This window comes from Tachyglossus aculeatus, chromosome 15 (assembly GCF_015852505.1).
Source record: "Tachyglossus aculeatus isolate mTacAcu1 chromosome 15, mTacAcu1.pri, whole genome shotgun sequence".
Lineage (NCBI taxonomy): Eukaryota > Metazoa > Chordata > Mammalia > Monotremata > Tachyglossidae > Tachyglossus > Tachyglossus aculeatus.
In genome coordinates this window covers 25,086,571-25,157,802 of record NC_052080.1, presented here as the reverse complement: position 1 = coordinate 25,157,802, position 71,232 = coordinate 25,086,571, and the positions used below count along the sequence as shown (strand labels likewise).

The 71,232-nt window shown below is 48.2% G+C and overlaps 2 protein-coding genes across 4 annotated transcripts; one reads left to right on the top strand and one right to left on the bottom strand.

Annotated features, from left to right (window-relative positions):
* Positions 1–11,810: 11,810 nt before the first annotated feature.
* Positions 11,811–59,519, bottom strand: TMEM100 (transmembrane protein 100). 2 transcript variants are annotated; one of them, XM_038757390.1, is made up of 3 exons: positions 59,355–59,519; positions 16,396–16,544; positions 11,811–13,432 (listed from the first exon to the last, which is right to left on the bottom strand). In XM_038757390.1, the coding sequence occupies exon 3, from the start codon at positions 13,363–13,365 to the stop codon at positions 12,964–12,966; it is 402 nt and encodes a 133-aa protein (XP_038613318.1). In that variant the 5' UTR covers positions 13,366–13,432; positions 16,396–16,544; positions 59,355–59,519; the 3' UTR covers positions 11,811–12,963. The 2 variants fall into 2 exon arrangements, with proteins under 2 accessions (XP_038613318.1, XP_038613317.1); XM_038757389.1 differs by lacking the exon at positions 59,355–59,519 and adding an exon at positions 20,781–20,926.
* Positions 40,406–55,725, top strand: LOC119937763 (phosphatidylcholine transfer protein). 2 transcript variants are annotated; one of them, XM_038757388.1, is made up of 6 exons: positions 40,406–40,520; positions 45,195–45,312; positions 52,332–52,411; positions 53,626–53,797; positions 54,934–55,001; positions 55,433–55,725. In XM_038757388.1, the coding sequence occupies exons 2-6, from the start codon at positions 45,270–45,272 to the stop codon at positions 55,496–55,498; spliced, it is 429 nt and encodes a 142-aa protein (XP_038613316.1). In that variant the 5' UTR covers positions 40,406–40,520; positions 45,195–45,269; the 3' UTR covers positions 55,499–55,725. The 2 variants fall into 2 exon arrangements, with proteins under 2 accessions (XP_038613316.1, XP_038613315.1); XM_038757387.1 differs by lacking the exon at positions 40,406–40,520 and adding an exon at positions 40,668–40,805.
* Positions 59,520–71,232: the final 11,713 nt, after the last annotated feature.

Sequence of the window (71,232 nt, the reverse complement as noted above, 5' to 3'; positions counted from 1 at the left end):
GAGGTTAGTTCGAGAAGACTTCCTGGAGGCGATGTGAATCTTTTAGTAGGGCTTTGAAGATGGAGAGAGTACAGGTCTGCCAAATTTGAAGGGGAAGGGAGTTCCTGGCAGGAGGGAAAAAGTGAGGAAGGGGCTGGTGGCGAGAGAGACAAGAGTAGGTTGGTGTGAGAGGAGATAGAGTGAGTTCTGGGGTGCGGCAGGAGAGAAGCAAGCATAGGTAGAAGGGAGAGAAGGGTGGCTTTAAAGTCGGTGGGGAAGAATTTCTGGTCGATGCAGTGATGAGGCAGTGTCACAACTTCTAAAGAGACGTGAAGATGCGGCCAAGGGCAGTTTGGCTTCCAGTTGACTGGTGATGGCAGCTAAACACACGACACTGATCTGAGGCTGCAAGCCTGAGAGATGGTCATAGGACCAAGGGCAACGTGCCCTCTAACCCCCAGGGAACTGGAACCGCCTCCCTCCCACCATCCCTCCGTCAAGGGGCACAAGCGAGGGGCCTGCTGGGGTTTCAAACCGGAGGGCGTCCGCTGACGAGGTGTCCACGTTGAGCTGTTATGCTAGCAATTATCGTGGAGGAAGTCGGTCTGGGATTAGGACCAGGTTTTCCAAAGCCGAGTCCGTCCGCCGTGTGGAAGTTGGTTTTCCTGTTGGCGACAGAAAGATGGACGTTTCCCAGCAGGCATTTCTACGGCTGTGACGCCCCTGATTGTTCTGCAGCTGGAGCGGCGTGCAGGCCGATTAGATTACGGTGGTGGACCCCGGGAGGCCCCGAGGGGGACGGGGAGGTTGGACTGACAAGTCTTCAGCTCCGGAGCAGACTAAGATCCCAGCTTAGGAAGGAGCTCCGGGGTGGCTGAAAATACTTGCGGGAACCACTCAAAGACGAAGGACACGACCGCCCGTCACGTCAGCTCCAGCCCGGCCATCCAAAGTCAGCCAAAACTTCCTCTGCAGGCAATGGCAAGTCTGTTACAGGGCTTGTGCCCATGTCCAGGGTGGAAAAATCAGGCCTGAGGTGAATCTCCTGCCCTGGGGTGGAGAATAATCACTAATAATATGGTATTTTGCTTCCTATATCATCATCAATCGTATTTATTGAGTGCTTACTATGTGCAGAGCACTGTACTAAGCGCTTGGGAAGTACAAATTGGCAACATATAGAGACAGTCCCTACCCAACAGTGGGCTCACAGTCTAAAAGGTATCATCATCAACGGTATTTATTGAGTGCTTACCATGTGTAGAGCACTGCATTAAGTATTTGGGAGAGTACAATTCAACAGAGTTGGTAGACACATGCTCTGCCCACAAGAAGCTCATAGTCTAGAGGGGGAGACAGACATTTATATAAATAAATGTTTTATAATGTACACTTTATCGACACTTTGTAAGTCATTTACACAACTCTCATTGGCATGGGGCCAGAAATCATGGGTTTAAATTGCAGTGAGGGGGATTTAGGCTATCCCTAAGGAAGATATTACATTACTGAGTGTCTATTAAGTGAGGGACGGCCATCCCAGGCTAAAGGTATTTCCCCCAGGAGGGATCCAGAGAAATCAACTGTTCCTATGACCAGTAGTAGTTGTGATGGCCTGTGCTGGGAGCTTACTGGGGACAATGCACAGCGCTAAGTGCTTGGGAAAGGTCAACAGAAATGTGGAGACATTACCAGGCCTCGCCCCCATCTCTAGCCCAATGTACTGGCATCAATCAATGGTATTTTTGAGTGTTTACTGTGTGCTGAGCACTGAACTAAGCACTTGGCACAGTACAAAATAATATAGTTGGTAGACTAGTTCCCTGTCCAGAAGGGAACTCTGGGCAGGGAGAAGCAGCGTGGCTCAGTGGAAAGAACACGGGCTTTGGAGTCAGAGGTCATGGGTTCAAGTCCCGGCTCCCCCACTTGTCAGCTGTGTGACTTTGGGCAAGTCACTTAACTTCTCTGCTCCTCAGTTACCTCGTCTGTAAAATGGGGATGAAGACTGTGAGACCCCCGTGGGACAACCTGATCACCGTGTAACTTGCCCAGTGCTTAGAACAGTGCTTTGCACATAGTAAGCGCTTAATAAATGCTATCAAAAAAAAGGAGCTTACAGTCTAGAGTGGGAGATGGAAATTGAAATTGTGGATATGTACAAGAGTGCTGTGGGGCTGCGGGTGGAGTGAATAGAGGGTAGAAATCCAATTGCAAATGCAATGTAGAAAGCAGGAGGAGTAGGGGAAACAGGGGCTCAGTGGGGGAAGGCTTCTTGGAGGAGGCGTGCTAATATAGGGGTCACTTACTAGTTAATTAACTAGTAAGTGTCCTTGGATCACCTCACCAGGATTGGCAGTTCCGGAACCTCGGAGGTCTGATGTGTCACCGACTCGATGCGCCTCAGGATGGTCTATTGTACATGAAGAAGCCTGAGTCCCAACCCCAGTGGATTTTTAGAAGCACCCGGGGACCCCCGACCGAGCCGGTGAGAACTGGAAGCCGGGAGGACATGGAGTGAGAAGCGAGTAGGGGTTCCCCCAGGGTCCCATTCCAGGCTGGGACAGATTTCCAGGTGACTGAGCAGATCTGGTGAACTGCCTGCAGCCCGATGTGTCGCCTCAGACGGGACAGGGGGTGGGGGGCAATGTGGCCTCCGGCCCTGGATGGTAAATCCATCTTCAGGAAGCCAAGTTTTCTTGAGCCCCTACGGAGCTCTTGTGGCTTTATTTAGCTCTCGGTGGCCACGCAAACAAAGGAAATCCCCATCCCCTCAACCAGCCAATCCCCCATCCCCTCAGCCTGCCAATCTCCTTTCCCCCAACCAGCCAATGTCCGCGGCTCAGTGGAAAGAGCCCGGGCTTTGGAGTCAGAGGTCACGGGTTCAAATCCCAGCTCTGCCAATTGTCAGCTGTGTGACTTTGGGCAAGTCACTTCACTTCTCTGGGCCTCAGTTCCCTCATCTATAAAATGGGGATGAAGACTGTGAGCCCCCCGTGGGACAACCTGATGACCTTGTAACCTCTCCAGTGCTTAGAACAGTGCTTTGCACATAGTAAGCACTTTAATAAATGCCATCATTATTATTATTATTCCCACAAACCAATCAAACCCAATCCCTTCAACCAGCTGATCTACTAACCCCTCAACCTGCCAATACCCCATCTCCTGAACCAATCAATCCCCATCCCCTCTACCAGCCAATCCCCATTTCTCCAACCAGACAAACCCCCATCCCTTCAACCAGCCAATTCCCATTCCCCCAACCAGAAAATCCACATCCCCTGAATAAGCCAATTTCCACTCCTTAAACCAACTTCAAGCAAATTCTGTTGCTGGACCAGTCAATCTCGTATCCCCGCGGGAATGATCCCCATCAAAACCAACCAGTCAATCCCCCATCAGCCCCTCAGCCCCCACCCACCCACCCCACATCCAGGCAACTGAGGAGAACAAAGGAAGTAGAGCAAGCAGTTAAGAACAGGAGTTGAGAAGTGGATGTGGGAGGGGAAGACAGCTTGATAAGACTCTTCTACCAGCTTCAAGTCTCCTGGTCGGTCCGTCGTTCAGCCGGCCGGGGAGAACAAAGGCTAGCACTTTCTGCCCAGTGGGGCTGCTTAGCCTGGGCTCCAGGAAAAACGCCAGGAAGAACAGTGGGTTGGACTGGAGTGCCAGCGGGAAGGTTAGTGTGGCCACCTCCCCCCAGTCCCTTGGCCCGGCCCTGCCGAAGGTGGCGGGGGCTGGAGGAGTGGGGGGGCATCTCTGCCTCTTCCTGGACTGGCTCGGGCCCAGCCCCGGCCCAGGCCGTCCCCACCCTTGCTCTCGGCTCCAGATCTGAGCCGTTGCATCAGGCTCTGAGCGGGAGGGTCACAGCCGTTGCCGCACACCCGCATCCTGTGCCTAGTGTTTCCCACCAGCCCTGGCACCGCCCCAGCCCCAGGCCTGACAGGTGGATGGCATTCCCGAGGAAGCCTCACCACAGGCCGGTTTTCCAAGAATGTCGCTCCACGGAGCAGCCTGCCGGGAACACGGAGGTCCATTCTTCAGCGCCTCCGGCCAACCATGGCTTCACGCTCAGCCCGCTGGCGTCCGGGCTGAGACCCCCACCACCCGGGTCAGCTGGACCTAAGCATTGGTGACTCGGCCACCGATGTCTGCAGCCCACTTCCAAAGTCCTGACCTTGGAAACCTTCGGGACCGGCCCTGAGAAGGCTTAGTCAGAGTAAATACCAGAGTCTCTCTGCCCTCCTCTCCTCTCAACACAAAGGGAAGGGGAGAGAGGGGAGAGGCAGTAAGAGAGCAGGGGGTTTAGGGAGCAGGTGAGGAGGAAGGAAAGGGGTCAGGAGGGGGAAGCAGGAGGAGATCAGGGGGTGGGAGGAGCAGAAAAGAGGGAGAGGGAAGGAGAGAGGCAGCAGGTGAGCAGGGAGTGGTGGGGGGTTTAGGTTAATTCAACCAGGCTTGGCTGAACCCATCAAGCAAGCTAGAGTTATTCAATAAAAATAATAATGATGGCATTTATTAAGCGCTTACTATGTGCAAAGCACTGTTCTAAGTGCTGGGGAGGTTACAAGGTGATCAGGTTGTCCCACAGGGGGCTCACAGTTTTTATCCTCATTTTACAAATGAACTGAGGCCCAGAGAAGTTAAGTGACTTGCCCAAAGTCATACAGCTGACAGTTGGCGGAGCCTGGGTTTGAACCCATGACCTCTGACTCCGAAGCCCGTGTTCTTTCCAGTGAGCCATGCTGCTTCTTTCAAGGGCAGAGGGGCAGGGCTGGGATTTGGCAGTGGGGTTTGCAGATGAGGCAGTGAGACGCTACTAAACAAACGTGGTGTCCACACCAGGAACCCTTTGGCTCTTTGCCCTCCAGGAGGAAGAGACAGAGACCTTTTGGGAATATTTGAGCACCTGACTGAGGTCAAAGGAAACAGATTAATAATACCTCAAATTTGTCGAGTGCTTTTATTTTCCCAAAGGTCTTTCACATCAGCGATCTCATTTGATCCTCACGTCATCCCTGGGGGAGACGGATTTTCTGATCATTCTCATTTTACAGGTTAGGAACCTGGAGCCCGGAAAGGATAAGTAACTTGCAGGTGAATTACCATCCAGCACGAAGGACTACTGCTTTGTTGATGTTATTTTTTTAATTGCCTTTGTTAAACACTTCCTATGTGCCAGGCACTGCACTAAACACTGGGGTAGATACCAGCTAATCAGGTCCATGTCCCACATGGGGCTCTCGGTCGTAATTGGCATTTTACAAATGACTATGTTTATTTCTATTACTAAATTGATTTATTTATATTAATGTCTGTTTCCCACAATGAGCTTGCAGTCTGGAGAGCGAGATGGACATTAATATATATGAATAAGTTACACATATAATAACAATAATAATAATAATAATAATAGCATTTATTAAGTGCTTACTATGTGGAAAGCATATGTACTTTACTGTTGTGGGGGCAGGAGGGGGGATGAATAAATTTGCTGAATTGTACTTTCCAAGCGCTTATACAGTGCTCTGCACACAGTAAGTGCTCAATAAATACGACAATGAATGAAAGGGAGCAAGTCAAGGTGAAGCAGAAGGGAGTGGTAGAAGATGAAAAGAGGTCTTAGTCAAGGAAGGCTTCTTGGAGGAGATGAACCTTTAATAAGGCTTGGAAGGGGGGAGCGTAACTGTATATCCGGTATGAGGAGGAAGAGCATCCTCTTAGTACAGAGCTCTGCACACACAGTAAGCCCCCAATAATATGATTGATTGCCCCTCATTCGCCCTGCAGTAGTAGTAGTATTAGTAGCTGCATTTATCAAGCACTTAGTGCGTTGGACTCAACTAGGTGTTTGGGAAGTACGGAATAAAGAAAGTAGGGATTAAACTCCTTGAGGACAAGAATTCTGTTTATTAACTCTACTGTATTTCCCCAAGTGCTTAGTACAGGACTCTGCACAGAGGAAGCACTCAGTAAATACCACTGATCCATTAAATACAGGGATTTATATAATAGTTCTCTCTCCTCTTTAGACTGGGAACCCCATGTGAATCAGGGACTGTATCCAACCTGATTGTCCTGAAACTACACCAGTTCTCAGTATGGTGCTTAGCACATAGAGGGGGCTTAAAAAGACCATAATGACTTGAAGAAGTGACATGTTTCCTGGTCACAAGGAACTTCCACTCTAATGAGTGCTTTCACTCTGAAAGATAATTCGACTGAGGCAAGAGTTCACCTCAAGCACTAAATTCAGTAAACAGTAAATTTCTTGAGGGCAGGGATTTCAAACCCTCAGCACAGTTTTCTGCACATAGTTGGTGCTCAGTACAGTCGACTGATTGTCCCAAGGCCTCAATCAGCTGGAGTACCACTGACCCACGCTCCTTGCTCTTCTTGGGGCACGATCCTGGGAGTCAGAGGAGCTGGGTTCTAATCCCAGCTCTGCCAATTGCTTGCTGTGAGACCTTGGGTAAGTCACTTAACTTCTCTGGGCCTCAGTTTTCCTGTTCTCCCTCCTACCTAGACTGAGAGCTCCATGTGGGACAGGGCCTGTGTCCAACCTAATTACCTTGCATCAACTCCAGGGCTTAGACCAGTGCCTGACACGCAGTAAGCACTTCAATACAAAAACACAACAAACCCCTTCCACAAACCAGGTAGGGCTCGGCTTCAAAGGAAGAGGGAGACCAGGGATCCAATCCTCATTTTACAGAGGAGGAAACTGAGGCCCAACCTGGTCAAGGTGTCACAGCAGGCCACCGGAGTACGGGACTCTCCACCACAAGTCCTACCCTCTTTTCACTTAAGCCACACACAGACCCTTTCCAGGCTGCCCAGAGCAGGCTGGGGTGTGGCCCAGCTCACTGACTGAACAAGCTGACTCAGAAAAAACAATCACTTCTCCACCCCCCTCCACACACACCAGAAAGCTGAGGTTCCCACCCGATCTGGGGCCAGCTGACACAGAGATCATCTCTTCCGAGATGCTCCAGAAAGCCCCTGTCCCCTCCCTACGGTTTGTGGAACTCAACAACCCACGGAGAGGCTGTGTGGTCTAATGGAAAGAGGGCTTCAGGATGGAGGGTCAGGAAACCCGCGTTCAAATCCCAGCTCTGCGGCTGCCCTGCTTTATGACCTCACTTAAGTCACTTAACCTCTCTTGTCCCTTTTTTTAAAAAAATTTAATGGTACTTGTTAAGCGCTTACTACATTCCAAGCACTGTTCTAAGTGCTGAACCCGTTGTTGTGTAGGGACCATCTCTATATGTTGCCAACTTGTACTTCTCAAGCGCTTAGTACAGTCCTCTGCACACAGTAAGCACTCAATAAATACGATTGAATGAATGAATGAATGAATACAAACTAATCAGGTTGGACACAGTTTCTGTCCTACATAGGGCTCACAGTCTTAACCCCCATTTTACAGATGAGATTTTTAAGGCACAGAGAATCAATCAATTGTATTTATTGAGAGCTTACTGTCTGCAGAGCACTGTACTAAGCGCTTGGGAAGTACAAGTTGGCAACATATAGAGACAGTCCCTACCCAACAGTGGGCTCACAGTCTAAAAGAAGTGAAGTGACTTGCCCAAGGTCACACAGCAGGCAAGTGGCAGACCCAAGATTAGAATCCAGAACCCTCTGACTCCCAAGCATGAATTCTATCAGTTTTCTCTTTTGGAAATTGAGGATGAGAGCTCTGTCTCCCTTCTCTCAGATTCTGTGCCCCATGACGTCCAGGAACTGTGTCCTATCTGGCTGTCTTTTTTGTTTTAAATTGCTATTTGTTAATCACGTACTATGTGCCAAGTACTGTTTTAAGGACTGGAATAGATAGAAGGTAATTATGTTGAACAGAGTTCCTATCCTACATGGAGTTCACAGTCTAAGTAGGAGGGAGAACTGGGGTAGCATTGGGGTAGATACAAGATAATCAGGTTGAAGACAATCCATATCCCACATGGGGCTGAGAGCTTTAATCCCCACTTTAAAGATGAGGCCCAGAGCAGTGAAGTGACTTGCCCCAGGCCACACAGCAGACAAGAGGCAGAACTGGAATTAGAACCACATCCTCTGATTCCTCAGTCCGTGCTCTTCTATCAGGTCACGCTGCTTCTCAATTGGCTGCCCCACTGGCTCTTAATAAATACCATCGTTTATCCCACTTACTCTTGAATCACAAAAGTAAAGAGGGAATGGATTTGGATGCTTTGGACCGAACCAAAGTGGCAGGGCTGGGGCATTTTAACCTAAAAGCCTTGTTTTGCTTCTGTCAGTCAGCCCGTCTCATTTTAAAACAGGAAAGGCGCTTCTTTAATCCACCTGTTCAATTATTTATCATGCTCTGAGCTTCCTGTGAAGTGTCATTCATGCCAAGCCTTTATGTTGTAAGAGGACACCTTAATATTTTTAATGACCTTAAGCAAAGTGATTGACACCAGATAGCCGGGTCAGATGGTGGGGCTGACGTAGGTGCCACTTCTCTCAGTAGCATCAACGCTTCCTGCCTCGAACAAGTTGGAGCTGCCGTGACAGTGTTCAAATGTGCCGTCCGCTTACCTCCGCTTTAAGCCCTTTTATTATAGCTGCTGGAAAGCCGGAGCAGGGGAGCTTAGTGGAAAGAACACAAATCTGGGAGTCAGGGGGCCTGAGTTCTAATCCCGGCTTGGCCAGTTGTCTGCTGTGTTATCTTGGGTAAGTCACACAACTTCTCAGCACCTCAGTTTCCACAGCTGTAAAATGGGGATTCAAAGCCCTTCCTTAGATTCCTCCCCTTTCCTTAGATTGTCCCAAATGGGTCTCACAGAGGCTGTGTCTGACCTGGTTAAATTGTACCTACCCCCCGTGCTTGACACATAGTATGTGCTTAATATAATAATAATGATAATGATGGAGAGGGAAGCACCACAAGTACAGACTCAAAACATTTCTAAGACAACCAGACATCCAGTTAGAAAGAGACGGGCGACCGGATTCCATCAACCCCAGCGCATACTAAGCACTTAAATACCATCATTATTATCAACAATCCCTCTCCACTTCGGCGATGTTTTCTCTGTCCTTTCCCATCTTTTATTTTCTGGGTGGAAATCCCATCACACCCTTCCCAGTGGGGATGCGGTTCTGGGTCATTGTGGCCTGAGCCACGAAAATACTTCAGTCCAAAGCACTTCAGTTACATGACTGTTATATGGTTGTGTTGTACTCTCCCAAGTGCTTAGTACAGTGCTCTCCACACAAGCACTCAATAAATATGATTGATTGGTTCAGTTAGCTTGATCTGAAAGGTAACGGACAGGAGAGAACATGATCCCATTTCCTTTTGGTTCAGTGGATTCCCAGCGCAAATGCCCCAAATTTCCTGAGGAATGGGGCTGTGAAACCCCGGGGACACACCCTTGGGTATTGAACAAGACAATGACATTTCCACACCTAATCCCAACCCAGGAAAAGCTCAGCCTTCAGGCCCGAACCATTTAGGGGGTCACAAGAAGGGGGTTACATTAGTTTCAGTGAGGCCTAGTGGAAAGAGCACAGGACTGGGAGGCATAGGACCTGAGTTCTAATCTCTACTCTGCCACTTGTTTGCTGTGTGACCTTGGGCAAATCTCTTAATCTCTCAGACCCTTCATTTCCAGATAGGAAACCAAAGGCACAAAGGAACTGTGTTGTGTCCCAAGATCTCATAATAAGTGGGTGAAGTGTTAGGAGTAAAGTTTCACTGTAGGGCTTGGGCCTCAGTGTGTCCGCCCTTAGTAATGGGCCTGTTTCCCCAAACTTCTATTGGAAAGGGGCACCACCCTCCCTCTTCCACCCAAGGCACAGCTCATGTAGCTCCATGGGATACCCATTACAGAGTCACCTGATGGCCCTCCCCAGCTACCGCCTGAGTCCTCCGAGTAGGGGTATCGGCCGCTATAAGCAGGCGTCCAGGGGCACTTGCGTGGAAGAGAAAGACTTCCCAGCTGCTGTGGCATTATACAATAATAACAATGGTATTTATGAAGTGCTTTTTATATGCCAAGCACTGGAGCAGTTAGGAGACAATCAGATCAGACATAGTCCCCGTCCTCCATGGAGCTCACAGTCTAAGAGAGAGGAAGAACAGGTATTTAATCCCCGATGTACAGATGAGGAAACCGAGACCCAAAGAGAGCCCTGCTTCAGGTCACACAGCAGGCTGGTAGCTGAGCTGAGACTAGATCCTAGGTGTCCTAACTCCCAGGATCAGGTTCTTTCCATGCTGTCACCTGTCGTCTCCCTATGTAGTTCCCCAGGTCTGGGGCATGCCCCAGGCAGCCTAGCTCTGAGACGGGAGGAGCCTGGGGAAGATCTGGGGTTTCTGAAGAGTAGCCTGGTGTAGAAATAAGAATAGTATCCAATGAGCACCCACTGGGCACTTGGGAAAACACAAAAAAGTGACCTATTCCCTGTCCACAAGGAGTGTCCACTCTGTAGAGCTTTAGCCTTTCCCAAGATGCACTGCTAAATCCATGAGGATGGCCAGCTTATGGCTGACAGGCAGCACGGTAACCTGGAGGTCTGGGAGAATTGAGGAGCAGGAGGAGAAGAAAGAGGAGGAGAAAAAAGATGAGAAAGTGGAGAAGGAGGAGGAGAAGAAGAAGGAGGAGGAGAAGAAGAAGAAGGAGGAGGAGAAGAAGGAGGAGGAGGAGAAGAAGGAGAAGAAGGAGGAGGAGGAGGAGAAGGATGAGGAGGAGGAGAAGGATGAGAAGGAGGAGAAGGATGAGAAGGAGGAGGAGAAGGATGAGGAGGAGGAGAAGGAGGAGGAGAAGGATGAGGAGGAGGAGAGGGAGGAGGATGAGGAGGAGAGGGAGGAGGAGGAGGAGGAGGAGAGGGAGGAGGAGGAGGAGGAGGGGGAGGAGAAGGAGGAGGGGGAGGAGAAGGAGGAGGGGGAGGAGAAGGAGGAGGGGGAGGAGAAGGAGGAGGGGGAGGAGAAGGAGGAGGAGGAGGAGGAGAAGGAGGAGGAGAAGGAGAAGGAGGAGGAGAAGGAGGAGGAGAAGGAGGAGGAGAAGGAGGAGGGGGAGGAGAAGGAGGGGGAGGAGAAGGAGGGGGAGGAGAAGGAGGGGGAGGAGAAGGAGGGGGAGGAGAAGGAGGGGGAGGAGAAGGAGGGGGAGGAGAAGGAGGGGGAGGAGAAGGAGGGGGAGGAGAAGGAGGGGGAGGAGAAGGAGGGGGAGGAGAAGGAGGGGGAGGAGAAGGAGGGGGAGGAGAAGGAGGGGGAGGAGAAGGAGGGGGAGGAGAAGGAGGGGGAGGAGAAGGAGGGGGAGGAGAAGGAGGGGGAGGAGAAGGAGGAGGAGGAGAAGGAGGAGGAGGAGAAGGAGGAGGAGGAGAAGGAGGAGGAGGAGAAGGAGGAGGAGAAGAAGGAGGAGGAGGAGAAGGAGGAGGAGGAGGAGGAGGAGGAGAAGGAGGAGGAGGAGGAGAAGCAGGAGAAGGAGAAGCAGGAGAAGGAGAAGCAGGAGAAGGAGAAGCAGGAGAAGGAGAAGCAGGAGAAGGAGAAGCAGGAGAAGAAGCAGCAGGAGAAGAAGCAGCAGGAGAAGAAGCAGCAGGAGAAGAAGCAGCAGCAGGAGGAGGAGAAGGAGGAGGAGAAGAAGGAGGAGAAGAAGGAGGAGAAGAAGGAGGAGGAGAAGGAGGAGAAGGAGAAGAAGGAGGAGGAGAAGGAGAAGGAGAAGAAGGAGGAGGAGAAGGAGAAGAAGGAGAAGAAGCAGGAGGAGGAGGAGAAACAGGAGGAGGAGGAGAAGCAGGAGGAGGAGGAGAAGCAGGAGGAGGAGAAGAAGCAGGAGGAGGAGAAGCAGCAGCAGCAGCAGGAGGAGGAGGAGGAGGAGGAGGAGGAGAAGAATATGGTGGTCCCACTTTCCTCAACGTCCAAGCCAATGCCTTGCACCACAATCACACCTCCGCCCCCTGGTGACCAAAACAACCTAACACACTTCCCCCAGTTCAAAATTTAACGCGGCAGGTTTTCCATGCCTCCGACTTCCAGTCGTACCTCATAGTAAGCACTGTGAGGGTGGGGATCATGTCTAACAATCTATTGGACTCTCTCCAGGGCTCAATAAAAGCCACTGATCGACTGATGGATACAGCACTTACAATCACCAAAAACCCCTGTGTGTGAGAAAGGCGGCTGGTTCCCCTCCACCCTCATCTAACACGAAGGATACAACGGAAATTTCACCGACAGGAGAGAGAGGAAATCAGTTGCACCACAAACAATCTGAGCATGTTATAGGGTGAACAGGGAAAGGAGCTACTTAAACTCCAGTGAATGGCCCATGAAGACCATGGAAAATCATTTCAGGGGATCTAGCAGCACGGAGTATTTATTATTTTAAATGAAGTGTACATTTTTTAAATTTTTTATATAAAAATTGAAAGTGCTAGACGGGATCACATTAAAATTAATTTACAAAAAGGAGGTTTCCTGCCCATGCTCAGGCCTCAACAACTTCCACCACACTGGATTCTAGCAGATGGCTACCTCCTTCTTTCCGGCAGCCAAGTTTAGTGTTTGAGGAAAAGTACCAGCGATGATAATTTATTGGAAGAGAAACACGGGCAGAGACCTGTAAATATTAAGCGAGTTTCAGGAAAATCAGAGCTTTTCCAGGAAACGTGTGGGAAGTCAGAGGTGTCTTCGACTCTTAAAGCTGATTCCAACATCTCACCAGGTCCAACCTTGCCGTGGGGATGATGGTCAGCAAAGCTGGATCTCTGCGTCGGTCATCGGGGACGTCCGGCCTCGGACACTAGCTCAGCGCCAGCTCCTTCTCTGCCCTTCAGGGACAGGGCGGAGAGATGATATTTCCAGTCTTCATGAACACTGGCCCTTCTTGTCATTAGAGGCACGAGACAATCCAAAGAGCGTCTCTCCATCCTCCTCAGGGTAATTCCTATCCTGGACCATCCACTTCCCCCTACGCGGGTTCAGGTGAGTCGAAAGAGGGGACCCCAGAGACTGAGGCATCCCTAGGCAAAGAGGCTCCTCTGGTTGACCACGAGAGCCGTCTGGCTCTCCCGCCTCTTGCCCTTCTTGTGCCTCTGCCTGATCTTCCAGCACAAGGCACTGGAGGCCAAGAGCAGGACACCCGAGGACAGGAGGAGCAGTCCAAAGACCGAGATGATGGAGCCGTGGGAGTTGAAGCTGTAAGCTACGGCAGTGACCACCACCCCAGCGATGAAGATGACGACGCCGAAGGGAATGGTGCAGCGGTAGCAAGAGAGCTCGGCTCCCCCCGTGGCAGCAGTCAGCTGGATCTCACTTACCAGGGGCACCGAGGTGACAGGCCCCTCGCTGAGACTCTTCTCCATCGCGATGGGCTCGGGGCCCTTGGGCGCCCCTCCGATCTCCTTAATGGGTTCCGTGGTCATTCTGCAATTGGCCGTCTCCTCCCTAAGCTCAGAGGCTGGGGATCTGCTTGTAAACCATGTGGGAAAGCTGTTGGGAGAGACACAGTCAGTGTGGGAGAGCTCTCAAAAGCAGCAAACTCGGAATGCCGACTAGAATCCAGCTTGCTCCAAGGGCTGGGAAGAGCACCTCAGTCAAATCAACTTACTGAGCACCTACTGGATGCGGAGGACGGCAGAGTTAGAAGATGCAATCCCTGCTTTCAAGGAGCTGACACCCGATGGAGCGTACAGCGCTGTACTAAACACGTGGGAGCACACGATAGAGGTGGCAGACAGGATCCGTGCCCTCAAGAAACTGATAGTCTACTGGATGTAGAGCACTGAACTGAGCTTTCTGGGAAGTACGCCATGGCAAAAGACCCAGTCCTCAAGGGAAAAATCTTCACCCACTCGCTCCTCTCCCTCTCTGACTATTCCAAGGGAAATGCCAAGAGACCCCTGTCCTGAAGGGAATATGCACTCTAAGCAAGCCATCTTGGCAAAACTCATTTGGAATTTCAACGGTTCTTTCCCAGATATTTCACTCCCAAATCAAGGCAGCACAAGAATCTGTTTTGGGGGCAGCGGCTTCAGACGCAATCAAGTATAAAGAAATGCCAACTAAGCCTCTGGCTTTCGCCACACTGTTTTTACAGGACAAAACCTCCATTTTCCTTCACCCTGGCTCCCCCTTTGAAGCAGCTGAAAATGGCTTTGGTCCGATTCCAGGATCTGGGGGAGTTTCAGTTAATCAAATCCAGTGATAACCTATTCTTTGTATTCAGAGGAAGGGAACTCTTTCCATAAAGAACCCCATCCTATTCACAAATGCTTTGGCTCATGGGTTTGGGGTTTCATTTAATTTCTTTCAGGTAACAGAAACTTTTCCGAGTTAATTGAGAGTACTTGGGCTAAGTCACAAAGCTTTAAAATCCAGTGATAACCTATTCTTTGTATTCAGAGGAAGGGAACTCTTTCCATAAAGAACCCCATCCTATTCACAAATGCTTTGGCTCGTGGGTTTGGGGTTTCATTTAATTTCTTCTTTCAGGTAACAGAAACTATTCCGAGTTAATTGAGAGTACTTGAGCTAAGTCACAAAGCTTCTGACAAATTCAGAAAGCAGCTTTGTAGGCTACCTAATAGGTGTGGAACCTGTTGAGCACTTACTACATGCCAAGCACTGAGTTCAATAGAAGATCATCAGGTCATTCAGATTATTTAGTGCTTAGTAATAATAATAATAATAATAATGGTATTTGTTAAGCGCTTACTATTTGCAAAGAACTGTTCTAAGCACTGGGGGGATACAAGGTGATCAGGTTGTCCCACTTGGGGCTCACAGTCTTAATCCCCATTTTACAGATGAGGTAACTGAGGCACAGAGAAGTTAAATGGCTTGCCCAAGGTCACATCTTACAAGTGGCAGAGCCAGAATTTGAACCCATGAACCTCTGACTCCCAAGCCCGTGCTTTTTCCACTGGGCCATGCTACTGTGCCTGGCATATGGAAAGCTCTTAAATACCAATAAAAAAAAAGTCAGATACAGTTTCTATCCTACATGGGGCTCATGGTCTAAGAGAGAGAACAGGTATTTTATACCCATTTAACAGATGAGGAAACTGAGGGACAGCAAAGTCAAGATACTGGCCCTAGGTCTTGCAGCAAGCAAGTTGGAGAGCCACGATCAGAACACAGGTTCTCTGACTCCCAGGACAATTCTCTGTCCTCCCAGACTCTGCTGCTTCAAAGGAATAAGCCACATTGACAAATCTTAAATATTCACTGTAGCAGAAGGGATCCCACCCTGGGACAGGAAGGGAATCGCTCTCTGTCCTCTCCAGTTCTGATTAAAACATAACAAATACCATTATTATTTTTATTATTAAGTGCTTTCCATGTGCCCAGCACCATTCTAAACACCGGGGTAGACACAGGGTAATCAGGTTAGACACAGTCCCTGTCCCACTTGGGGCTTACACTCAATCCCCATTTTACAAATGCGGTAACTGAGGCACACAAAAGTGAAGTGACTTTCCCAAGGCCACACAGCCAAGCGACAGAGCTGGGATTAGAACCCAACCTCTCTCATACCTCACCACTCTGTAACCAAGTTCTTCCTGGCATCTGAAAAACCCATACATTTTCCTTGCTAAATTCGTGTCCAATATAAAGGTGCTCTATATCCGTCTCTCACTTTAGAGTGTAAGCTTCCTGTGAGCATGGGACTCATCTTGCTCTAGCTGAAATTTCCTAAGCGCTCACTACGGAGCACGGCGCCCAGCGGGCGCTCAGTATATACCATCCCTGCTTCCGTTCCTATTATTGCAGGGAACTGCAGGAAAGCTGTCTCACAGACAGAGTTTAAAGGAAGGAGGGAGCCGAGCCCTCCTTAAGCCGATGAATGCTGCTTGTGTTCGGCATGTCTTAAGAACTTGGGAGACACAGGCTGGAGTCCACGGCCTGTCCCGTCCAGGAAGCCAGATCTGACATCATCATCCCCAGGGTAATTAGAGGGTGAGTGGGGCCTTATGGTGTTTCTCCAACTGTGAGTTGACGCACCCAGCCGGAGCACACATTTATATTCTCATCATTGATTTAGCTCAGGCGAACGGGTTCGGAGGAAGAGGCCAGGGGGAGGGGAGACCAACTCTCTGAAGAAAGCACCGCTCACTGAACCAGAGGCCTGAGGAAAAAGTGAAAACATTTCTCCCAATACTTGCTCTACCGCTGCCCTGCTGTGGGATCTTGGGCAAAGCTCCTCCGTGCCTCAGTTTCCTCATCTGTAAAACTGGGATTCAATACCGGTTCTGTAAAACTGGGATTTAATATCTGTTCTCCCTCCCATTTAAACTGGAGCCTCTTGTGGGATGAGACTGTTTCTAGCCTGATTATTCTTTTATCTGTCCTGGCACTTATTACAGTGCTTGGCACATAGTAAGTGCTTAACACAAGCCACAATTACGGCTACTACCATGATTAATATTACTATTAGAGATGCAAGTACCTACCAGGGAAGACAGAATCCACGGGAACAGGTGTCACTTGGCTCAGTTGTTGGGCCACAGTGGATGCAAACCTTCCTCTGTCAGTCTGAGGGAAGTTCTGTCACAAGGCCCCTGCTGTTGACCAAGCGGGTCGGCTTCCGCAGCCGGATCACCTTTCCAAGAACAAATGAGGAAAAAAGCCCTGAGCAGCGTTTATCAAATGTTTAGGATCCGAGGGCTTCTTTCTGCCTGGAACGGAGGAGGCAACTTTCCCTTCTCCGCCTTCTTCTCTCCTCTCAGAAACTCCTTTCACAGGGGACTTGGGATTTTGCAACTTTCCCTTCTAGTCCTGAACGCCAGAACCAATGCCTGCCAGCCTCCTTCCCTCCTTCCTTCTCTCCTCTTCTCCCTCCTTCTCTCCTCTCCTCCCTCCATTCCCACAGAAAGGCTGTGGATTTAAGCTTGATTTCTCACTCAATGTTTCCCTTCTATCTGGCCGGTATTTTTCACATCCCTCTTCCCAACAGGAGTCTGTTGGCTTACGGACAGTGTCCTGAACAGCAGGAACATGAAGTCACTGACAGCCGCCCAGTCTGGTGAAGCAGCAGGGATTTCTATTCCTAAGTTCCACAGTGCTCCTCTTGGGAACGTATGCTAGTGAGGCAAGGCTCCAGGATTTCGGTTTAATCCTCATCTTGGGATCCCGCACTCTCCAAAAATCCAGTGGTTTGATGTTAGGAAATTTTGGGGCCTCATGTTAAATGTTTGTGCCAACCCTTCTGTCCCATAAGTTCAGCAAATTCTGTTGCACAGATCTCAAAACAGCAATAATCACTGTGTAGAGAAGCAGTGTGGCACAGGGGAGAGAGAAGGGGTGGAGGACCAGGTGGGTCCTGGTTTCTACTTCCAGTTCTTCCACTAGTCTGCTGTGTGGCGTTGGGCAAGTCACCAAACACCTTTAGGCCTCAGTTTCTTCATCTGTAAAATAGGGACCAAATACCTGTTCTGCTCCCCCTTAAACCATGAATCCCATGAGGGACAAGTACTGTGTCTCACCTGATGAACTGGCATCTACTCCACTGCTTAGTACCAAATGTGGTGCATCAAATAAACTGTATTAACATATACCACTATTAATATTATTATGGTATTTGTTAAGCACTGACCCAGTGGGGCACAAATCCCCAAGCTAGTGCTTTCTTCTCTAAATGCCCTTGCATGGATGAATCCATCTGCTTTCTATTGGAGGAGCTGGATTTCATTTAGAAGCTCCTCTCTAAAAACCCAAACTCTAGCCAGCGAGAGGCCCGAGCTCCAGGGGCTCACTCGGTCAAACGTGGCTTCACCCGACTGTATCTCAAAAGTGTCTCCAGTTTCAGACACCAACTACTGCTGTCCCTCTCTCTGCTCCCTCCAGCCGGTCTCTACTGGCACAGCCAGCCTGGAGGAAAATCTGGCTGGTTAATAATAATAATGGTATTTTTTAAGCACTCAGTATGTGCCACGCACTGTACTGAGTGTTGGTGTGGATACAAGCAAATTGAGTTGGACACATTCCTTGTCCCACATGGCGATCGCAGTTGATCACACAGGGAAGCAGCATGGCTCAGTGGAAACAGCCCGGGCTTGGGAGCCAGAGGTCATGGGTTCTAATCCCAGCTCCGCCACTTGCCAGCTATGTGACTTTGGGCAAGTCACTTAACTTCTCTGGGCCTCAGTTACCTCATCTGTAAAATGGGGATTAAGATTGTGAGCCCCACATGGGACAACTTGATTACCTGAGTACCCAGCGCTTAGAACAGTGCTTTGCACATAGTAAGCGCTTAACAAATACCAAAATTATTATTATTAACCCCCATTTTACAGATGAGGTAACTGAGGCACAGAGATATGAAGCGAGGTCACACGGCAGAAAAGTGGCATAGCCAGAATTAGAGCTCAGGTCCTTCGGCTGATTGATCTTCACCCCGAAATCCCCCAAGATGGTCTGTTCCTCCACACCAGGGGGATCCTGCTCGCTCTCCGGGGCAGCTAGCCAGGCTGTGGTCCTCGGTGTGCCAGAAGAACAGCCCTCCTCGAGCAACAGGCTCAAGGAATAGAGCCCTCCCATCCCCCTTTTTGGCAGGGAGGGAAAGACCCTGGTTAGCAGCAGACCCAAGGCTCGAGTCCAAGCGCGTCAGCCGGGCTTCTGGGCCTGAAGATCAGCTCCGCATCCTAGATGCCATGGAGGAAGGGGGACTGTTTAAGGCCTCAGCTGCCTCTGCCCCTCCCTGCGCCTCTACTGCCCTTTATCAGGGGCCAAGGGGTTGCCCAGCAGGCCGACACTGAGTGTCAGGCCGACGCTGAGACACCCATGGGGCCACAGCCATCCTCCTCCTCCTCCAGAGATGGAGGTGCTGCTGAGGGCTCTACCATCAATCAATCGTATTTATTGAGCGCTTACTGTGTGCAGAGTACACAGTAACCAGGGGTGCTGGAACACACTCTACTCTACACAGTCTACTTGCAGACAAGTGAGTTTGTGCAGCCTGACCTGTGACACTCCCTTACCCCAATCTGGGGTTGGCCTGTGCCCTCCGTCTGCCCTTTTGACGTCTGGATGGGGCCCGGGGCTGGGGGTGAGCTAAGATGGGCATCCCTGCTTATTGTCTTGCTGCAACCTTGCCTTACTGCCAGGTTTTCAGCCTCTGCCTGGACTCCCGATAGTTGAGGTACCCCTGCCCAGCTTAGAGTTCTTCCTGAACTTTACATATGTGCATATATGTGTGTATGGGTATGCTTGCGTACGTGTGTGTGCATGAATGCATGTGTGTGTCCTCAGTACAGTGGTCCCCCACCGTTCTAAAGAAGGCAAGCACGCGTGCAGACCCCCTCCACCAGAATGTCTGGAGGAGGGTAGGCCAGGACAGACAGAATCCTCTCTCCAAGACAGCAGTATCCCAGTCCCTGAGCCCCACCAGCCCTAGCGAAAAGCATTGGGGTGCAGAATCACCCCAGTAAACCTCCAGAAACTCCAGTCCTCCCACACACGGCATGCTCGCACCCCACTGCTTCCCGCCCAGCAGTCCCAGTTCAGCCACAGTAAGGGTCCACCTTGCCCCCCACTCTCCCACTGTGCCAAATGTCCTGGTGTCCAGAGTACTGGGGGAGTGGGGAGCAGAACATTTTGGCATTTTGTGCCCCAGCCCAGCCCCAGCTCAGTGGACCCCAACAACTTCCCTTTTGGGGGGTGGGCACAGACCCTTTCTGGCTGGGCCGCCCCTTGCCATGCATCCTGAAGCTTGGGGCTCCCCGTGTGCACCCCAAAGCTTGGGATATCCCTCACGCACCGCAAAGCTGAGGACTCCCCCTACACGTCCTGAAAATTGGGGCTTTCCCTGTACAGTCCAGAGCTCAAGCCTCCCCCCCTGCACACCCCAAAGCTCAGGGATTCCCCCCTCTCCATGCACCCCACAGCTCGGGGCTCCCTCCACACATCCCAAAGCTCTTCCTGCATAGTACGGGGCTCAGGGCTCACCCCTGTACACCCCAAAGCTTGGGGATCCCACCATGCTCCCCAAATCTTGGGGCTCTCCCTGCACAGTCTGGGGCTCGGGGCTCACCCCTGCACACCCCAAAGCTCAGAGCTCTCCCCATTCACCCCAAATCTCGGGGCTCTCCCTGCACAGTCCAGGGCTCAGGGAGCCTTTCTGCACACCTCAAAGCTCAGAGGTCCTCACAGGCACCCCAGAGCTCGGGGCTCTCTCTGCACAGTCCGAGGTTCGGGGCTCGCCCCTATATACCCCAAAGCTTGGGGATTCTCCCACGCACCCCAAATCTCGGGGCTCTCTCTGCGCAGTCCAGGGTTCAGGGCTCTCCTCTGTATACCCCAAAGCTTGGGGATTCTCCCATGTACCCCAAATCTCGGGGCTCTCCTTGCACAGTCTGGGGATCAGGGCGGTCCTCTGCATATCCCAAAGCTCTGAACTTCTCCCACGCCCCCCAAATCTCATGGCTCTCCCTGCACACCCCAAAGCTCGGGTCTCCCACCGATACGTCCCAAATTTCGAGGCTCTCCCTGCACACCCCAAAGCTCGGGTCTCCCTCCGATACACCCCAAATCTCGAGGGTCCCCCTGCACACCCAAAGCTCTGGGCTCCCCCCATTCACCCCAAATCTCGTGACCCTCCCTATACACCCCAAAGCTCGGGTCTCCCTCGACACACCCCAAATCTCTTGACTCTCCCTGTTCACCCCAAAGCTCGGGGATCCCCCCCGCTGCACCCCAAATCTCACGCCCCCCCCCCTGCACATCCCAAACCTCAGGCCTCTGCCTGCTCACGCCAAATCTAAGGATCCCCCCCAGCCAGTCCCAGACTTGGGGTCTCCCCAGGACACTTTCCCGCTGCCCCCCGCAGTCCGGTCCTCACCTTCCCGCTGCCCGGAGGGACGAAGGCCGCACGGCCAGGGTGGTCCGGTCCAGCCCGGTGTCCGCAGGCCGGTCAGTGGCCGGGGCGATGGGGGGACAAGGTCATGCCCACCGGGTGGTCGCCAACCGAACCCCCCCCGCCCCCGCACCTCCCCGGCGGGCTGGAGAAAGGACCAGCCCCGCAGTGTCCGCTTTAAAGCGCTTGGGCAGTCCAGGGCCCCTCCTCCTCCCCTGTTCCCTCCCCCTGCTCGCCTCTGGCTCAGGTTTTCTCCTCCTCCCGCAGCCAGGCCCTGCCCCCTCCGCCCACGGGCCCTGGCCACTCGGCACAGCAGCCCCCTGACCCCTGACCCCCCGACAGGGATGAAGGAGCAGGCCTCCGGACCCTCTGCAGCCGTCCCCCAGGCTGGGCTAAGGAGGCCAGAATCAATCCATCAATCAGGGCTATTTGCTGAGCGCTTACGGTGCGCAGAGCACTGTAGTGAGAGGACACCATCCTCAGCAGCGTCTGTTGTCCGCAGCGGACTTGACATGACTGACTCCATTTTGTGGATGCTGACAGTAACCCTCCATTTCTGCAGGCTGAGAGAACAAGTCTGTAAAAGATGCCTTCAAGGCCATCAACAAGTAACACCCATCCGAAGAGAATTTACATCCCTATTACCTATTGCAAGGCCATAGGGCACAAGAATTTACATCCCTATTACCTCCCTATGCAAGGCGTGGGAATGGAGAACAAAGATAATTTGTAACATCCTGCCGGTCCCAATTCCTGAAATTCCCAAATGCCCCCTCCCATGTTGCTGTAACTCAATAAAAGACACAGTGATATTGGGATCGGGGCTGCTTGTCACTCGTACCTCTCCCGGGAGGTGAACGGGCAGGTAGCCACTTTCCTTCTTTACTGCTCTACCTCAACTCATGTCTCCGAGTCATTTTTCCTATCTGCATCACCACCCTGGGTACAAGAACCCTGCAGCCGATTTACACCATGTTAACCTATTTTGCACTCTACTTGTCGATAACAGCATCCAAAGCACCCACAGAGAGAATAAGGAGGGTATTTGTGCAGCGCTTGCTCCGTGCCAAGCTCTGTTCTAAGCACAGGGGGAGATACAAGCTCATCAGGTTGTCCCACGTGGGGCTCACGGTCTTCATCCCCGTTTTACAGATGAGGGAACTGAGGCACAGAGAAGCTAAGTGACTTGCCCAGAGTCACACAGCTGAGAAGTGGCAGAGTCGGGATTAGAACCACGACTTCGGATTCCCAAACCCGGGTTCTTTCCTCTAAGCCACACTGCTTCTCAACACAACACTGGGCTAAGCGCTTGGCAGAGAACAAAATAAAAGAGTTGGCAATAATAATGATGGCATTTATTAAACGCTTACTATGTGCAGAGCACTGTTCTAAGCGCTGGGGAGGTTGCAAGGTGATCAGGTTGTCCCACGGGGGGCTCACAGTCTTAATCCCCATTTTACAAGTGAGGTAACAGGCCCAGAGAAGTTAAGTGACTTGCCCAAAGTCACACAGCTGACCATTGGTGGAGCTGGGATTTGAACCCCTGACCTCTGACTCCAAAGCCCGTGCTCTTTCCACTGAGCCACACTGCTTCTCCAAGATAGATAAGCTACCTGCCAGCAAGGAGCTTTTAGGCGAGCGGGAGCTTATTGCATTGAGTTCTTAGGACAGAGAAGCGACTAGAGCACAGGCCTGGGAGTTTGAAGGACGTGGGGTTTAATCCAGGCTCCACCACCTGTCTGCTGTGAAGTCTTAGGCAAATCACTTAACTTCTCAGTGCCTCATTTACCTCAGCTGTAAAATGGGGGTTAAGACTTGGATCTCATGTGGGACATGAATTTATATCAACCCTAGTTCTTCTTACAATGCCTGGCACATAGCAAGCGTGTATAAAATACTGTTAAAAAACAAACCAACAGAAAAAGCATGCATCCCCTGTACCTTCCCCATCCTCCCAGGGCAGACTACAGCAAAAAGGACACAGCTCCTCCACTGCCCTCCATCTGACCATCAGCAAGGTTTGGATCGAAGACCTTCACCTCCAAAAGTGGAGAAATCCCAGCAGCGGAACCAGGGGAGTGAGGGAGATTCTAGGAATCAGAAGACCTGAGTTCTGATTTCAGCTCTGCCTGCTGGGAGCGTACCACCGTGAATCAATCAATCAATCATATTATTGAGCCCTTACTATATGCAGAGCACTGTACTAAGTGCTTGGAAGAGTACGATATTCATTCAATCATATTTATTGAACATTTATTGTGCACAGAGCACTGTACTAAGTGTTTGATATAACAGACTTGGTAGGCTCATGATGGGCAGGGAATGTCCTAACAGAATCAGTCAGTCAGTTGTATTTATCGAGCGCTTACTGTGTGCAGAACACTGTGTTGAGCGCTCGGGAGAGATCAGTATAGCAATAAACAGTCCCGTTCCCTGCCCACAATGAGCTGGCAGGGACCATCTCTATATGTTGCCAACTTGTACTTCCCAAGTGCTTAGTACAGTGCTCTGCACACAATAAATGCTCAATAAATACAATTGAATGAATGAATGCACTTTCCCACGCTTAGTATAGTACTCTGCAAAGGGTAAGTGCTCAATAAATGCAAACGATTGATTAATTGATATATAGAGATGAATAAAGAACCACCTCCGGGGCATTCTGTCAGATGGACGTGCCCAGCAGGAACCCTGAAATATAACCAGCTACAGTGGGCAGCGAGGACTGGGGTGGCTACCGCTGGCCAGTGCTTGCCCTGTGTTGCACTCACGTGGACCATCAAAGCCCTCTGCATACCCTTTGCCAGGGGCTACCCCCTGCCCTCCTGCCTGCTTATTGCACTCCAGACCCCGGTGGGAACACATGGGCAAGGTACACAGAGGAGCCCACTGTTGGGTAGGGACTGTCTCTATATGTTGCCAACTTGTACTTCCCAAGCGCTTAGTACAGTGCTCTGCACACAGTAAGTGCTCAATAAATACGATTGATGATGATGATGTTGAGGCTGCTACTGTTAATTCCTCCACCTGGAGTCTCCTCTCTTGTCTCTGATAAGAAACTCCATGAAAGCTGGATAAACCAAAATTCTAAGCACCTAGGTGACCTGTCCAGGCAGAATTAGTCAGTCATATTTATCATATTTATTGAGCATTTACTGTGTGCAGAGCACTGTACTACGTGCTATTGAGCACTTACTGTGTGCAGAGCACTGTACTAAGTGCTATTGAGCACTTACTGTGTGCAGAGAACTGTATTAGGCATTCGGGAGAGTACATATAACAATAAACAGTCACTTTCTCTGCCCACAATGAGCTTACAGTCTAGAGAGGGAGACAGACATTAATATAAATAAATTACAGACATGGACATAAGTGCTGGGGGCCGGGTGGGGGGCAAATCATGGCAATGCAGAAGGGAGAAGAGGAAAGGAGGACTTAGTTAGGGAAGGCCTCTTGGAGGAGATGCTCCTTCTTTGAAGTGGAGGAGACTAATTGTCTATTGGCTATGAGGAGGGAGAACATTCCAAGCTAGAGGGACGGTGAAAAGATTAGAGTTAGAGGAGCAAAGTGTGCAGGCTGGGTTGTAGTAAGAGAGCAGTGAGGTGAAGTATGAGGTGGCAAGGAGATTGAGGGCTTTAGAAAATCAGAAGGAGAATAAGGGACACCCACTTCCTTGCCTCTCCCCTAAAGTGTTGCACAGAGGTGAAGGCATAGGGCTGTGCCTGGAGGCTCCAGGATTCCCGGGGGTGGCACTTTCTCATGTTGAGTTAGCAAACATAATGGAAGTGTCATTTTTTATTCCGGAACTTCTGTTACCCAGATGGTGGTCGGTTTGGGGAGTGGGTGGGAAAATGGAGAAAAGGTTTCATTTTGTTCCATTGGTGTGGCATGGACCACGCACTTGGGCACAGATCAATGTTTTGTGGGATGCACACCATTGCAGCATTGTTAATAATAATGGGGATGGCATTTATTAAGCACTTACTATGTGCAAAGCACTGTTCTAAGCACTGGGGAGGTTACAAGGTGATCAGGTTGTCCCCCGGGGGGCTCACAGTCTTAATCCCCATTTTACAGATGAGGGAACTGAGACCCAGAGAAGTGAAGTGACTTGTCCAAAGTCACTGTTGTTGTTATTCTTATAGTTGTCAAGTGCTATGTGCTAAACACTCTCCTAAGCTTTGGAGTTGATACAATTAGGTCAGACACGGTCCCTGTCCCACGTGGGGCTCACAGTCTAAAAAGGAGGGAATAGGATTCCATTCTGATTTTACAGATGAGGAAACTGAGGAACCAAGAAGTGAAGTGACTTGCCCAAGGTCACACCGCAGAAAAGTGGAGGAACCCAGGTCCTCTAACTCCCCAACCCATGCTCTTTCAACTAGGTCACGCAGCTTCCCATAATATTTGTGATTAGTACTATTCCATTCTCTTGAAATCAATCGATAGAATATACTGAGTGCCTACAGGGAGGCTGCACTAAGCACTTGGGATAGGACACTAGAAATATTAGACATGATCCCTGCCCTCAAAGAGCTGGTGGTCTTGCAGGGGAGACAGACACTAAAGTAAATTGTAGATAGGAGGAAGTAATACATCTGTACATAAGTGCTTTCTTGGCGGTTGGGCAGGGAAACTGAAGATTCCTGTTTCCTCCGGTTGTCCATACATTCCACATTTCTTAATCCAGGAAAATTCCATCCTGGAGGCAGCTGGGTCTAGCGGAAAGAGAACAGGACCGGGAGTCAGAAGACCAGAGTTCTGGTCCCAGCCCTGCCTCCGGCCTGCTGTGTGACCACGGGCAAGTTACCTAACCTTGCTGAGCTTCTGCTTCCTCACCTGTAAAATGGGGACAAGACACCCACCTCCCTGCTACCTCAAAGGGATGCGGTCAGGAAAACTAAGGTATGTGATGCAAAAGGTGAAAGTTAGATAGAAATTCAAGTCATATTATCCAGTAGGTTCTAGAGAATTTCCAATTCTTTCCCTTCTCCAAATGAAAATAATTGTGCCCGAAAGATGATTTATCAAAGAGGTTTTGAATTCATTTTCCACCCATGTCTATAGGCAACAAAACATTTCATTTATTTTGAGAGATGCATTCCTTTGGTGTCCAGGCTAAAAACTACAGTAACTAGGCACATGTTTCTGAAACACTACCTCGCAAACAGTGTGGGCTGGATAAATGTTGGGTGATTTATCAATTTACTAGAAATATGGTGATAAAAAGAAAGCCTAATACAAATTAGGCTGAATCTTTAGGATTCTTGAGAACAGATTTATCTTTAACCATGGTTTGTCTGAGGTTGCATCTTCAAAGCCTAACTTAACCATCGTACACAAACACTGTACAAATACAGTGAGGAAAACATAAATGAGAAGGGAACACTGATTTCCTTTTCAGTAGGTCCAATCCTTTTTCTAAGTCCCCGGTACTCCCTGGGGAAGACTGCCACAGAGATAAAATGGGAGAATAACCGAATCCAAAAGCCAAGTGGAATCTTAAGAGGCGCTATCTCACAGCCATTAAGAGGGTTTGTGGATTAGCTGAGAATAATCAGTTCTTCAGCATCAGAGTGCCAAATGGTGTCTCCAGCCAAAAAAACAATGGGTTAGCATCAGGGCCTGACATTTCGGGACTGAGAACTAGCTTGGAGGAGTTGATTCTAGGACTGGTGGCTTGCACTCTCTCCTCCTTGCCTGTTGAGACGCAGTGTGGCCTGGGGGAAGGGGCACCGGCTTGGAGTCAGAGGACCTGGGTTCTAATCTCAGCTCCATCTTTTTCCTGCTGTGTGACTTGGGCAAGTCATTTAACTTCTTTGTTCCTCAGTCTCTCCATCTGTCAAACGGGGATTCAGTACCTGTCCTCCTTCCCCCTTAGGCTGGAGCCCTATGTGGGACAGGGACTCGGTCTGACCTGATTACCCTCTGTCTCCCAGCACGTAGTAATAATAATAATGATGGCATTTGTTAAACACTTACTACATGCAAGGCACTATTCTAAGCGCTGGGGGGATACAAGGTGATCAGGTTGTCCCACGTGGGTCTCACAGTCTTAATCCCCATTTTACAGATGAGGCAACTGAGTCTCAGAGAAGTCAAGTGACTTACCCAAAGTCACACATCTGACAAGTGGCAGAGCTGGGATTTGAACCCATGACCTCTGACTCCCAATCCCAGGCTCTTTCCACTGGGCCACTCTGCTTCTCAACGCTGCTTAGTATAATGCTTAGCACCCAGTAAGCACTTAACAAATATCACAGTTAATGCTATAACACTCCAAATCAAATCAACCCAAAGGCCACATCTAGTCCTTATTTTTTATGGTATTGGTTAAACACTTACTATAAGCCAGGTACTGTACTAAGTGCTGGGGTAGCTCCCGGATAATCAGGTAGGACACTGCCTGCTCCACATCGGGCTCTGAGTCTTAATCCCCATTTTACAAATGTAGTAATTGAGACACAGAGAAGTTAAGCAACTTGGCTAAGTTCTTCCCTCCAGACCATGCTGCCTCCATCCTATCTTCCACAATATTGAATCCCTACTCGAAGCAAAATATCTGAGCCAGAACGGGGATGCTGAGAGCACTTGTTTGGTCACTTCCAAAGTCCGGAGATTGTTAATTCTGCCTGTTCCCTTCCTGTCAAATTTCAATCCTGGCATGGCCAGTAATCACCCCAACGTTACAGCCGGAGTTGGAAGGTCTGGACCAGGACCGAGGACCTCCACGGCTATTGTAGCATTCTTTGGAAATGCCATTTTTGTTGATCTGCAGGAACAGATTCCCATTGAGATATCAGAGTCTCCGCTCTGTCCCCAGCTCCAGGGAGACAGACCCAGACACGCTTTCTATAGCCCGAAGCGAGCATTGTCCTGAATCCCAATAATATATATTTTCTATGTAAATAGTCTGTCAAATGCTCAATACGAAGAATGGATAGGGCTGGAGCGATTGTTTTAGCAGGAAAAGCCATTTCCACAGTACATTGTGCTTCATGTCTACGTGTTCCGAATAATATCACCATCTCAAGGAAGTGCTTGGAAATAGCACTTCATCCATTTCAAAGTCTTTGATGGCCCCCAGGGGTGTGCACAGTGAGAAACAGAAATGTGAATGAAGATCTAAACGGAATGGGCTGACCATCTCGGACAATGGGGAGATGAGATTCCAGGCAGGGCTTTCTTCCCTCAGTTGGATTTTTCAAGTCCTCCCCCGGCTCCAAGCCAGGGCCTTCACCTTAGCGTCGCCAACATGTTTACTTACGTCAAGGCAACAGGAAATGGGCATTGGGGTCCACCCAAGCCTGGAGGCGTCCAGTGTCCCAGCTCAGCGAGTGACCGGAGCAAGAGAGGACGGGAGACCCGGCCCATTGGTCAGGGCTGGCTCCAGATGGTTGGTGAGAGAGGTGGTCTCCTTAGGGTGCCCGGGAAAGGGGGCAGCTGTGGCTGAAGGGGAACTCATGACCCTGGAGAGAGGGGAGAGGGGTCCGGTGGTGGACTCGGTTGGGCATAATCATTGTCGTTTTTATTAAGTCCTTGCCATGGGCTAAGCCTGGGGCTTTATGAGAGTGGATACAGTCTCTGTCCCACGTGGAGCTCACCACCTACCTTACACTCATTTTATAAATGAGGAAACTGAGGCTCAGAGAGGTTAAGTGACTTGGCCAAGGACACACACAGACCAGTGGCTGAGCAGGGACCCCTGATTCCCAGCCTCATGCTCACTCTTCTTCTTATTATTATTGTTATAGTGATACAAAAAAACAGTAATAATTGTGGTATTTATTTAAGGGCTTACACTGTGCCAAGCACTGTTCTAAACACCAGGGGAGAGACAAATTAATTCATTAAGACAAATTAACACAGTCCCTATTCCATAGGAGGGCTCATGGTCGAAGTAGGAGGGAGAACAAAACGAAGCTGCCAGCAGCGTCGTAAGCAAAACAATGCTTATGATGTCATGACGCAGCATTGTATAGTGAACCTGATAATGTCATATGGTACAGGAATGGAGAGGTGAGGTTTTCCCCTGCCTGAAACAAGCTCAACTGTGCTTCTAGGTAAACTGAAGGGATGCTAGCCAATGTAGAAATAGAGTAACTCTAAGGCAGAGAAACTGGGAGTCAGGAGACCTGATTTCTAATCCCACCTCTACCGCTTGCCTGCTGTATGTCCTTGGGAAAGTCACTTAACTTCTCTGGGCCTAGATTTCCACAGCATTAAAATGAAAATTAAATACCTGTACTCCATCCCTCTTAGAGCGGGAGCCCCGTGAGGGACAGGGACCGTGCCCAATTTGATTGTATTTTATCTACCCCAGCACCAAACACAGGCCTTGACACATAGTAAGCACTTAACACATGCCCCAAGTGTCTGCTTGCTACTGAGTTACTAACTCTTCCCCCGTTTCCCTCGACTCAATCATCTCATTGAATGTTTTTCCCCCCATCCCACTTCCTGCCACTATACTATCTGGAGAAAAGGATGGCTATATTTGCCTCTGATTTACCCAGTTTTGCTCGTGGTGCCCTTTCTCACCACCCTCCTCCTCCTCCTCCAGGAGCCCTGGGGTCAGGCGTGAGACCTCCAGCTTCAGTGGAGAGGGCGATTTCACTCCCTAAATCATGGTATTCGACAGGAGAAGAAATCAGGAGCCAGCGCTTCTCAACTCTCCACATCAGGCGGCTCGGATGAGAAAGCAGCTAACCAAGCAAAAACTTACAGGACAGCTGGAGGAAACCTATTTTCTAATATCATTGGTTCAGCATCTGTCAGCATTGCCATTAACTTTGACCCCACACGTTCATTTATTTCCATTCTGTGAGCCATAAGAAGCCTGGTTAAAAGAACGTGGAACGCGACGGAGCTTATTTGTTCACGTATATTCCGAAATGTCCATTGCTGTGGGTACCTTCGTGCATTCATAGTTAAACTCCTCTGCATCAAGGGGATCAAGTAATAATAATAATAATGACATTTGTTAAGCCCTTACTACGAGCCAAGCACTGTTCTAAGCGCTGGGGGGATACAAGGTATTCAGGTTGTCCCACGTTGGGCTCACAGTCTTGATCCCCATTTTACAGATGAGGTAACTGAGGCCCAGAGAAGTGAAGTGACTTGCCCAAAGTCACACAGCTGACAAGCGGTGGAGTCGGGATTAGAACTCTTGACCTCTGACTCCAAAATCTGTGCTCTTTCCACTGAGTCTGTCTGTGAAGCACGGCCTAGTGGATAGAGTACAGGCTTGGGACTCAGAAGGACCTGGGTTCTAATCCCAGCTCTGCCACTTGTCTGCTGTGTGACCTTGGACAAGGCATTTTGCTTCTTTGGGTCTAGGTTACCTCATCTCTAAAATGGGTATGAAAAGTGTGAGCCCCATGTGGGACAAGGACTATGTCCAACCCGATTTGCTTGAATTCACTCCAGCACTTAGTAATAATACTACTACTACTAATAATAATAATAATAACAGTGATGGCATTTGTTAAGCACGTACTATGTGCCAAGCACTGTTCTAAGTGATGATGATGATGATGATGGTATTTGTTAAGCACTTACTATGTGCCAAGCATTGTTCAAAGCACTGGGGTAGATTCAAGGTAATCGGGTTGTCCCACATGAGGCTCACAGGCTTCATCCCCATTTTACAGATGAGGTAACTGAGGCACGGAGAAGTTAAGTGACTTGCCCAAAGCCACACAGCTGACAAGTGGTAGAGGTGGGATAAGAACCCATGACCTCTGACTCCCAAGCCCGTGCTCTTTCCACTAAGCCAGGCTGCTTCTCAGTGCCTGGCACACAGTAAGTGCTTAATAAATGCCACAATTATTTTTTTTTATGAAGCCCTCCATAAATATTAATTGATCAGTCACCTTGGGAATCAGACTGAGGCCCCAAACTGAAATGGAGACTCTAAGGGATAGGAACCGTATCTAATTCCCACCTTTGTATTCTTTTCCAGTGCTTAGTACGGTGCTCCGCACACAGTAAGGGCTTGAGAAACATGATTACTACTACACATATGAATTGGATTTAGGAGTCAGGAGACCTGGGTTCTAATCCCAAGCCTGCTGCTTGATCTTGGGCCAGTCCTTTAACCTCTTTGGTCTCCAAGTTGGACATCCCACCCCTTTCACATCTAGCAGACTGCTGCTCTGCCCATTTATAGAGTGTTTCTGAAATCCCATCTCCTCCAGGAAGTCTTCCCTGATTCACCTCTCACCTCCCCATCCTAATTGCCCTCCATTGTCACATCAATATTGCCTAAGCGCACACACACACACACACACACACACACATATCCCTCAGAGCACTTGTGTACAAAATATTAAATTAATTTTAGTGTTTGTCTCTTCCACTAGACTAAACTCCTTAATGTTGGATATAATGTCTATTAACTCAATTGTTCTCTCCCAAGGACTTGGTACACAGCTGTGCACATAGTAGGTACTCAATGAATAGTATTTATTGATGGATCAAAACAGAGGTGTAACTCCACTTATTTTTCTAATTATAACATTCACTGTGATTTCTACACCTACAACTCAAGAGCTTCATTTTCCAAGTCTTTCTTCAAAACTTCCTTCACATCTTTAAGCCATCTCTGTAGCCCTCACGTTCATTCACGCATTCAGTCGTATTTATTGAGCGCTCACTGTGTGCAGAGCACTGTACTAAGTGCTTGGGAAGTACAAGTTGGCAACATATAGAGACAGTCCCTACCCAAGAGGGGGCTCACAGTCTAGAAGGCGGGAGACAGACAACAAAACAAAACATATTAACAGAATCAAATAAATAGAATAGTAAATATGTACAAGTAAAATAGAGTAATAAATCTGTACAAACATATATACAGGTGCTGTGGGGGGGAGGAAGGAGGGGGCTCAGTCTGGGAAGGCCTCCCTTATGTCCAAATGTTAGTACTGTATATTTTCCTCATGTCTTTAATTGATGTCAATGTCTGTCTCCTTCACTTGTTTATAATTTCCTGGAGGGCAGGGATCATGTTTGCTAATGCTATTGTACTCTCCCAAGGGCTTAGAACATTGCTCTGCACACACGAGATGGTAAGCTCCTTGAGGGCCTATTAACTCTCCTTAAAGGCTCGGGACTTAAGCGCTCTGCACACAGTAGGTTAACAGATACGATTGACTGAAGTCTTCATCCAGTTGCAAAACACAGCTGAGCAGTTTTCCTGTCTTGCCCAGATTTCTTGATTTCTCTCTCTCCTCCCAATTCCCGGCTTTTGTTTCCACTCAAAACCGACAAGATAGTCTCTAAGCCAATAACAACTTGGAGTGAAAGATTTTATCTGAACTAGGAGACATTCCTGGGTTACCAATTTGCTCTTAGCTCTGGGTTTCTGCTTTGTTTTTGGTGTGGCGTGGACTTGTCTGGTGGATGGAGTGAGAAACTGGGAACCCAGACTACTGAGTCTGGTTCTGATTCCCACAGACCCCCAGATGACTGTAAGCTTGCTGTGGGCAGGGAATGTGTCTGCTAACTCCGTTGTACTGGACTCTCCCAAGCTCTTAGTAGAGTGCTCTGCACATAGTAAGCACTCAATAAATACCATTGATTGATTGAACCCTTGCAGGCCCGTGCGAACCCAGCTAGGATATACGTTTAGAACATTTCACGGTATCTCAGAATCCAGTGTGACAACTCGGGCCCCAGCAGACAATTCCTCTGGAATCCTATTTTGGCCTTTCCATTTTTCCTGAGAGAGCGAGGGCTGAGAAAACCACCAGCGCTTGCAGGCCAGGAAACCCGAGGTGGATGAAAATCCAGGAGTCCCTCGTGGGCTTGTTGCTCAGACCCCTTATTGTTAATGATGGTACTTGCTGAGAAGCAGCACGGCCTAGTGGAAAGAGCACGGGCTTGAGAGTCAGAGGCCGTGGGTTCTAGTCCCGGCTCCGCACTTGTCTGTTGTGTGACCTTGAGCAAGTCATTTAACTTCTCTGAGCCTGTTACCTCATCTATAAAATGGGGATTAAGACTATGAGCCCCAGGTGGGACAACCTGACTACCTTGCATCTTTCCAGCTCTTAGAACAACGCTTGGCGTGTAGTAAGCGCTTAACAAATATCATAACTATTATTAAGCGCTTACTGTTGTTGAATGATATTCTCCCAAGTGCTGAGTACAGTGCTCTGCACACAGTAAGCGCTCAATAAATAGGACTGACTGTCTGGTTGACTCCCCTCCCTCTACTGGCAAATTCCATCTGAACATTCTAGCAAGTTTTCGGCCCTTTCAAACAAGTCACAAAAACTTGGCACTTGAATTACAGGTCTGGACACCTGCCAGTTACTGCCTTTCCTCCTCTCCCCTCCTTCCCTTCTTGGTTTTTATTGCATTTCTATTGCGTTGTATAAATAACAAGTCAGTTGGCCCCACTGGGTATTTAGAGGAAATTATTTTGCTCTCTTTAATGTTGTCATCCCTTGTTTCCTATGTGTTTTTACGCTCACTCTACCATCCCCCCTCCTCCCCACGGTCACACAGCAGACAAGTGGCAGAGCCGGGATTAGAACCCATGACCTTCTGAATCCCAGGCCTGTCCTCTTTCAACGAAGCCACGCTGCTTCTCTTACACACTACCACCCCCAGCACCCATACAGAGTGCTGTACACAATAGGAGTCCAATACAGTGCTCTGCCAACAGTAGGTGCTCAATGAGTGGTATTGATTGTTTGATTACGGCACGCAGTACACAAGGCTCTTCACTCGGCACGCAATACAGTGCCCTGCCCACAGAACTTGCCCAGCACGGAGAGGACCTCAATAAATAGTACTGATTGACAGATTCTTCCTGATTTCTTCATCCTTCAGTGGTTGGGATACCAGTTCCAGACAGGACTGATTGTATCCACCCCAGTGTCTGGTACAGTGCCTGGCACATAGTAAGCGCTTAACAAACACCATCCTCATCATCATTATTATTACTAAAGAGCAGTGCAAAGCAGTGCAGAAGAGCACAGAGCAGTCAATCGTATACATTGAGCCCATACTGTGTGCAGAGCACTGTACTAAGCGCTTGGGAAAATATAATATAACAATATTGATTCATTCTCTGATTTCCAGTGGCGAACCAGCCTCAGGCAAATCCCTGCCCAAGCAGTAGGCCACGAGCTCTGTTCCAGCCTTCCAGCTTTACAAACAAAGGTCAGCCCACGGGCGGTCACAGTTTGCACAGGCCAAGTTTCACAAGTGGCCGAAACCAAAGACCCCTGGATGTGGTGTCTCAGTGCTGGACTCTGATCCCCAGAAATGATTCGTCAGTCAAGCGGAAGGAGACTTGGTAATGCAATACATTCCAGACCCTCTCTGGAATTCCCTTGCCCACACATTTACGGGAATGGTGACGAGACTGGGATGCAAACTGCTCTTCCCTTCCAGGAATCTGCAAAAAAGCAGCCTTGCCTTTGAATTTCTCCCCCTAGATAGCAAGTGTAAGAGAGTACACTTAAATTTTTATTCTGATTCCACTGTTGGTATGAATATTTTTATGTCTGTCTCCCTGGTTTGAGTGGAAGCTTCTCAAGGGCAGGGAACAGTTCCGAGCTCCTCCTGAACGCTCCCAAGCACTCATTACAGTGCCCTGGACCCAATGGTCACTCAATAAATACCATAGTTACTAGACCCACATTGGCAAATAGCTTCAGATCCAGCAGCTATACTCTCTGCCTAATTGCAATTAAAAAATAAATAAATAAATAAATAATGGCATTTATTAAGCACTTACTATGTGCAGAGCACTGTTCTAAGCGCTGGGGAGGTACAAGGTGATCAGGTTGTCTCACAGGGGGCTCACAGTCTTAATCCCCATTTTACAGATGAGGGAACTGAGGCCCAGAGAAGTTAAGTGACTTGCCCAAAGTCACACAGCTGACAATTGGCGGAGCTGGGATTTGAACCCATGACCTCTGACTCCAAAGCCCGTGCTCTTTCCACTGAGCCACACTGCTTCTCTTACTGCTAATGCCATTATTTAGGTGAGCCGATGATTAGGGAAGGAAAAGAGAATGCATAATACCTCAGCATCTGGGGACAGCTTCTACCACAAAAAGCCAAACATTTGCTTTGTTATTGTTTATTTATTTATTTTCTTCCTTTGTCTCACCATGCTTATTTCCTCCAAGCACTTAATTTCTGTGTAAACAATCAGTACCCAAAGGAGCCCAGAGTTTCAAAAACCAAGTGAAAAATCAACATACCACATTAAAGTGCAGTACGAAAATATTTTCCACTCACTATACTTAAGAGGAAGGAATCAAGCTGAGATACAAATAAAGGTTCCAGATTTTCTTGGAATGCAAGATGAAAACATAAGTTTCACTCCTGTAGAGCTGAGCTTCATGACCGGAAGCCTTGGACAGTAAATTAATATTGGCGTTATATTATAGGGGAAAAAACACTAGTCTGGGTACTTGGAGTCCCAGGTTCTAGTCCTACCTCCGTCACTTGCTTGCTGTGTGACCTTGGGCTGGTCATTTAACCTCTCTGGGACTCAGTTGCCTCAGCTGAAATATAGGACTACTATATCTACTTCACAGGATGTGGTGAGTCCAACACTGGAATGTTGGGAATAAAAGTGCTATACAAAACCAATGAATGATTAGTAGCTTTAGGAATGGGGATTAGAGAAGGACTCCCAGATATTGCTTTAAATCCAAATAATTTAAGGTGACTATATAATTTCTAATCCAAATTTCCATCCTACTCAATCGGAGATTGCTCGTTTACAGCATCAAAATATAGCCACCATTTTCAGTTCATAAAATAATAATTGGGGTATTTGTTAAGTGCTTACTATGTGCCAAGCACTGTGAAAGCAAGGGGGCAGATACAAGATATTCAGGCCAGATGCAAGCCCATACCTCTTACATGCTCGCAGTCTAAGAAGAGAGAAGAGATTTTTAATTCCCATTTCAGGTGAGGAAACAGGCACCAAGAAGTTCAGTGACTTGTCCAAGGTCACCCAGTGGGAAAAGGCAAAACCGATGTTAAAATCCAAGTTGTATACTTCTATGATTGAGAACAGGAACATAATCATTAGCTAGGTGTAGAGTCGTTGTCTGAATAGAAAAAAGGACCGCGTTTCTAGAGTTTTCTATGTTTTGTGGAGGGTGATTCTGTCCTACGAGAAAGTATCTGTTTTAACTTCAACTCATAGTCACTGATTTTTCAAAATCCCCTTGGCCACAAGATGGGAACACAGTGCTGTCTATGGCGCAGTTTCAGTCCCCACTCACTTTGTCCTTTGTTTGAATTCTCAGCCTCTGTGCTGCTTCAAAGCAATTGAGCATTGTCTCCAGTTATGTGGAATGAAATCCAGACCCTCATTTTAGGGCTAGAAAATAAATCTTGCTCTCTAGAGGACTGCATCTGTTTAAAGAATCACGTTTCACAGCTGAACCTCATATGACATCAGATTTGCAGTTATTGATTCATTCTCTGTGGTCATGAAGAAATAGATGAAGCAAAACATGCAAAAATTATAGGTAGCAGGGATGGCACAACCAAACACACTCTTCTGCCCTAGGTATTTGTGTCAGTGGAGTTTATTATGACACCTGCCCAAGCTTTTGAGAAACCAAGAAGCAATGATAATGGTGGTATTAACTAGTTAAAGGCCCTACTAGAGAAGTAGTGTGGCCTAGTGGAAAGATCACAGGCCTGGGAATCAGAAGACCTGAGTTCTAATCCCAGTTCTGCCACATGTCTACTGCGTGACTTCAGTTTCCTCCTCTGTAAAATGGGGGTAAGGTAGATTATGAGCCGTGTGTGTGACTTCAGTTTCCTCCTCTGTACAATGGGGGTAAGGTAGATTATGAGCCGTGTGTGAGACAGGGACTATGTCTGACCTCATAAGCTTGTTTTTACCCAACTGCACAGCACACAGAAAGTTAATAAATGCCACCATTATTATTACGATTATTTTTACACAAGTACATTGAGACGTGAGAAATGAAGGAATCACATGTCTCTCTAAATTAGGTGGGGATGGCAACATTTGGGAAAAAAGGAATGAAATTCAAAGGAAACTTACAAAGTAAAGTCAAGGTCTTCCATGAGTAATAACAAATGACTAGTAAATAATGAAATACAAAGGTTTAGAACAGTGCTTGGCACATAGTAAGTGTTTATGAGAAGAAGTGTGGCTCAGTGGAAAGAGCCCGGGCTTTGGTCGTGGGTTCAAATCCCAGCTCTGCCAATTGTCAGCTGTGTGACTTTGGACAAGTCACTTACTTTCTCTGGGCCTCAGTTCCCTCATCTGTAAAATGGGGATGAAGACTGTGAGTCTCCCGTGGGACAACCTGATCACCTTGTAACTTCCCCGGCACTTAGAACAGTGCTTTGCACATAGTAAGTGCTTAATAAATGTCATTATAAAAATAATATACAAAATACCATTATTATTACTATTAAAATACCCAAGACACAAAATGGAGACAGTGGAAAGAGTCCAAGGCAGCGGTGGGTGAGAGGATGGAGGTTATAACTGACCGGAAATGGAATATTAGTGATATGGTGACATTACTTAAAAGGCTGACATGGGATGGGGATGTAATAACAGTAGGATGATATGCAGGAGTCATGAGGAAACACCTCTAAGATACTCTCCCCTGATGAGACCCTTATTAATGCACCGCCTTTTGTTTACACACTTAAAAAAGAATAGAGAATCTGATAAGGCATCAGGCAAAGGGCAGCAAACTACATGGGACCCATAAGGGAAAATTAAAGGAATCAGGGGTTAACTGAGAATTTGATGGTGAATTTCCACCAATTGCGGGAGGGTGGGTGGGCAGGGTGTGAGAGAGAATGTGTTTGTGTGTATGGCTCTGAAAATGACAATATGAGAGCTACATTTCAGGCTGCACCATAGACATTTCACAGGGGATTCATTCATCCAATCATATTTACTGAGCACTTACTGTGTGCAGAGCACTGTACTAAGCACATTTCTCTGCTGGAAGCCCCTAGGCTTCAGTTGCTTTTGCAGTAGTGGTGATAGTTTGCACGGAGCTAGCCACACTCTCTCACCCTCTCAGTCCTGTGCTCTTTCCACTAGACCACCCTGCCTCCTGTCCCTCATACCTCCCTCTTACTAGCTACCTGGGGCCCAGGTAGATTTCACCATCCACTTGGCACTCTCTTTGCTTTAATTTTTCTGAAGAATTTTTAAACATGGATTCACCTGTTTTGGCTAGTAAAAATTTGAACTGATTCACAGTAATGATTTTGTAGTTAACTGTGGGGTTACCTGCAGAGAATTATCACATGTGACTGAGAAAGTCATTAAGAACCAAATAGTAAACACCGCTATCCATCCATCCATTCACCCACCCATTCGGTCATTCCATGAGCATTAACTGCACTTAATAACGGGGGAATTTATTAAATGCTTGCTCCTGCATTTTGTGGCAAATGCTCTCTCCCATCCTCTGAAAACTGCCCCTCTCACCACCCCTGGGCCTTGCCTGGAATTATTCTAAGGTTTTGTAAGGAGGGAGACACATAATCCAGAACACATGTACTTTGTCCTTGGTGGGATATACCTCAATCCCGTCTATTTCGCTGCAGACCTCTCACCCGCCTCCTGCCTCTGGCCTGGAATACCCTCCCTCCTCATATCCGACATACAATTACTCTCCCCACCTTCAAAGCCTTTTTGAAGGCACATCTCCTCCCGGAGGCCTACCCTGACTGAGCCCTCCTTTCCTCTTCTTCCACTCCCTTCTGCATCGCCCTGGCTTGCTGCCTTTATCCATCCCCACTCCCAGCCCCACACCACTTATGTGCAAATCCTTAATTTATTTATTTATACTAAAGTCTGTCTTCCCCCACCTAGACTGTAAGCTCGCTGTGGGCTGGGACTGTCTGTTTATTGTTATATTCTACTCTCCCAAGTGCTTCGTATGGTGCTCTGCACTCAGTAAATCCTCAATGAATATGATTGACTGACTGACTGTCCCCTGGAGATGAAGACAAATAGCAAGTAGCCAAAATGATAAATACAAGGGAAAACCAGTTACTTCACTAGAAAAATGGGGAGGGAAAGTCAGGGTTTCTATTGTGCATTGGGGAACTGTGTGGCTGGGAATCAGGAGACCTGGGTTCTTCCTGCTGGGACCGAGCCATCCAGGTGAGAGGTTGTGACTGAAGAGCCATCTGGGGTATTCCACGAGGTGGACAGGCCCAGCAGAAATCTTAATTTTAAAAGTTGGGGGAAAGCAGCATGGCCTACTAGATAGACCTTGAGCCTGGGAGTCACAAAGACCTCAGATCTAATCCCAACTCTGCCACTTGTCTGCTGTATCACCTTGGGCAAATCACTTTTTTTTTAACGGTATCTGTTAAGCACTTCCTATGTGGCAGGCACTGTACTATGTTCTGGGGCAAATACAAGCTCACTTTGTTCCTCAGTTACTTCATCTGTAAAACGGGGATTAAGACTGTGAGCCCCCTGTATGATACGGACCATGTCCAACGTGATTAGCTTGCGTCTGCCCCAGAGCTTAGGAAATAATAATAATAATTGTGGTATTTGTTAAGTGCTTGCTATCTGTCAACCACTGGTCTAAGTCCTGTGGTAGTTACAAAATCATCAGGTCCTATGTGGGGCTCACATGGTAAGAGGGAGAACAGGTACTGAATTCGCTTCTGGATAGCGGCCAAGATGAGGTGTGCATTGTGAGCTAATTGTGGGCAGAGAATGTGTCTGATGTTATATTGTACCCTCCCAAGGGCTTAGTACAGGCTTTGCACACCGTAAGCACTCGATAAATACAACTGTTAATAATAATAATAATAAGAAGAAGAAGAAGAAGAAGAAGAATGGCAGCCAGAGGGCCTGGGCCTCTCCCGGGGTGGGCAAGGAGGGAGGGAGGGAGGGGAGGAGGAGGAGAGGAAGAAAGGGGAGGGAAGGAAGAAGGAGGAGAAGGAGGAAGAGGTAGGGAGGGAAGGAGGGGGAGAAGGGGGAGAGGAGGGAAGGAGGAGGAGAAGGGGGAGAGGAGGGAAGGAGGAGGAGAAGGGGGAGAGGAGGGAAGGAGGAGGAGAAGGGGGAGAGGAGGGAAGGAGGAGGAGAAGAGGGAGAAGAGGGAAGGAGGAGGAGAAGGGGAAGAAGAGGGAAGGAGGAGGAGAAGTGGAAGAGGAGGGAAGGAGGAGGAGGAGAAGGGGGAGAAGAGGGAAGGAGGAGGGGAAGGGGGAGAGGAGGGAAGGAGGAGGAGAAGGGGGAGAGGAGGGAAGGAGGAGGAGAAGGGGGATTGGAGGGAAGGAGGAGGAGAAGGGGGAGAGGAGGGAAGGAGGAGGAGAAGGGGGAGAGGAGGGAAGGAGGAGGAGAAGGGGGAGAAGAGGGAAGGAGGAGGAGAAGGGGGGAGAGGAGGGAAGGAGGAGGAGAAGGGGGGAGAGGAGGGAAGGAGGAGGAGAAGGGGAGGAGGGAAGGAGGAGGAAGGGGATGAGGGAAGAAGGGAAGGAGGAGGAATGGGGGAGGGAGAAGACGGTGTGTGTCCCTGCAGCTTCCTCATTTCCCCGTTTTGTCTTGGGGGACGAGGAAAGGGAGGCTGGCATTTTCTCGTCCAGTCTCCCAAACTCCCCGCCGGTGGAGGTGGCACGGGGGAAGCTCTGCCATCAGCAGCCCCCTCCCCACCCGGGCCCTGGGCCTCCCCTGATGGCCGGGGACTGGAGGGCGAAGAGGAGGAGGAGGACGAGGGGGTGAATATCTGGGGGGCTGCGGGGGGAGGCGTGTCTGTGCATCCAGAGCTGGCAGGGCGGTTGCATCACAATGCAGGAGGGGCAGGGCCTGTCCCTGGCAGTGGCCTTCGTCCAGCTCCCCGGGCCCCAGGCGTCCGGCAGGGAGGGATGGAGGCGGGGGCCTCCTGGCCGGAGGAGCAGTTCCGCGCGGCCTGCGCCCAGCTGGACCAGCCTGCGGCCGACGGGGCAGGATGGCAGCTCCTGGGCCAGGCCGGGGGCATCGCCATCCACCGCCGGCCCCACCAGGTGGGCCGGGAGCCCGGGCTCCACCAAGCCAGGGGGAAGGGGCTGCGTTCAGCTGCCACGATGGCTCAGTGGAAATCAATCAATCAATCGTATTTATTGAGCAGTTACTGTGTGCAGAGCACTGGACTAAGCTCTTGGGAAGTACAAGATGGCAACATATAGAGACGGTCCCTACCCAACAGTGGGCCCACAGTCTAGAAGGGGGAGACAGAGAACAAAACCAAACATACTAACAATATAGAATAGATATGTACGAGTAAAATAGAGTAATAAATGTGTACAGACATATATACAGGTGCTGTGGGGAAGGGAAGGAGGTAAGATGGGGGGATGGAGGGGGGGCGAGGGGGAGAGGAAGGAAGGGGCTCAGTCTGGGAAGGCCTCCTGGAGGAGGTGAGCTCTCAGTAGGGCCTTGAAGGGAGGAAGAGAGTGAGCTTGGCGGGTGGGCAGAGGGAGGGCATTCCAGGCCCGGGGGTCGATCATCATCATCATCAATCGTATTTATTGAGCGCTTACTATGTGCAAAGCACTGTACTAAGCGCTTGGGAAGTACAAATTGGCAACATATAGAGACAGTCCCTACCCAACAGTGGGCTCACAGTCTAAAATGGCGGGACAGGAAAGAGCCCGGGCTTGGGAGGCAGAGGGCACGGGTACCAATCCCCGCTCCGCCACTTGCCAGCTGGGTGACTTCAGGCAAGTCGCTTCACTTCCCTGAGCCCCACGTGGGACAACTTGATCACCTTATATAATAAGAATAATGATGATGATGATGGCATTTAAGCGCTTGCTATGTGCAAAGCACTGTTCTAAGCGCTGGGGAGGTTACAAGGTGATCAGGTTGGCCCGGGGGGACTCACAGTCTTAATCCCCATTTTACAGATGAGGTAACTGAGGCACAGAGAAGTGGAGTGACTGGCCCAAAGTCACCCAGCTGGCAACTGGCGGAGCCAGGATCTGAACCCATGACCTCTGACTCCAAAGCCCGCGCTCTTTCCACTGAGCCACACTGCTTCTCTTATATCAATCAATCAATCATATTTATTGAGCGCTTACTGTGTGCAGAGCACTAAGCGCTTGGGAAGTACAAGTTGGCAACATATAGAGACAGTCCCTACCCAACAGTGGGCTCACAGTCTAAAAGGGGGAGACAGGGAACAAAACCAAACATACTAACAAAATAAAATAAATAGAATAGATATGTACAAGTAAAATAAATAAATACATTAATAAATATGTACAGACATATACACATATATACAGGTGCTGTGGGGAAGGGAAGGAGGTAAGATGGGGGATAGAAAGGGGGGCGAGGTGGAGAGGAAGGAAGGGGCTCAGTGTGGGAAGGCCTCCTGGAGGAGGTGAGCTCTCAGTAGGGCTTTGAAGGGAGGAAGAGAGTTAGCTTTGTGGATGGGCAGAGGGAGGGCATTCCAGGCCCGGGGTATGACGTGGGCTGGGGGTCGATAACTGGACAGGAAAGAGCCCGGGCTTGGGAAGCAGAGGGCACGGGTTCCAATCCCCACTCCGCCACTTGCCAGCTGGGTGACTTCGGGCAAGTCGCTTCACTTCCCTGAGCCCCACGTGGGACAACTTGATCACCTTATATAATAAGAATAACGATGATGATGATGGCATTTGTTAAGCGCTTGCTATGTGCAAAGCACTGTTCTAAGCGCTGGGGAGATGACAAGGTGATCGATCAATCAATCGTATTTATTGAGCACCTACTGTGTGCACAGCACTGTACTAAGCTCTTGGGAAGTACAAGTTGGCAACATATAGAGACAGTCCCTACCCAACAGTGGGCTCACAGTCTTAAAGGGGGAGATGGAGAACAAAATCAAACATACTAACAAAATAAAATAAATAGAATAGATATGTACAAGTAAAATAAATAGAGTAATAAATATGTACAAATGTATATACATATATACAGGTGCTGTGGGGAAGGTGATTAGGTGATCAGGTTGTCCCAGGGGGGACTCATAGTCTTAATCCCCATTTTACAGTTGAGGTAACAGGCACAGAGAAGTTAAGTGACTTGCCCAAACTCACACAGCTGACAACTGGCGGGGCCGGAATTTGAACCCATGACCTCTGACTCCAAAGCCCACGCTCTTTCCACTGAGCCACGCTGCTTCTCCTATATCCTCCCCAGCGCTTAGAACAGCGCTTTGCACATGGTAAGTGCTTAACAAATGCCATCATTATTGTAATAATGATGGCAGCATTTAAGCGCTTACTACGTACCCATCCATTCACTAATAATAATAATGGTATTTGGTCATTCATTCATTCAATCGTATTTATTGAGCGCCTACTGTGTGCGGAGCACTGTACTAAGTGCTTGGGAAGTCCAAGTTGGCAACATATAGAGACGGTCCCTACCCAACAGTGGGCTCACAGTCTGGAAGGGGGAGACAGAGAACAAAACAAAACATATTCACAAAATAAAATAAATAGAATAAACATGTACAAATAAAATAGAGTAATAAATACATACAACCATATATACATATATGCAGGTGCTGTGGGGAGGGGAAGGAGGTAAGGTGGGGGGGATGGGGAGGGGGAGTGTGCCGAGCACTGTTGTAAACACTGGGGGAGATGCAAAGTCATCAGATTGTCCCACGTGGGGCTCACAGTCTTATTCCCCATTTTCCAGATGAGGGAACTGAGTTACAGAGAAGTGAAGTCTAGAAATAAGTGCCCTACGTTGTCTCCATTTGGGTGGAAACCCTCTGAGGGCAGGGAACATAGGTCTCACAACCACAACTCCCTGCCCTCCACTTCCTCCTTGTTTCTTGGGACTGAAAGTCTCAGAAACACTTAAGTCAATCAGGTCATTGTCATTAATATTTATTGAGCCCCTACTGTGTGCAGAGCACTAAGTGCTAGGTAAAATATGTTCAGTTATTTATTCTGATTATCCATTTTATAAGTACTTTTATGCCTCCCTCCCTTAGAGTGGAAGCTGTTGGCAAGGGAATGTGTCCCTTGCCTGTTCTGTATTTCTCAGGCATTCAGTACAGTGCCAGCACATCCTGGAGATAGCACTGTCCCACCTAGGCCCTGGGTTCTAATCCCTACTCCACCACTTGTCTGCTGCATGGCCTCGGGCAAGCCCCTTAACTTCTTTCTGCCTCAGTTTCCTCATCTGTAAAACAGGGGTTAAGACTGTGAGCCCCATTTGGGACATGGACTGTATTTAACCTGAATGCATCATATCTACCCCAGAACATAGTAAGAGCTTAACAAATACCATTAAAAAAAGGAGCTTGCAGTCTGGAGGGGGGGAGACAGACATGAATTTCAATAAATAAAAGTGTGATGAGATGTCCTAAGGGAGTGGTGGGGCGGGTGTGCAGGGAATTAGTCCCAGAAGGCCTCCCGGAGGAGGGTTCGGAGGTTGTTGGGGTGGAGCGAGAGGGACCCCAGTGTGTGTCAACCCAATGGGGGTGGTGGGAGCCGGGTGGTACCTGCCTTTGCCCTGCTCTGGAGACTGGCAGAGGCTATGGGTGAGGAATACACGATTTGCAAGCCAGCCTGTTTGGAACAGGGTACTTCATTGGCTTCCCTTGGCAAATGCTGTCTTTGTGGGAAGCAGTTAATAAGCATTAGCCAGAGGCTCGGGACAGGGCTAAGCTGAGGGGGAGGAGGGAGGGACGCCCTCAGCCCCTCAGTGTGCTGTCGAAGGTTGCCCCCACCTTCCCTCACATCTAGAACATCCATCTCCCTTAGAAAGCCCTACAGGTAGTGCTGATAGCCTATCCAAAGCTAATGCCCACTTTATTCACAGCATCCCGATAAGGCTGCAATGTTTATCTTGGCTTAAGCACTTTGCTTCCCTTTGGGATCTTTTCGACAGATTGGAATATGGAGGGATTAAAGCCCTTTAGGATGAGATAAAGAAAGATCTAGTGTGTTAGCACGGGGCCTTTTAGCTGAATAAGGGTGTTATGGAAATTAAGTACTGAGATTTGAACAAAGAAAACATCTAATTCAAAATCTTTCATCATTATTACATTCAATCAAGATTATTTACTACACACCTCTCGTGCAGACCTCTGTACTAAGTGACTGGGAGAGTAAGTAGACATGGTCCAGATCCTCAAGGAATTTACAAGGCAAGGCACTTTGGGAGCAAGCCCCAGGATGCTGAGGGGAGGCAGCAGCTCGGAGATACTTTCTGGGCCTCTGTTTCCTCATTTGTAAAATGGGAATAAGGGCCTTCCTCTCCCTCCCTTTTAGTTTGGATGCCCCAAGTAGGCCAGTGACCATGTCTGATCTCATCATCGCGCATCTGCCCCAGTGTTTAACACAGAGGTTGGCGTGAAGTCTGCCCTCGGTAAATACTGTACTAATTATTATTATTCTGTTCTCTAACAGCATTTGCGACTTTTTGAATACAAAGTGTTTGGCAGCCTCACAGATTGCCCTCCTGAGTTATGTGCCGACGTCTATATGGACTTGGATTATAGGAAACAGTGGGATGAGTATGTCAAAGGTCAGTAGGTCTCAGCAGTTGGTCAAGCGAGCAATGGTGGGAAGGGTGCATTCTAGCATGTTCAGGTTATTCTTCCCCATCTCCCTGCCCCTCCCTGTCTGCCCACCTCAGTGAGGCACATCCCTATAGACTGACTTACTCTCCGGGCCGAGGGCTGGATAGTCTTTCCCCAGTCCTTGGGGCAAGGTTGTAATTCAAAATTCAGGAACACAGTCAAGGGGCAGGTGAGCTCTGTTCTTTCAGAAATGACTCTGGAGCGCCTGGAGGATTAGAAGGGATTAAACCGGAGTTTCACTCCGATTGCACCAAGTGGGTGTTGACACAGCGGAGAGGATTCTGTGCAGCCAGTCCTAAAATTCCCACACATACCCGCATTTTGGGCTGTGCAAAACTTCTCAGAGGTGCAGGAGCCAAAGTCATCAAAATCCCAATTAGTTCAGGATTACTTAAACATTTATTTGTGGGATCCTAATTATTTCAGGGAGCTGGCTTGAAGTCTAGCCTGCAAGTTTCTGTTGGGACCTATGAGAATTTTTGCGTCTCTGGGGAACATGTGTGAGTGGGTTTGGGTGTGCGCAAACGCACACGTGTTTTGAGACGAGAATGGAGAGGAAACTGTTGGGGAAGTTACACCCTCCAAATGATAAAATGCCAGTGGTATTCTGGTGGAATTGAACTTAACCCTGTCCTCCCATCTGTTAGCCTGACATGACTAACTCCATTTTAGAAAGAGAGGCCGCCATCTCAGGACCTTGTAAGGGACACATAGGCATGCCCCTGTTCCCTCTTCCCTCCCCGTGACTTGCTAACCTGCCAGCCCATGGAGATAGGAGACCCAGCCTGTAAGTTCCTCGGCGATAGGAGGCCCAGACGCTTAGTTCCTCAGAGATAGGGAGGGCCCAGTGTCTGATTTCCTCAAAATAGGGGGCAAGCTTCTGAGTTCCTCAGAAATGAGGCCATCTTCAGTAGCCCACCAATCAAGAACTGCTATGACTCTTGGCTCCCCGCGATCTGCCTTCTCCCCCTCTCCCCACGAGGGTTTATCAAGCTCCTCTAGACTCGTGTTAGGGCCAATCATGGGACACCCCATAGTTGGGTGAGCGGTCAGGCCCGGACTCAACTCTTGGGGACATCTGAGGGAGTCTGTGACGAAATTCAGAAGCTGCAGGGACTTCGGCCCATCAGTTTTTTGTGCATTTTGAGAGAGTTTCCCTTCCCTGAATTGCAGTTAGGTTTTGCTTAAGGTTTGCGGTTTCCTATCAAAGGATGCGCCCCTTTGGATATATTCCCCCTAATGAATTGCCCTGGGGTCCGTGCTAGCCATGAAGTCCCGGTGATCACCCATAAATCCTTGATTAATTGCTTTTCTTTGTTGCAACCTTTACAATAAATTTGCTCCTGTGGCTATGACCACATCAGCAAACCTTCACAGGGTTCCACTGTTCTGACTTCTGTGATCTCGAAACTCAGAATTACCCTACCTCGGGTATGATATCACCTGTCCTCTTCCCTTCATGTGCACATGTACACACACACACGTGTATACAAACATGGATATGTGCATGCACACACCCTTGCAACCACTTTCCCCAACTCACACACATACACATGTGCATTTATGTGCACTCCTACACACGTGTGCACATAAACCCATATTCACACCCAAGCACACGCCCATGAGTGCACGCATTTAGAGTCACACTCACAGTCAATCAATCAGTGGTATTTGCTGAGTGTCTCCTGAGTGCAGAGCACTGTACTAAGCACTTGGGTGAGTACGGTACAATAGAGGAGGTAGAGGCAATCCCTGGCCTTGAGGAGTTTATAATCTAGTGAGGGACACAAACATTAGAAAAAATTGCACGTGGGGGAAACATCTGATGATAAAGATATGGACCTAAGTGCTGTGGTGGATGAGATGAGTGTCATAAGTACTCAGAAGATCAGGATTCGGGTTCATAGATGATGCAGAAGGGAAGGAAAATAGTTGTGGGGAGATAAGAGATTAGTCTGGTAAGGCTTCCTGGAAGTGATATGATTTCAGGAAGACTTTGAAGATGGGGAGAGTGGCGGTCTGTCAGATGCTCAGCGCTTAGAACAGTGCTTTGCACATAGCGCTTAATAAATGCCGTTATTATTATTATATGAACATGGAGGGAGTTTCAGGCAGGAGAGAGGACATAATCAAGAGGTGAGATCAAAGCTTCTTCAGGGCAGGGATTATGTCTACTTACCCTATCGTACTCTCCCAAGCACTTAATATAGTGCTCTGTATCTGGAAGATGCTCAGTAAATACCACAGATTGATTCTTATGCACCTGGCCATTGCTTTTTCTTTTCTCTCATTCTTTACTCTTCATTTTATCAGTTCTTTTTGTGGGGGTGAGGGGAGAAACATGACTCCCCTCACTCCCATGAGGCAGCGTGGCTCAGCGGAAAGAGCCACGGGCTTTGGAGTCAGAGGTCATCGGTTTGAATCCCGCCTCCACCACGAGTCTGCTGTGTGACCTTGGGCAAGTCACTTAACTTCTCTGAGCCTCAGTTACCTCATCTGTAAAAATGGGGATGAAGACTGTGAGCCCCATGTGGGACAACTTGATCACACTGTATCCCCCCCAGAGCTTAGAACAGTGCTTTGCACATAGTAAGCGCTTAGCAAATGCCATTAATTTTCCCACAGCACCTGTATATATGTATATATGGTTGTACATATTTATTACTCTATTCATTTATTTATTTTACTTGTACATATCTATCCTACTTATTTTATTTTGTTAGTATGTTTGGTTTTGTTCTCTGTCTCCCCCTTTCAGTGAGCCCACTGTTGGGTAGGGACTGTCTCTATATGTTGCCAATTTGTACTTCCCAAGCGCTTAGTACAGTGCTCTGCACATAGTAAGCACTCAATAAATACGATTGATGATGATGATAATGACTCCTGCTTCCATGACCCATTCTCTGGCACTCAGTACAGTGCCCTGTGACCTGGGGGTGCTCAATAAATTCCATTGCAATTCTGTGTGAACTGTCAGTAAACACCTTCCAGGGATGGAGTCCCTTCTACCTCCCTGGAGTATCCTCTGTAAGATGGCAGAAGAGACAGTGCCTGCCCTGTCCAAAGGTCAAATCCGTGGCTGATACAGTCTGGGGCTGCTTCAAAGCCAGTAGGACAAAGACCTGATTCTTTCCCCTAGAAAAATCCGCTTTAAAACATTCCCGTTTCCAGTCAATCCGTACCTCCAGTCCCCTTCCCCTAACTCCCACCGACTCTCTCGGGCTGCCTGCTCCTCTGCTTCCCTCAGACCTGAGTTTTAATCCGGACTCCACCACTTGTCTGCTGCGTGACTTTGAGCAAGTCATTTCACTTCTCTTGACCTCAGTTTCTTCATCTGTAAAATGAGGATGAAATGTCTATCCTTCCTCCCCCTTAGATTGTGAGCCTCATGTGGGACAGGAATCGGGTTTGACCCGATTACGTTGTGTCTACCCCAGCACTTAGTACAGTGCATGGCAGATACTAAGCCCTTAACAAATACTATTATTATTATCATCATCCTCATTATTATCATTATTATTCCCTGGCCAGTAAATGCACACTAAATACCAAGCACTGTGCTATGCACTGGGGCAGCTGCAATAGGTTCGGCTGTGTCACTTTTTATTCTGTTTCCCAAACAGCTAGTACAGCTCATTGCACCAAGGAGGCACTCAGTAAATACTCGTACTATTACTACTACTACTATTTCATTAATTCATTCAATCATAATTATTGAGCGCTTACTGTGTGCAGAGCACTGTACTAAGCCTTTGGGAAGTACAAACTGGCAACATATAGAAATGGTCCCTACCCAACAATGGGCTCACAGTCGAGAGGGGAAGACAGACAACAAAACAAGTCAACAGGTGTCAATATAATACTACTAATACTCTTACTATCAATCACATTTACGAAGCACTTACTTTGTGCAGATCACTCTGTTAAGCACTTGGGAGAGTACAATGCCCAAAACAGACTACAAGGAGAGACAGGTCACACAGGAGCTCCCATTCTAAGAGGGAGGAAGAGCAGGTCTCTTATGTCTCTTTCACAGGTGAGAAGGTTCAGAGAGGTACACTGATTTGCCCAAGGTCACACAGCTGAGAAGAGGGCGGTCTCATGTCTTTTACTAAGCCACCCTGCCCCTCCTGTGCCTTTTCCCTTTGGCTCACTTGCTTTCTGGAAGGGAGTAGAATTGTCTTCCACTTTCCTTCCCTCATCGCTGACGTGATCTCAGGACCGCCTTTCTGATCTGTTGTTAACTTCTGGATCAGTGGAGACACTTTTTATGCTGGACGCAAACAGAACGTCTAAGAAACCCACTTGGCTGTAGTTATCTCCAAAAAGGAGTCATCCCTGATAATAATAATAATAATAGTATTAAGCGCTTACTATGTGCGAAGCACTGTTCTAAGCGCAGGGGGGATAGAAGGTGATCAGCTTGTCCCACGTGGAGCTCACAGTCTTAATCCCCATTTTCCAGATGCGGTAACTGAGGCACAGAGAAGTTAAGTGACTTGCCCAAGTCACACAGCTGACAAGTGGCAGAGCAGGGATTCGAACTCATGATCTCTGACTCCCAAGCCTGTGTTCTTTCTACTGAGCCACGCTGGCAGCCTTGGACCAGCAAGTTTTGGGCTTTGAAACAAGTCCAGAGAAACCCACTGAAATAACCCTATGGCTTTATGGAGCCATCTGCAGAGCTGAAGAAGTTCTGAGTTGAAACTGACTTTTGTTTGGAAGGGGAAACAATAATAAGAGTAACTGTGGTATGTGTTGAACACTTACTATGTGCCAGGCACTGTATTAAGCGCTGGGGTAGATAAAAGTTAATCAGGTTGGACACACAGTCCCTGTCCCACGTGGGGCTCACAGTTTTAATCCCCATTTTACATATGAGGTAACTAAGGCACAGAGAGTTGAAGTGACTTGCCCATGGTCACAGAGCAGAGAAGTGGCAAAGCCAGGATTAGAACCTAGGTCCTTTTGACCTCCCAGGGCCTGCTCATCTAATAGGCCACACTACTTCTAATACTTTCTAATAAGAGGGCTAATACATAATATATTAACATTTTCCACTCAACATCTGCCTGGGGGGTGGGGAGTCACTTTGCAACCTACCTGCTCAGCTGTAATTTATATTGATGTCTGTTTCCATCTCTAGACTGTGACAGGGAATGTGCCTCTTTGTTGTTGGACTGTCCTCTCCCAACCGCTTAATACAGTGCTCTGCACACAGTAAGGGCTTAATAAATACAAATGACTGCCTGACTTACTGCAAGGTAGGTCAGCTTCGAGGTAGGTCAGCTGCCTTTGTATCATTTGCTCACTAAATACTGGCAGTCAGCTAATTCCTATTTTACAGCTGAAGGGCTCCTCAGTGATTACCAGCCTTGTCTCCTTCCCCTCAAATCAACCTTCCCGTGGGAACGAGAAATTATTTTAAGTTGGAAATGAAAGCAAAAGAAAAGACAAAAAACCACCCCCAAACCCAAAATATTGATAATAATAATAATGATGATGGCATTTATTAAGTGCTTACCCATGTGCAAAGCACTGCACTAAGCGCTGGGGAGGTTACAAGGTGATCAGGTTGTCCCACGGGGGGCTCACAGTCTTAATCCCCATTTTACAGATGAGGTAACTGAGGCACAGAGAAGTGAAGTGACTTGCCCAAAGTCACACAGCTGACAATTGGCGGGATTTGAACCCATGACCTCTGACTCCAAAGACTGTAGTTTTCCCACTGAGCCACGCTGCTTCTCTGATGCTCTAGTGACCTCTGGTGGAAATCATGATTTTTTTTGAGAGGATTCCTTAAATTTTCATGTTGGATTGGAATAACTTTATTTGTTTGCGAGGTGGAGGTGGCTCTGAAGTATGAAATGGGAGTGACTCTCATTAATTGCTGGTTTTCTCCCTCATGCACAGAGCCTTTCCTTCCTGCTCTCCCCTAATCCCAACTCCACTGTGTGAACTTGGACAGGTCACTTCATTTCTCAATGCCTCAGTTTCCTCCTCTGTAAAATGGGAACTAAACGCCTCTTCTCCCCTCCCATTAAGACTATAAGCCCCAGGTGGGACAGGGACTGTGTCCCTGATCATCTTGCACATTCTCCAGTGGTTAATAAGCTGTTTGGCACACAATAATAGTAAGCACTTGAGAGACACAACAATTATCAATATCAGGGTCACTAATTAAACCACCACATCCAAGTGTCCAACTTCCAGGGCTCCTTTTCCTCTCACCCTTCGATTGTGTCCTAGAAAATGGACCAACCCACTCAGGCCCCATCTTTCTCCTCATGGTTTTAGCTGACCAGATATCCCACAATGCGAGATATCTTACAATGACATCAATCAGTCAAACAGTGGAATTGAGCAAGCCCCTTCTGCACAAAGAGTACCATCTCCAGCGCTTGGGAGAGTATCCCTGTAATAATACTAGTAATAACAATTGCAGTATTCATTAAGCACTTTCCTTGTGCCAAATACAGTACGAAGCTCTGGGGTAGATGCAGTACAATCATATTGGACACAATCCCTACCCGTCTCAAGAGGGCTGGAGAACAGGTATTGAATCCTTTTACAGATGAAGAAACTGAGGCACAGAGAAGGTAAATTACTCACCCACGGTCATGCAGCAGGCAAGTGGCAGAGCTGGAGTTAGTAGCAAGACACTAATATTTCCAGCCCTCAGGGAGTTTATAATCTAGAGCACGGAAGATGGACAGAAATCAAAGACAGGGTGTGAGGGTGGGAGGAAGAGCAAAGAAGCAGCATAAAACATCAGCTGAACAAGTAACTATGTACGGATAAATTATATAAATGAAATGTGTGTCTGTCTGGAGTTGGGGGTGAAAGGAGTAAAAACCCACGCGTGTTTAGGGTGGGGATTTGGATGATCTGACTCGTGAGTTTGGGAATTAGGGAAGGGTCTGGAGAAGGCGAGGTTCTGAACTCTCTGTTCTTCTCTTTGCAGAGCTGCATGAGAAAGAGTATGATGGAAAGAAAATTGTGTACTGGGAAGTGAAATACCCTTTCCCCATCTCCAACCGAGATGTATCCTTTGGTCAAAACATCCCCATCCCTCTAGGGCAGGATTCGTGGACTGTCCCATCACTTTCTGACTGTCGTGCCATCTGAGGAGCATTCTGGGTGGAGCAGGGCATTTGAGGAAGAACTGAAGCATTTCTCTCCTGACGGCACATAGAGAATTTCCGATTTAGGACCTAAATGGTTCTGTGCTTAGGCTCCGGAGCTTAATTGGCCCCCAAACTTTATCTTTCTATGAGGGAGAGGGAAAGGGGTGAGATTATATAACTGCTGTCAAGGCTAATTGACTCCGAGATGTCCCCTGGGTGGGGAAAAGTGTCCTCCCTACGGCTGTGTGAGCCAGGCTCCCAGCCTTTCTCTTCCCAGCTCTCTGACAAAACTGGAGTTTCTAGCAGGGCTGAGAAGGCCCAAAATGGCAGCCTCCTGCCTGTTTGCTCTTTGAAGCCTGTCCCCTCCCTGGTTTTGAGAAGCAACGTGGCCTAGTGAAAAGAACAAGGACCTGGGGATCAGAGGACCTGGGCTCTAATCCCAGATCTGCCACTTGTCTGCTATTTGATCTTGGGCAACTCCCTTCACTTTTCTCTGCCTCAGTTCCCTCATCTGCAAATGAGGATTCAATTCCTGTTCTCCCTCCTTCTCACAAGTGTGAACCCCTTGTGAGACCTGATCATCCTGTATCAACCCCAGAGCTTACTATAGTGTTTGACACATAGTAAGCACTTAAGAAATACTAGTCATCATCATTTATCAAAATTATGGTATATTTTAAGCACTTACTCTGTGCCAAGCCCTGTTCTAAGCACTGGGTACAAGGTAATCATTTATTAATAATTATAATTATTATTACAGTATTTTTAAGCACTTACAAGGTACAAGGTAATCATTTATTAAAAATTATTATTACGGTATTTTTTAAGCACTTACTATGTGCCAAGCCCTGTTCTAAGCACTGGGTACAAGGTAATCAGGTTAGACACAGTCCCTGTCCTACATGGGGCTCACAGGTTTAATCCCCATTTTGTACATGAGGTAACTGAGGCACAGAGAAATTAAGTGATTTGCTCAAAGTCACACAGCAGACAGATGACGGAGCCGGGTTTAGAACCCATGTCCCCTGACTCCCAAGCCCATTTCCCTCAGTCCCCCCAGGATCCCTGCCCCCTTTCACTCCCCGGCTCAAGTTGATAGATTTCCGTGTTCCTCAGCTGTCGGCCGTGCAGTACGTGTATGTCCGGGAACGCCGGGATCTAGTTGTGAACGGCCAGAAGGTCTCAGTCATCCTGGCTAAAAGCGTCTCCGTCCCCCAGTGTCCGGAGAAGTCCGGGATCGTCCGCGTGAAGGGGTACAAGCAAAGCCTGGCCATCAGGGGGGACGGCAAGAAGGGGTGTAAAGGTAACCGGGTGACTTGGACCACGCTGAAGGACTGGTTGGCTTAGTAGGCCGCGGTTTTGCAAGCCGGGAGTTACAGTGATGCATGCTGAGAGCTTGGGGAAGGCGATGGGGCCGAGGGAACTCTAGGAAACACAGTCTGACCACGGCTGGGGCACTTCTGGGTCTCATGAAGAACTGCCTAAACCAAGAGGGAGTTGAGGGCCTAATGGATAGAGCACAGGCGTGGGTGTCGGAAGGGCCTGGTTCTAATGCCGGCTCTATCACTTTGCTCTGTAACCTTGGGCGATTCGCTTTCTGTGCCTCAGTTACCTTATCTGTAAAATGGGGTTGAAGACTGTGAGCCCCATGTGGGACGTGGAATGCAAACTGATTACTTTGTATTTACCCCAGTGCTTAGAACGTAGAACGGTGTCTGGCACATAGTGAGCCCTTAACTACTATATATATTCAAAGAAAAAGGACCACCCTCTGCCTGTGTGGTGGCACATTCTCCCAAAATAACACCCGATTATCTTTTATCTACCCTAGCGCTTAAGACCGTGCTTGTTGCATAATTACGACATTGGTTAAAGTCCTTTGAACTGCAAGCTTATTAAGGGCAAAGTGATTGCCTTGTTATCTTTATGTTTGTCTGACTGACTGACCTGTATATATGTATATATGTTTGTACGTATTTATTACTCTATTTATTTATTTATTTATTTATTTATTTGTACATATCTATTCTATTTATTTTATTTTGTTAGTATGTTTGGTTTTGTTCTCTGTCTCCCCCTTTTAGACTGTGAGCCCACTGTTGGGTAGGGACTGTCTCTATATGTTGCCAATTTGTACTTCCCAAGCGCTTAGTACAGTGCTCTGCACATAGTAAGCGCTCAATAAATACGATTGATGATGATGATGAAGGGCAGGGAACGTGTCTGCTAATTCTGTTGTACTCACCCAATCGCTTAGTATAATGCTCTGCTCATAGTAAGTGCTGAATAAATACACTTGATTGATTGAATGGGTAAATGCTTACTAGTTAATGCTGGCCCACAACTGGTGTCTTGGGAATCCATCTGGTTCCCAGGTTCGTTTCTAAATTTTCTTGAACTTTCCTTCTCGGTTTTAATGGATGTGTTTTCCTTCCCCAGTATACATGTATTACTTCGATAACCCCGGTGGCCAAATTCCCTCCTGGCTCATTAACTGGGCAGCAAAGGTAAGACTTCAGGGTGTGGACCAGGAGGCTTTTCTTTGGAAAATACTTGCTCAAGCAAAGAATTTAGGGGTTGAAAGAGGGATCAAGGCCAGTAACTCTTCCACTATCCCAAGAGCTTAGTGCAGTGCTCTCTCCCAGTATTTGCTCAAGAAATCTGTTGATTAGGGAGGGGCAGATATCTTACCCCCAGTTTACAGAGGAGGCAGCTGCGACCCAGAGAGGTTTAGCGGCTTTTCCGAGGTCACACGGCAGCATTAGAACCCAAGCCCTTGCTCTTTCCATTGGGCCACCCTACGTCACTCTTGTGGGCAGAGAATGTGCCCCTTGCTTGGGTTGTTTTTCGAAAGCATTTAGAACAGTGCACAGCACCCAATGGCTAGTAAATAAATACTACTACTATTACCCATAACGCAGGTCGTTTTCCTTTTCAGAATGGTGTTCCTAACTTCTTGAGAGACCTGCAGAGAGCCTGTAAGGGCTACTGCCGGAAATCCTGAAGAAGATGCCAAAGTTCTGGCTCCAGAGATGGACCCTCTACTCAGCAGGCACTTGGGCTGTCCCTGTCTCCCTCCTGTCCCATGGACCGAGAACTGTCTGATGACCTGTCCCTAGCCTGATAATGACTTGTTTCACACCAGTTTCCCTTCCCCAGATACTCTCTTCTCTATTGGTGGACACAGGTCACCTGGGTGCACTTATTTTTCTTATAAAAGGCAGCAAATCATCCTACTTAACCCTTTAGAGAAAACCTCCCCAGCCAGGTTCACTGTAAAATGTTCACAGTTTTATTTGGGTTTTTTAATGGCCTTTTTAAAATGCTTTCTATATGCTGAGAGCTGAGCAAAATATCAGATTATCAGACCAGGAAGCAGCGTAGCCCAGTGGAAAGAACACGGGACTGAGCGTCAGAAGACCTGGGTTCCAATCCTGCTGCGTGACTTTGGGCAAGTCATTCAATTTCTCTGTGCCTCAGTTTCTACCTGTAAAATGAGGATTCAGTACCTGTTCTTCCCCTAAAACTTTGGGCCTCATGTGGAATAGGGACTGTGTCCGACCTGATTATCTTGTAGCTGTCCCAGAGCTTAGTATAGTGCTTGGCACATAGAAAGCACTTAACAAATACCACAGTTAGTTTTACTGGAATGGACACGGTCCCTGCCCAACCTGGGGCTCCCATTTTACAAATAAAGAAACTGAGGCCCAGAGGGGTAAAATGACTCACCTGAGGTCACCCAGCAGGCCAGAGGCAGAGCTGGGACTTGGACCCGAGTCTCCTGACTCCCAGCCCCACACTCTGTCCACTAGTGCACCCAGCCTCTATCATCATCATCATCATCAATCGTATTTATTGAGCGCTTACTGTGTGCAGAGCACTGTACTAAGCGCTTAGGAAGTACAAGTTGGCAACAATGGAGACAGTCCCTACCCAACAGTGGGCTCACAGTCTAAAAGGGGGAGACAGAGAACAAAACCAAACATACTAGCAAAATAAAATAAATAGAATAGATATGTACAAGTAAAATAAATAAATAAATAAATAGAGTAACAAATATGTACAAACATGTATACATATATACAGGTGCTGTGGGGAAGGGAAGGAGGTAAGATGGGGGGATAGAGAGGGGCACGAGGGGGAGAGGAAGGAAGGGGCTCAGTCTAGGAAGGCCTCCTGGAGTAGGTGAGCTCTCAGTAGGGCCTTGAAGGGAGGAAGAGAGCTAACTTGGCGGATGGGCAGAGGGAGGGCATCCCAGGCCTGGGGGATGATGTGGGCCGGGGGTCGATGGCGGGACAGGCGAGAACGAGGTACGGTGAGGAGATTAGCGGCAGGGGAGCAGAGGGTGTGGGGTGGGCTGTAGAAGGAGAGAAGGGAGGTGAGGTAGGAGGGGGCATCTATTTCATTCACGGTTCACTTCTGGGTTGCTGGAGAATGGAGGAGGCTCAAGGGGCCTTGTCTCTTTCTCTGTCAGTTGACCAGGAAATCCTACCTGTCTTCACCTTCTCCGTGGGCAAGCGGGAGTCCCTGATGCAGTGAATAAGGCCTGGAAATGGGCCACTTGGGTGAGCACTTCAGTAATCAGGTTGCTTTGACTGTTGTCATCCTGGTATTCCTGCATTCCAGAAATTTTAGATCGATGCCAAGTCCACATGTTGGTGGAAACACGTGCGCACACATGCCTTAGACCGGATGGTCAAGTGCCCTTTCTGGGTCAGGTCAGACTAGCTAGAGGGTGCATTGAACCATCCCTTCCAGCTAGAGGATGTTTTGAAGCTCTGGTCCGGTCCCAGGGTCACCATTTTCTTCCGGGCTATGCCTTCTCCTCTCAGATCGAGTTTTCTCACCCTCCTTCCCCTCCTTCCCTCACCCCGCTTAAGGCGGCCCCACTGTGGGTGGGTCGGCGTCTCTGAGCTCGGCAAGCTCGGGGCAGACGGCAGCCGCGTCAAAGAGCCTCTCCAGAAAGACTTTCAGTTGGCAGACTAAGTGCGTACTGTGTGCCAAGCACTGTACTAAGTGCTTAGCACTGTATTAGATGGTATACGATGATGATGGTATCAAGCTCCCCTCAGAGGAGCCAGTCACCCTTCCTGGGGCCAGTGACACTGAGCTGCCCACTGAGGGCAAGGGGACAGCCTCTGATCCCACCCACTGAATATTCCTCTTTCAGAAAGGTGTAAATAAAGAACATCTTACGCTTCCTTATCTCTGAGTTCCTCATTTTATCCTCTAGGAACGAAAAAGACATATTAATGATAATCGTGGTATTTGTTAAGTGCTTACTATATGTCAAGCACTAGGGTAGATAACCATACAACCAGATAGGGTACAGTTGCAGTCCTAGTGTCTCACGGTCTCGGGGAGACAGAGAACAGTTACTGAATCTCCATTTGATAAGTGAAGTGATTAAGGCCCAGAGTGGTTAAATGGCTCACCGAAGTCACACAGCAAGCAGAAGATGAAGCTTGTATTAGAAGACCGCTGCTCCTTCCACCAGGCCACATTGCTAATCGACGGGCAGAGGCGAGACCATTGAAGTGGCGCCGAGCAAGACACCGGCGCTAGAATCGACTTCTCCACACAGGTTCTCGGTCCTGACATTTCCGGACTCAGGGCTCTCCCGTTGTTCTGTTGGCACTATGGTGGGCTCCCCCAGACTCCTCCGTGCACCCTTTCCTGCTCACCTTGTCCCCGCTCTACTCCCCTGCCGCCTCCTGTCAGTCCTCCGTACGCCTCTCTGCTCCCCTCATCTCTCCATCCCCCCTGCCCCATGCTTCACACCTTCCCCTGTCCCCTCTCCACTCCCCATCACCCCTCCTCTGCGCCCAGTTCTCCTTATCCCCCCAAGTTCCCCAGGCTCCCCTATTCCACCCACCGGTTCCCCCAGCACCAGGCTCACTTTCCCATTTCAGTTACTTTAAGCCCTGGAACCAGCCCCACTTTCCATTACCCACGAGGAAGCGGACGGTGCTGCCCTGGGCAGGGTCCCCGGAGACACCCTGCAAGGGGGTGACGTTTCCTCGCAGCGTTCTGGGTTGGAAAGCCAGCCCCTCCCCTCTTCCCCGTGTCCGCCAAAGCGGCTGGCGAGACTCGTCTCGGGCCTGGACGGCCGGCCAGATGTTTCCTGAGCTTCGACAGCTCTCGTTTCCCTTTTCTTGTCTTGCGTGGGGGCCGGCTTGTGGCCTGGCGTCCTGGGCAGAGCGGGGAAGCCAGGAGCCTGAGGGTCTCCTGCCCCGCCAGACTGAAGCCTGAAAGACTGGGTCAGCTGTGCCCCTAGTCAGTCAGTCAGTTAATTTTATATATTGAGCACTTACTGTGTGCAGAGCACTGTACTTAGTGCTCGCGGGAGGACAATAAAACAATATAAAGACACATTCCCTGCCCACACAAGCTCACATCTAGGCATCCCACCTCTGCCCCATCCAATGCCAACCACATCTGTTTATCTGAGCCCCACTTCTGTGAGGAAGACCTGCACTGGGACCCTCGGGTGCCTGCTGGGAAATAGGGATCCGGCCCAACTAGGCCGCATCTCCTCAGAAATCTCAGCGGGAATCCAGTCGATCAATCAATCTGATGGAAGCAGTATGACCGAGTGGAGGGAGTCAGGAGACCAGGGTTCTAATCCCAGCTCCATCTTTGCCTGCTGGGTTTCCTTGGGCATGTAACTTGAATTCTGCGCCTCAGTTTCCGCATCTGTAAAATGGGGATAAAATTCCTATTCTCCCTTTTAGGGACTGTGCCTGACCTGCATATATTGTATCTAAGCCAGTGATTAGCACAGTGCTTGGCACATAGAAGGTCCTTAACAAATAGCACAAATCACACAATTTTAGTAAAGGCATAGATTCAGTGCTTACCACATGCCACGCCATGCCACACCGTGCGTATGGCTCTCGGCTGGGGCTCGATAAATGCCATCGCCACTCCAACCGCCTCCGGCATCCTGGGTACTAAAGCCAGGCTTCCTCCTCCAAGAAGGCATCCGCTCCTTCCCTCAGCCTGGAATCGGAGCTGAAGTCAGCTTCATCTAACCAAAAATAATCAACCAATTATATTTTTTGAGTGCTTACTCTGTGCAAAACACGGTACTAAGCGCTTGGGACAGTCCGATATAACAGAATTGGCAGGCACATTCCCTGCCCATAAGGCGCTCACAGTCTAGAGGAGGAGACAGAAATTAAAATAAATTACAGATGTGGACCTAAGTGCCGTGGGCCTGAGGGTGGGTGAATAAAGGGTACAAATCCACGTGCCCAAGGATCCCAGTTGTTGGCCAGTGGGATCCCTCGTGGGGTGGGTAACGACTATGAACCACCACTCAGCCATTTAAACCAAACATTCTCCCACTGCCCATCCTGGGAACTCCGGAGTTCCCACCATCCCCGCATCCCAGCTCAAGATCTCTCACGCACACAGACCCTCACTGTGTTGTGTGTAACTTTCCAGATTTAATCAAGGAACTGATTAAACCATAGCTCAAAGAGGGGGGGCCCCACTCCTCACCCCCGCCTTCATGTGACTAACCCGAAGGACGTCTCCCAGAATCTCTCTCTCTACATCGGGGTCATTGATGGCATAAACGCGCAATGACATTTCGTTTATTTGGAGACATGGAATGTTTACATTCGAAATCCTATTATGCGCCTCTCAGGTTACAGGGGAACAATGAGGCATTCTAGGCCCCTCCATGGCTGCTCCAATAAGGGTCTGGACCGCTTCGAGAGACCGTTTCCAAGATACTTATTCAAAGAGCCTGTGGGGCTCCATTCATGGGCAATTTGTGTCCCTCTCAAAGGGTGTTCTTAGTGCAAGGGGCAGAGAGAGAGAGAGAAAGAGAGAGAGAGAGAGCAGCATCGTCTTCTCCCACGAGGTCTCCCTTCTAGACTGTAAACCCACTGTGGGCAGGGATTGTCTCTATTGCTGAACCATACTTTCCAAACGCTTAGTGTAGTGCTCTGCACACAGTAAGTGTTCAATAAATACTACCGATTGATTGATTGATTACAGATGCCTGGATTTATTCACTGGGGCCACACATCTGACAGGCCTGTCAAGGAAAGACTAGTCAAGTAGGCATCCCCTACGGAGTACGAGCAGTAGTAGGGCTACTATTAGTCTTACCCAAGTAGTAACAGTACTTCCACCACCAAGGCAACAACCTGGCATTCTTTGGTTTTCCATGCCCATGATACTTTTTTTCTTTAATGGTATTTGTTAAGCACTTACTATGTGCCAGGAGCTGTACTAAGCGCTGGGGTAGCTACAAGCTAATCAGGTTGGGCACAGTTCACGTCCCTCCTGGGGTTCACAGTACTAATCCTCCATTTTACAGATGAGGTAACTGAAGAGAAGTTACTTGCCCACGGTCACACAGCTGACAAGTGGAGGAGGCTTCTGACTCCCAAGCCCATACAGAGAAGCAGCGTGGCTCAGTGGAAAGAGCCCGGGCTTTGGAGTCACACGTCATGGGTTCAAATCCCGGCTCCGCCAATCGTCAGCTGTGTGACTTTGGGCAAGTCACTTCACTTCTCTGTGCCTCATCTGTAAAATGGGGATGAAGACTGTGAGCCCCACGTGGGACAACCTGATCACCTTGTATCCCCCCAGTGCTTAGAACAGTGCTTTGCACATAGTAAGCGCTTAACAAATACCATCATTATTATTATTATTATCCACTAGGCATTGCATCTTCTCTCGCATTCTCTCACAGTTCCCTTCTTCCTCCACTCACCGGAACACACCCTTCCTATTTTTCTTCCTCCTCTATTATTATTATTATCACCGTATTTGTTAAGCACTTAATACGTGTCAAGCACTGTTCTAAATGCTAGGATAGATACAAGATAATCAGGTCAAAAACAGTCCCTGTCCCATCTCAGTCCAGATATGAGGGAGAACAGACATTTTCCTTAAACCATAAGTGCCTCTAAGGCAGAGGACACTCCACCTCTCTGTGTGGTACTGTCCCAGCCCGCTTATTACAGTGCCTAGCCCCCAGAGGATGCTCAATAAAATCGACTACTATTTTGCAGACAGACCTATGGCCTATCCTCTGTTTTTGGCTTTTCTGATCTTGAAGAGTTGCAGAGCAGTGGATCTTTCATCTCAGCCCCAATGGAGAGTTTTCTGTTTCACTCAAGAGCAGAAATGGACCTTCAAAAGTCATCTGCTCCAACACCTTCCCTCCAGCCAGGGGAATGCCAAACGCACCCAGGACAGATGGTTGTCTACTAGTAATAATTGTGTTTATCAGACATTTGTTACGTACCAAGTGCTGAGCTACGCACTGGGGTAGCCGCAAGATAATCAGATCAGACACAGTCCCTTTTCCACAAGGGGCTCACAATCTACGAGGGAGATGATGATGATGATGATGATGATGATGATGATGATGGCATTTGTTAAGCGCTTACTATGTGCAGAGCACTGTTCTAAGCACTGGGAGGGGAATAAAAGGTGATCAAGTTGTCCCATATGGGGCTCACAGTCTTAATCCACATTTTACAGATGAGGTATCTGAGGCTCAGAGAAGTTAAGTGACTTGCCCAAGGTCACACAGCAGACATGTGGGGGAGTCGGGATTCGAACCCATGACCTGTGATTCCAAAGCCCGTGCTCTTTCCACTGAGCCATGCTGCTACTCTGCAGAGAAACTTACCTGAGAGAGGGAGAGAGAGCAGGAAACTTATCCCCGTTTTACAGATGAAGAAACAGGTGAAATGCCTGAATCGTAGAAACAGTCATTCTTCAGCTCCTCAGTTCAACAATCCCGGCTCTACCATGCGTCTGCTGTGTGACTTTGGGCAAGTCACTTCGCGTCTCTGGGCCTGTTACCTCACCTGTAAAATGGGAATCGACACTACGAACCCCACTTGGGACAGGGACTGTTTCCAACCCAATTTGCTTTGATCCACCCCTGTGCTTAGTGCAGTGCCTGGCAAATAGTAAGCATTTAACAAATACCGTTATAGTTATCATGATCAATTATTAAATAAATAATGATGGTGATTATTATTCAGCAATAAGACAAAAGGGTGAGCCTGGAGCAAGTTCCTCTGAAGCAGAAACAGCTGTCTCTGCCCAGCGGCCTGCCCGCGATCAGCTCGGCCCAGTGAACGCGAGGGTCCCGTGATCCGTCAGCTGCTGTTGGCAGGGGGGCCAGCTGTTTCCCTCGGGCAGAGCCCTGGGGGGGAGCACAGACATACTTTACATACTTTTGGGAATGTCGATCCCCGAGGCAGGAAACGGGTCAGTGTCGCTCAGCTGGTAGCGATGTGGCCGGCGGACCGGGAAGTGCAAGGGTCAGCTCCCACACTCACGTTCGGCTTTTCTCCAAGGCCCTGGGTCACACTGCAGTGGCAGGGAGCTAAGCCTGGGGCTGGGAGCTGGGCCAGGGGAAGGGGATCTCTGTCTGCAGCTCTCATAATAGTAATATAATTAATATAAGAATAATTGTTGAGGGCCTACTATGTGTTAAACACTATTCTAAGCACTGGGATAGATACAAGGTTCTGTCCTCTATCTGCACTGGGGTGTCCTTTTACAGAAAGTACCTACACTTAGCTTAGAACAGCGCTTAGAACAGTGCTCAGTGCTTAGAACAGTGCTTTGCACATAGTAAGCACTTAATATATACCATTATTATTATTATTACTGAGCCCCCTCCTTCTTCTCTCCTTCCTCCCCCTCCCCATCCCCCCGCCTTACCTCCTTCCCCTCCCCACAGCACCTGTATATATGTTTGTACGGATTTATTACTCGATTTATTTATTTTATCTGTACATATTTATTCTATTTATTTTATTTTGTTAATATGTTTTGTTTTGTTCTCTGTCTCCCCCTTCTAGACTGTGAGCCCACAGTTGGGTAGGGACCGTCTCTATATGTTGCCAACTTGTACTTCCCAAGTGCTTAGTACAGTGCTCTGCACACAGTAAGCACTCAATAAATACAATTGAATGAATGAATGAATTTATTTATTTATTTTATTTTGTGCATATTTATTCTATTTATTTTATTTTGTTAATATGTTTTGTTTTGTTCTCTGTCTCCCCCTTCTAGACTGAGCACCCAATGTGGGATAGGGACCGTCTCTATATGTTGCCAACTTGTACTTCCCAAGCGCTTAGTACAGTGCTCTGCACACAGTAAGTGCTCAATAAATACGATTGAATGAATGAATGAATGATTACACTGCTCTGCATGGGAGCCGAAGCAACAGCTGCAACATACTAACCCTAATGATGATTTTTATTCACCTCGTGTGCCAAACACTTTTCTGAGTGCTCTTTATTCTGTTTGTTTGTTTTTTATGATAGTTGTTAAGTGCTTACTATGTGCCAAGCACTATACTAAGTGCTGGTGTAGATAAAACCTTATCAGGTTGGACACAGTCCCTATCCCACATGGGACTCACAGTCTTCATCCCCTTTTTACAGATGAGGTAACTGAGGCACAGAGAAGTGAAGTGACTTGTCCGAGGTCCCACAGCAGACAAGTGGCAAAGCGGGGATTAGAACCCAGATCTAATTTTGACTCCCACGCCTGTGTTTGATCCACTAGGCTCTGCTGATAAAGCAGAGTCAGATCAACATGGTTCCTGGCCCACACGACACTCATGGTCTCAAAAGGAGGGAGGACAAGGATCTTACTCACATCTTAAGCAGCATGGCTCAGTGGAAAAGAGCCCGGGCTTTGGAATCAGAGGTCATGGGTTCAAATCCCGGGTCCACCACTTGTCAGCTGTGTGACTTTGGGCAAGTCACTTCACTTCTCTGGGCTCAGTTCCCTCATCCGTAAAATGGGGATGAAGACTGTGAGCCCCACGTGGGACAACCTCATGACCTTGTATCCCCCCCAGCGCTTAGAACAGTGCTTTGCACATAGTAAGCGCTTAATAAATGCCATCATTATCTTAAAGTTGAGGGAATTGAGGCCCAGAGAGGTAAAGTGACTTGCCCAGGGTCCCACAACGGGTCAGAGGCCGAGCCAGAACTTGGGTCCTGACTCAAAAACCCACACTCTTTCTACCGGGATATGCTACTGCCAGGGACCTCGTCAGTGATTCGAGGGGGTATGCCTATTTCCCAGATTCCAGCACTTCAGAAAGCCAGTGCTGTAGAGAGCCATCCAGATCACAGAGTCCACAAAGTCCCAAACCACTGGACTAAATGCATTATAGCGTGGAATTTATTTCTAAAAAGCCACTTTTCCTTCCCCAACGGCAGCCTCGGAATCAAGATCTTTTTCCACGTGGCCCGTCCTCCCCAAGCTCCATTTGCAGACGGACGGCCGCGGTCAGCAAATGAAAGCTCACTGGGCACTCGGCAACTTTAACCTCAAATGAACTTCCCTGTCTGACTCGGTTTCCTGGTGAGCCGTCCGGGGTTAAGGATGGAGAACAGCCGCCAGGGACCTCCGGCTGCCTAGGCAGTCCGGGGTCACCGTGCAAAACCACGTTTCATAAAAGGAATTCTCGAGCCGAGGGCCAAATCATTCACGAGCCAGCCGTCCGGCTCCACTGGCCAAGGAAGAGAGACCGTGCCAGCCCTCCACTACTGCGGCTTTCTGCCTCCTCTTGATGGTGGGGAGGCATCCGGGGATGGGCCTCGTTCAGGCAGCGATGTGTGAGAGAGAGAGATAAAGAGCGGGACAGAGGGTATTATATCTAATTATAATTCACACCCTTAGATCTACAGCATGGAAGAATCAATCAATCAATCAATCGTATTTATTGAGCACTTACTGTGTGCAGAGCACTGTACTAAGCGCTTGGGAAGTACAAGTTGGCAACATATAGAGACAGTCCCTACCCAACAGTGGGTTTACGGTCTAGAAGAATGCCTGGGTCCAAGTGTAGGAAGAGCATGTCTACCAACTCTGTTACATTGTACTCTCCTAGGTGCTTAGTACTGTGTTTTGGATGCAGTAAGCACTCAATAAATACCATTGGTTAATTAGGGCAGGAGGGAGGGTGGGGTGTCCTGCGTCAATCCCCGTTTTGGGTTTTTTTTTTTTTAATGGTATTTAAGTGCTTACTATATAGTGCCAAACACTGTCTTAAGCACTGGAGTAAGTACAAGATAATTATGTCAGTCACATGGGGCTGATAGTCTAAGTAGGAGGGAGAACAGGTAATAATAATAATAATAATGTTGGTATTGGTTAAGTGCTTACCATATGCCAAGCATTAGTCTAAGAGCTGGGGTATTCATTCATTCAATCGTATTTATTGAGCGCTTACTGTGTGCAGAGCACTGTACTAAGCAGTTGGGAAGTACAAGTTGGCAACAAGATACAAGGTAATCAGATTGTCCCACGTGGGGCTCACAGCCTTAATCCTCATTTTATGGAGGAGGGAACTGAGGCACAGAGAAGTTAAGTGACTTGTTCAAGGTCACACAGCAAACAGCCCCATCCCCCTACCTTACCTCCTTCCCCTCCCCACAGCACCTGTATATATGTATATATGTTTGTACGTATTTATTACTCTATTTATTTTATCTGTACATATTTATTCTATTTATTTTATTAATATGTTTTGTTTTGTTCTCTGCCTCCCCCTTCTAGACTGTGAGCCCGCTGTTGGGTAGGGACCGTCTCTATATGTTGCCAACTTGGACTTCCCAAGTGCTTAGTCCAGTGCTCGGCACACAGTAAGCGCTCAATAAATACGATTGAATGAATGAATTTGGCAGAGCTGGGATGAGAGCTGAGGTTCTCTGACCCCAAGACCCATGCTTTTTCCACTCGGCTGCACTGCTTCTCGTGCTGCAGCTGGGATGCTTGGCTGGTTTTTCAGGGTTTTCAGCCTGAGTTGCTGCCTGGGGATGCTAGAAAACAGAGGTAGTAGTCAGTATTTATTCAGTGCTCGCTGTGTGCAGAGCACTGTACTAAGCGCTGAGCTGTGGAAGAGGCCCTTGAGGAAAACCTGCTGCCTCACAAAGGGAATGAGGCTGTACAGGGAATGGATGGTAGCCAGGGTGCGTGTTGAGGGAAAGGCCCGACCAGATCATCATCATCATCATCAATCGTATTTATTGAGCACTTACTGTGTGCAGAGCACTGTACTAAGCGCTTGGGAAGTACCCTCTCGAGGTCCAGGCAAACCACTGCTCAATTGGAGAGGATGAAATCTCAGCTTTATGGATCTGGGCCAAAGGTTGACCCAAATTGTCTTGCATAAGATGGAGAATTCTAAAGAAAAGTCTGCTTTCAAAGCCAGAGATGTTTTTCCTCTCCTCTCCCTGTCTTCTTTCCTTCTCCCTTTCCCCTTCCCACTTTCTTCTCGACCTCTCCCTTTTATTATCATAATTATTATTTCCTTGAGATGTTATTTGTTAACCCTACTATGAGCCAGGCATTAGACTCAAGCTAATTAAATTAGACCCAGTGCCTGCATAGAGCTCACAGTCTTATTCTCTATTTTACAAATGGGATTAAGGCACAGCGAAGTTAAGTGATTGCCCAGGGTCACACAGCAGTAGTGGCAATAAATAATAATAATGATAAAATCTGTTAATACCTTTCTATGTGCCAAATCACTCCGCTCAGCACTGAAGTAGAGATGATTTCATGAAAAGGAATAAAAGATATAAAATTTTTGATTTTTGTTTCACATGAATTATAAGTTACTATGAGCAGCAACCTCTCTCTCTCTTTCTTTATATATATATATATATATATACGTATGATCGATTTTGAGATATATGCATATATATGTGTGTATATAGACATATACATGTCTATATACACAACATATACATACATATATACATGCATACACACATACATATATGCCTATATATGTATATATGTATATACATGTATATGTGCATACATGTACATATACATTCATTCATTCAATCATATTTATTGAGTGCTTACTGTGTGCAGAGCACTGTACTAAGCACTTGGGAAGTACAAGTTGGCAACATATAGAGACAGTCCCTACCCAACAGTGGGCTCACAGTCTAGAAGGGGGAGACAGAGAACAAAACAAAGCATATCAACAAAATGAAATAAATAGAATAAATATGTACAAATACAATAAATCAATAGAGTAATAAGTACGTACAAACATATATACATATATACAGGTGCTGTGGGGAGGGGAAGGAGGTAAGGCGGGGGGGATGGGGAGGGGGAGGAGGGGGAGAAGAGGAAGGAGGGGGCTCAGTGTGGGAAGGCCTACTGGAGGAGGTGAGCTCTCAGTAGGGAGGAAGGGAGCTAGCTTGGCGGATGTGTGGAGGGAGGGCATTCCAGGCCAGGGGGATGATGTGTATATATATATATATATATATGAAAATATGTACACCTATATATATATATATATATATATATATGAAAATGTGTATACCTATATATGTATATACATATATACATACATACATATGTGTATATATGTACATATATATCTCAAAATCAATAATTTCATGACTTCTGGGAAAGAGCGAGATGCTAGCTCCATCTAGTGCTGGTTTACCACCCAGTTTATCTCCTATTTTTTTCCAGGGAGCTGGAAAGAAGCATCTGTGGATAGTTTGTGTTTGCCAGCACCTCCACCTTCACGCCCCCACTAGACTGTAAGCTCATCGAGAAAGTACTTGTCTCTTTCTTGATTGTCCTTTTCCAAGCGCCCTGTACAGTGCTCTACACACAAAAAACGTTCAGCAAATATGACTGGTAGGTTTACCACCCACCCCTGGCTTACTCCATCCCTCCCGCTTAGAAGAATCCCTCCCTCCGAATCCAACCAGTCATAGCTCTGCCCATCTTCTACGGCCTAATGAAATCCCACCCCCTCCAGGAGATATTCCCCAGTTAATTTCTTCTCGCTAGGTCAAATCCTCCCTACTATCATTCTTTCTTCTTTTTTAAAATTTGTGCTATCTGTTGTCTTCCAGTCAGTTGCATTTATTGGGCACTTTCTGTGTGCAGAGCACTGAACTAAGCGCTTGGGAAAGTGCACTCTGACAATATAACAGACTCATTCCCTGCCCACAACAAGGAAGGGAGACAGCAATATAAATAAATAAAATTACAGACATATACATGAGTATTTTGGGGCTGGGAAGGGGGATGAATAAAGGGAGCAAGTCAAGGCGACGCAGAAGGGAGTGGGAGAAGAAGAAAGGATGGCTAAGTGCTTACTACGTGCCAGGCACTCTACTAAACACTGGGGTAGATACCAGCTAATCAGGTTGGACACATTTCGTGTCCCACATGGGGCTCACAGTCTTAATCCCCACTTTACAGATGAGGTAACTGAGGCACAGAGAAGTGAAGTGACTTGCCCAAAGTTACACAGCAGACAAGTGGCCAAGTCAGGATTAGAAACCAGGTCCTTCTTACTTCCAGGCCTGGACTTTATCCACTAGACAACTTTGCTTCTCATCATTTTTGCCCCCATTACTCATTTTTTTTTATAAAAATGACCTCTATTAAGTGGTTACTATGTGTCAAATTCTGGGGTGAACAAAAGGTTATGAGATAGGACACAGGTCCTGTCCCACACAACCTATCTTATTCAATTTTAAAGAAGAGGAAACCACGGCCTAGAGAGGGTAAGTGACTTGCCCAAGGTCACACAGCATACCAGTGGCAGAGCAGGGACTAGAATCCAAGTCTCCTGGCTCCTAGCCCTATGCCGTTTTCCCTGGGCCACGTGGACTCCCTGCTTTCTGGAAGAACAAGTCACACTCCCCTGCTGATCGCCCGCCATTTGGATTTCCCAAGATAATAATAATAATAATAATAATGGCATTTATTAAGCGCTTACTATGTGCAAAGCACTGTTCTAAGCGCTGGGGAGGTTACAAGGTGATCAGGTTGTCCCAAAGAGGGCTCACAGTCTTAATCCCCATTTTACAGATGAGGTAACTGAGGCCCAGAGAAGTTAGGTAACTTGCCCAAAGTCACACAGCTGACAATTTGCAGAGCTGGGATTTGAACCCCTGTCCTCTGAGTCCAATGCCCATGCTCTTTCCACTGAGCCATGAGATCAATCAATCATATTTATTGAGCGCTTACTGTGTGCAGAGCATTGTACTAAGCGCTTGAGATCTGAGAGAGGCCCATGCTTTTAGACTCCATCTCACCTCACCAACTGTCTGATGCTATCGGAGGCACTGAAGTCTCAGCTTAGTGCTAGGTAGACTGGCCAATGACCGATACAGGGGTCCTTATTAATTGTTTTCATATGTGAAATCGGTGAATTGATTAACCAACCCATCGTGTGGATTAGGGTGTCCACCCTGAACAGCACCTCCAGGACTGTGCATTCGCTCTGGACGCAGCCCTGCGAGAGGCTCAGTCCCTGCCCTCCAGGTGCTTGCAATTAAAGCCAAGCAGCCTTGGCTTCTCCTTTCAGAATCAACCCTTTCCCATCCCCGGGGAAGTGCCGTCATCCACTGGACAAAGGAGCACAGAGCTGGAAGCAAAAAGCTACATCTTCGTTATCCCTCTCCATCTGGGATTGGTCCAGCTCCTACGCTCGGAGCCAGGGATGCTGCTACCCTCACAACCGAAATGGGGCCGTGCTGCTGACTCTCAAACCCGAAGGCTACAAATGGAAGGAAGAGTGTGATGGAGTGAAGAATAAAGCAGGTCCTCTTGCTCCCGGCTTGCTTGGCTACTTAAATGTAGAGCCATAATTATTGCCATGGCAACCCACTCATCTCTCCAAACATGAATATGCAATTTTCTTGAGGGCGGGAAAAGGGAATAGCTGTCCCTTTGTGTGCCTTCAAGTCACCCACATGGCTCCTGCCCAAAGCCGTGGAGACAGGCTTTCAGTTCACGTGGGTAATAGTGCTGGGTGAGATCAACGGTGTCTCTGATCACCACGGCAGAGATGTCTTTGTGTGGGTGGCTGTGGTCACCTGTGCAAGTGGGTCTGCAAGCACAAGGGTGTAAGCCCATGTGTGTGTAAACATGAGTACTAATACCCTAAGGATAATAATTTTGGTATTTGTTAAGCGCGTACTATATGCCAGGCACTGGACTAAACACAGGGGTAGATAATAATAATAATAATGCTTGCGTTTATTAAGCAGTTATTATGTGCAAAGCACTGTTCTAAGTGCTGGGGAGGTTACATGTATATACACACACACACACACACATATATACTAAGCAGTTGGTAGAGTACATATATACATACGTTATGACAATATAACAACAAATAGACACATTCCCTGCCCACAACAAGCTCACAGTCTAGAGCTCTAGGAATAGACCCAAGTGCATCAGTGACGGGTTGGAGGATCAGTGTGGTTAGAATGACTGATAGATACAAGTTTATCTGGTTGGTCACAGTTCCTGTCCCAGATGAGGTTCCCAGTTGCAATCCCCATTTTACAGATGAGGTAACTGAGGCCCAGAGAAGGGAAGTGACTTGCCCAAGGTGACGCAGCAGATAAGTGGTTGGGTCGGTATTAGACCCCATGAACTTTTGACTCTCAGGTTCGTGCTCTATCACACCATGCTACTTCTCTATACCCTTCTACAGCCCAGCATATATGCGTGTGCATTTCTGTGTGTTTAAGTATAAATCTGCATTTGGCATTGGTTCTACTGAGGGCATAGCTCTGTTTTAGGCCATAATCTATTCTCATCCTAATCACGGGAATCCTGTCAGGAAAAGTACCCTCTTAAGGCGGGATCCCTTCGTAGTCACCAAGGCCACTCTGTAAACTCTTCGTTTCTGAACACTTTGAGCTGCCTCTGGAGGAT

Excerpts from the sequence above, each read along its gene's own strand:
- TMEM100 (XM_038757390.1), bottom strand. The coding sequence starts at position 13,365 with ATGACCACGGAACCCATTAAGGAGATCGGAGGGGCGCCCAAGGGCCCC.
- LOC119937763 (XM_038757387.1), top strand. The coding sequence starts at position 40,668 with ATGGAGGCGGGGGCCTCCTGGCCGGAGGAGCAGTTCCGCGCGGCCTGC. Across the intron at positions 40,806-45,194 it reads TCCACCGCCGGCCCCACCAG|CATTTGCGACTTTTTGAATA; the intron begins GTGGGCCGGGAG and ends GTTCTCTAACAG. Across the intron at positions 52,412-53,625 it reads TCCCCATCTCCAACCGAGAT|TACGTGTATGTCCGGGAACG; the intron begins GTATCCTTTGGT and ends TCGGCCGTGCAG.